At 32.5% G+C, this 72,089-nt stretch overlaps 2 protein-coding genes across 2 annotated transcripts; both read left to right on the top strand.

Moving 5' to 3' along the window:
- Positions 1 to 38,788: 38,788 nt before the first annotated feature.
- On the top strand, positions 38,789 to 55,319 carry LOC139845295 (ferredoxin-dependent glutamate synthase 1, chloroplastic/mitochondrial-like). Its single transcript, XM_071835554.1, has 33 exons — positions 38,789 to 39,145; positions 40,064 to 40,376; positions 40,797 to 41,239; positions 42,120 to 42,251; positions 42,337 to 42,435; positions 42,908 to 42,978; positions 43,112 to 43,208; positions 43,290 to 43,382; positions 43,494 to 43,639; positions 43,739 to 43,898; positions 44,240 to 44,350; positions 44,502 to 44,717; positions 45,091 to 45,248; positions 45,466 to 45,595; positions 45,736 to 45,794; positions 45,887 to 45,992; positions 46,343 to 46,439; positions 46,540 to 46,655; positions 46,759 to 46,956; positions 47,060 to 47,170; positions 47,685 to 47,924; positions 48,038 to 48,136; positions 48,618 to 48,713; positions 48,928 to 49,125; positions 49,663 to 49,737; positions 49,827 to 49,955; positions 50,052 to 50,150; positions 53,263 to 53,405; positions 53,517 to 53,610; positions 53,998 to 54,236; positions 54,335 to 54,413; positions 54,680 to 54,763; positions 54,845 to 55,319. The coding sequence occupies exons 1-33, from the start codon at positions 38,858 to 38,860 to the stop codon at positions 55,004 to 55,006; spliced, it is 4,881 nt and encodes a 1,626-aa protein (XP_071691655.1). The 5' UTR covers positions 38,789 to 38,857; the 3' UTR covers positions 55,007 to 55,319.
- Positions 51,428 to 52,984, top strand: LOC139845296 (uncharacterized). The gene is made up of 2 exons (XM_071835555.1): positions 51,428 to 52,636; positions 52,841 to 52,984. The coding sequence occupies exons 1-2, from the start codon at positions 51,430 to 51,432 to the stop codon at positions 52,951 to 52,953; spliced, it is 1,320 nt and encodes a 439-aa protein (XP_071691656.1). The 5' UTR covers positions 51,428 to 51,429; the 3' UTR covers positions 52,954 to 52,984.
- Positions 55,320 to 72,089: the final 16,770 nt, after the last annotated feature.

Here is a 72,089-nt window from a genome sequence, read left to right as displayed (position 1 = left end):
TGTAGTTCTCGAAAATGGAACACGTATGGTCTTTCCCTAGCAGACCCTAAAGAACTAGTCTTCTCCCCCCATTCTGAATTTTTATTTTTTTTAGGTTTTTACGAAATGAAGACTGCCTGTGAACTAAACCATGGTCTAATGCTACACGCTTTGATCACTAAACGTAATAATGACATACTACCGAGTGAATTAGTATCAGTAATCAGAGAAAGAATGGACGGAGTTAGAAAAGAATCCAGATGCGAAGATAATAAGTTACAATTTGGTAAAGGAAAATCAAAATCCGCAGCGAAAAGAAGAGCACGACACCTAGAAAGATGTCACAAATGCAGAAAATGGTCACATGGAGGTAAATGTTCAAATAATCAAACCTATTCAAATACCGAATTTGTTACTTTATGCAGAGACGGACCGTTCATATGTTTAGAAGAAAAGACACTGAATGCTCGAGGTTACGCCTATGTAGCCATGGAAAACCAATTAAACCGACTATCTTATGAATGGGATAGATCATATAACTAAGAAATCTATTTCACAGGTATGTCTGTACAGTTTTTATTTTTATTTTTATTTTTATTTTTAACCTTTTGATAATAAACGCTAATTTGTTCGCTAAAAAGTATTAAATTGGTATTGAATAAAATTAGGTTTGGCGACCGAAATTATTGATATCATACAAAAATTTATTACATCACTGCGAAATTTAACGTTTATTCTTAAGGTATAAATATCTTTAAACAATCAACCCAAAATATTTCAAAAATTCGTCATGAGTTAAATTAGGTTTTGGGACCGAAATTACTTTATCGAAAAGAGGGGCGTATATTTTTGATAATATTTGATTGATTAAAGTGGGATAAAAAGCCAAAAAGATTTTTAATTTTATTTTTACCATGTTTTTAAAATTAATATTTAAATCTTAAATTAATATTGTAAACTTTGTAAAAACAATATATTTAAAATTGTAAATATTTGAAAAATTAATATAAGTTTGGTGTGAATTTATAATATGAATTTTTAATTTTATGCATTTCAAATTTTAAGTTTGGTGTGAATTTTTAATATTAATTTTGAATTTTATATTTAAGTTGTGTGAAAAAAAACAAAAATTTACTTTATCTCATTAAGTTAAAAATATGATTTTTAAAATTCGTCGTAAGTTGAAGACTAGGTCATTGAACCGAAATTGCTTTACCCGAGGGAGGGACGAGAACTTTTATTATCATTATTTTTAATCTTATTGAATTAAAGTATGCCAAAAACATTAAAAAAAAAAAAATCCAATATGTTTGGAAACTTTGGTAAAATTTAATCATTTTTCTACGCTAATCACCCTCAATAATTTAAATTGTTACTGATTTCTTGCAAATGAGGGCATTGCAAGATCTTAAGTGTGGGAAGGGGTTAAATTCTTTCGGATTTTAAAATTTTTTTTACTTTATACACTTGGTTACCATTAAAAATACTAGTAAAGCAGTAGTTGTATTAGAATCTAGTGCTCTCTGATAATAAAGAACAGCCCTAGTCTTATATACTGACTACCCAATTCTAGTAAAATTTTTCAAAATTTTCAATTAAATGAACTCAAAATCATGTTTATACATATTTATGAACGATAAAACTAGGTTTTAACACCGAAATTATTGTTACCTCGGAAAGGACATAAATTGAGAAACAACCAAAATGTTGAAATTCATTTAAAATGGAATAGAGGACGATAAAAAGGAAAATAAAAGCCAAGTGTGGAAAAATTTACCAAGTTATCTTAAACATATGTCACATATTTTTGTAACAAATAACTGAAAATACTTTTGCTTTGGACTAAACTAAACTGTTTTACCCGATGAAAGAAAAGAAGAGATGGATCTACACGATGAATCAATTCCATCATTAAAAGGAAGTAAAGTCTTCAGAAAAAGAAACGCGCTTCTTGATTTAGGTCATGAAGTTGTCGTCCAGACCAGCTGTAGGTTGACGAAAAATCTAGAAAAGTCATCACTAAAATCAGCAGGAAATCCACGGACCTCAGCATCAAACAGGGTCGCCAGGTGGTCAGATTTATCCTAACCATGAGAAGGATTTATCTCGTACAATGGGGGGCACCGTGCAAATTAGCTTGATAAGACTAATGAATCAGATCCCCAGAAAGGATAATCTCCTTAAAGATTAAAAATCAGCTTTTAAGACTGATATTACTCAATCCTTGAGATTGACCTTAAAGATTGAGAATTCAAACTCATGGAATTCAATGATATCTAAACTCGAGCTTGAACGAGAAAATATTTTGATCAAAAATACAAACCGATTTGTTTTCTGAAAATCCATTTTCAATGCGTTCATTACCATTGAACGTAAAATTCTAGGAATTCACCTGGAATTCATTAGGTCACCTGAACAAAATCGGGTGTCAACCGTAAGAACGGTGGTTGCATAGCATGGTCGGAGACAGGACCTTGTGCCAGACCGAAAAATCATAGGATGATCTTTACTATTGCTCCTACCAAGGATAGTTCTAGCATCCGACACGTTAAAAGACCATAATCATCTGCATGTCACGGGACATTGCCTTAACAGTTTCTTGTTCATCGCTTTCCTTTACAACCGGACGGTAGTTTACCGAAAGGTAATATACGGAACAAGTAAACTGGATGTGTGCTTTCCGATACCGGGATAGCAGTGGATTACACAAACCTAAAAGTTTTAGCCAAAATATTGATCCACAAATATATTTTGCAACACCAATGATGGATCAAATCAGAAAACTTGTCTAGGGTAAAATCTAGCTTGAATTTTCAAAAGATCAAATGTTTTCATAAAGATCCAATTTCTTTAAGGATCTAAATTTTTATAGTCATGTGGGACTGTAAACCGCCTTTCAAATGTGCACTTTGCTTTGGAAACCGAAAGTAAATCGGCTATTTGATTGCAAGTGTCGTTGACCTAAACCCGAGGCAACTGTGGATGACACACCCACCTTTAACCACATTGTTACTACCATTGTTCATACCGCCGTATTAAAATCACTGATGTACAAAATGTGAAGAATAAAGAAGTGATTCAAGTGTTTTTCAAGACTATATTGCTTGAGGATAAGCAACGCTCAAGTGTGGGGATATTGATAAGGCTAAAAAGGAACATATATTTCATAGCATTATCCCCCAAGAAAGACAAGATTTTAGTTGCAATTGTTCCATTTTCAAGTAATATTCGTTTATATTAAATAAGTGCGAAGACAAAAGGCGAAAACGACGAATTGAAGACACAAAGGTCCAAAAAGCTCAAAAGTACAAGATACAATCAAAAAGGTTCAAATTATTGATGAAGAACGTCTAAAAATGACAAGAGTACAAGTTACAAAACGCAAAGTACACGATATAAAATTGTACGAAAAGGCGTTCGAAAATCCGGAACCAAGACATGAACCAACTTTCAACGCTCGACGCAACGGTGTAAAAATTATGAGTCAACTATGCACAAGAATAAAATATAACATTTAAATAATTCATAATAAGAATAATATTAAATAATAAAAAGTTGTTAATTGAGTATAGTTCAGGGGTCATAAGTGAAAATTCAATTTCAAAATTCGCCTATAAAAGGCAGTGTATTCGATCAATTTCACGGACACATTTTTCTATCCTAAATCTATCTTTCTATTTCTATATCTTTCCCCTTAATATCAAATATCAATATCTATATTCTATATCTCTATCATAATGTTAACTTAATAAGATATAACAATAATCTTAATTTTAATTTTAAATTATGATAATAATAAGATTTATGATAGAGATCGTTTGAGTGTGTAAGTCGAAATTCTGTCCGTGTAACGCTACGCTATTTTTAATCATTGTAAGTTATGTTCAACCTTTTTACATTAATGTCTCGTAGCTAAGTTATTATTATGCTTATTTAAAACGAAGTAATCATGATGTTGGGCTAATTACTAAAATTGGGTAATTGGGCTTTGTACCATAATTGGGGTTTGGACAAAAGAACGACACTTGTGGAAATTAGACTATGAGCTATTAATGGGCTTTATATTTGTTTAACTAAATGATAGTTTGTTAATGTTAATATAAAGATTTACAATTGGGCGTCCCTATAAATTACCATATACACTCAATCGGACACGATGGGCGGGGTATTTATATGTACGAATAATCGTTCATTTAACCGGATACGGGAATGGATTAATAGCCACTAGAATAATTAAAACAGGGGTGAAATTATGTACAAGGACACTTGGTATAATTGATAACAAAATATTAAAACCTTGGGTTACACTCAGTCGACATCCTGGTGTAATTATTAAACAAAATATTAAAATCTTGTTACAGTTTAAGTCCCCAATTAGTTGGAATATTTAACTTCGGGTATAAGGATAATTTGACGAGGACACTCGCACTTTATATTTATGACTGATGGACTGTTATGGACAAAAACCAGACGGACATATTAAATAATCCAGGACAAAGGACAATTAACCCATGGGCATAAAACTAAAATCAACACGTCAAACATCATGATTACGGAAGTTTAAATAAGCATAATTCTTTTATTTCATATTTAATTTCCTTTATTTTATATTTAATTGCACTTCTAATTATCGTACTTTTTAATTATCGCAAGTTTATTTTATCGCACTTTTATTATTCGCAATTTCATTATCGTTATTTACTTTACGCTTAAAATTAAGTCTTGTATTTAGTTATTATTTTACATTTGGTTTTAACTGCGACTAAAGTTTTAAAATCGACAAACCGGTCATTAAACGGTAAAAACCCCCCTTTTATATAATAATAATACTACTACTTTATAGATATATATTTTTCTATTTTTCTATTTTGTGTGCGTTAAACTTCTCGAGCTTTCCCTGTGGAACGAACCGGACTTACTAAAAACTATACTATAATACGATTAGGTACACTGCCTATAAGTGTTGTAGCAAGGTTTAAGTATATCCACTCGATAAATAAATAAATAACTTGTGTAAAATTGTAGCATATTTAATAGTATTTCGTACTAAAAATAATACTATTTCGTATACACCCCCTACGACATCAATAGGCCACAGTTAGCAATTCAATAATTAATATATAGTTTAATATGTAATATTCGAATTAATTAATGCATATCGTGACCCGTATTCGTCTCAGACTCGATCACAACTCAAACTATATATATTATTGTAGAATCAACCTCAACCCTGTATAGCTAACTCCCGCATTACTGCATATAGAGTGTCTATGGTTACTCCAAATAATATATATAGATGCGTCGATATGATATGTCAAAACCTTGTATACGTGTCCCGATATTTAAAGTGCGTAAAATAAATAACAGAAATTAAATGACGATAAATAAAGTGCGTAAAGTAAATAACAGAAATTAAATGACGATAAATAAAATGCGTAAAGTAAATAACAGAAATTAAATGACGATAAATAAAATTGCGAGAATGTAAATTGCTATAATTAAATTGCGATAAATAAAGTGCAATCAGTTAGCTGGGAACAATTAGTTAGGAACAGTTAGCGTGGATTCTTAACAAAATTTCTCATAGTTAATTTGTTTGTTTCTAACAAATTTTATTTTGTCAAATGTTTCCTTCATTATGCCACTTGATTTTTGATAAATCAAAATCCAAATATGAAATTGGATGAATATGGTTATTCTGTGGTGAACGGATTTGTATATCGGTGGACGTAAGTAGGATAGTAAACGACTGTTGAATTAGATTCGAAGAATGTACAGTGTAACTTATTAATGTGAAATCTAAATATTCCTCGGGTATTACCTACCCGTTAAAATATTTTCACCATTAACAGTTTGTACACAAGAATTTTTAATTACAATCTTTATGAAAATATATATACATATATATATTTTCTTCAGATGAAATCATAGATTTAATGAGTCAATATGATATTAAACTCATTTAATTTACCATTGGAACAAGAATATATAATCTCTAAAACATAAGAGATTACATAATCGCTATGTCAAACGAAGATAAATGATGTAGAACGATACGTAGAACGATAATTGTACTCAAGGTATAGAATGAGATATTGAGGCATAGATTGTTGATGGTACTGGTATTGATGTTGATGGTACTGTTGGTGTCGTTGATGTTGTTGAAGCTGGTACATTTTACACCATATTTTTTCAAGGCTACAACTCAGGCGCGTAGTTCGTTGACTTATTACTCCGGGATGATTGTCTGTAAGAACGGGCGAATGAATAAGGTTTAGAATTTTAGATAGAATATAATTGTGGCGAGATATTCGGGAATGAGGGTGAAAATGGTGTTTCGGACTGGTTCACCGATAAGTACTTCGAGTTCTTCGTCAAGAGGTAAATTCGGTTGGTGAAAAGGATCGCCTTTTTCGCGTCTCCATTGATTAAGTTGACTACGAACCCATCAGATGAATTGGGGATGGATGATTGGTTGATTCATTATGGTGACTCTGATTTCGGAGCTCGAGTGAAACTCTATGTTGGAATAGCTGTCGGAATCTAAAGGACTCGAACTGGTTGAGGGATTCATCTCGTACGATCAAATGAAGGATTTTCGATAAGAAATAGATTATAGGATGTAGATTAGTACCCTGCAATACATAATTTACATATGCATATAAAATACTAAAATCTCATAAATTACGGAGGAACCTATGGAATCTGTCAGGCAAAGGTAACAATAACAGATACGCTAAGATATGAATTAGCAGATACGCTAAGATATGAATTTTGTCTATACACTATTCATGTAATCATTGCAGTATGATGTGTCTAGACTAAGAATGATAAACAAGTGATTCCCTAAGATTGATAAGCAGGTAATTTTCGATACGAATGATAAGCAAAACTTTTGACATGCAGACACGGTCGAAGTCCAGACTCACCAATGCATCTAAACAACTATCAGTTAGACACACTAATGTAAGACCTGGTTCGCTAAGACCACCGCTCTGATACCAACTGAAGCGACCCATCCTAATCCATCCGAACGAAATCCATATCGATTATAAATGATCCACAACAGTTGATTACATCACGAGGTATTTGACCTCTATATGATACATTTTACAAACATTGCATTCGTTTTTGAAAAGACAATCTTTCATTACATCGAAAGTTGACAACATGCATACCATTTCGTAATATATCTTACTATAATAGACTTAATAATAATCTTGATGAACTCAACGACTCGAATGCAACGTCTTTTGAAATATGTCATGAATGACTCCAAGTAATATCTCTAAGATGAGCAAATGCACAGCGGAAGATTTCTTTCGTACCTGAGAATAAACATGCTTTAAAGTGTCAACCAAAATGTTGGTGAGTTCATTAGTTTAACATAAATAATCATTTCATAATTTTAATAGACCACAAGATTTCATACTTCCATTTCTCATAATCATACGTCCCATGCATAGAGACAAAAATATCATTCATATGGATTGAACACCTGGTAACCGACATTCACAATATGCATATAAGAATATCTCCATCATTCCGGGATTCTCCTTCGGACATGATATAAATTTCGAAGTACTAAAGCATCTGGTACTTTGGATGGGGCTTGTTGGGCCCGATAGATCTATCTTTAGAGTTCGTGTCAATTAGGGTGTCTGTTCCCTAATTCTTAGATTACCAGACTTAATAAAAAGGGGCATATTCGATTTCGATCATTCAACCATATAATGTAGTTTCAATTACTTGTGTCTATTTCGTAAAACAGTTATAAAAACTGCGCATGTATTCTCAGTCCCAAAAATATATATTGCAAAAGCATTTAAAAGGGGATTAATGAAACTCACAATAATGTATTTTGTAGTAAAAATACATATGACGACATTGAACAATGTAGGGTTGGCCTCGGATTCACGAACCTATATCATTCATATATCTATTAAGACATATACTTGTAATCGAATAAATATATTTATTTATATTATTATTAGTGATGTAATTTAAATATATAGTAGACTAATAGGTTCATTATATATATTTTCATTATATATATAGATATATTAGTATAGTTAAGTTATGTGTATTAAATATATATTTATATATAAAATCTTTATTTTTATGTTTATAATTTTAATAACGTCTTTAAAACTTTTATTTTTCATAATCGTAATTATTTTAATAATAATGACATAGATAATACTGATATCAATAATAATGATAGTTTTAGTAAAAAATAATACTAATAATAATAATGGTAATTTTTAATAGTTTTAATAGAAATTTTCAGTAATTATACAATATCACTAATATTAATGTTTAAATGATAAGTCTATTAATGATACTTTGTAATATTAATAATAATGATGATAATACTAATAATAATACCAATGTGGATGATAATAATAACACTAACAATTATAAAATGTTACAAGTACTAATATTAATGAAAATAATAATAATTTGTATCATTCTCATAATAATAATAATAATCATAATCATAATTATAATAATAAATTATAGTCTTTATAATAATACTTGTATTAGTAATAATAAGTGTTCTAAAAATAACCATAATAATAATAATCACAGTACTAATAATAATAATAATTTTGGTAATGAAATCTACCTTCCAAAGCCTTTCTAAAAAAATATGCCCTGAACCGAATTTGAACTAGAGACCTCCCGCTCACCCGCAAACACACTTAACCATTCCCTCTGTCTTGTTTATCTGATTTATAAGGCAACCCAAACTATATATATATAGTATTTTATTTAGCCATGTTCATCATCTTCTTCACCAAGTTTAAAATCAAACGGGGGCAAAAACTCAACAACAATCGAACGGGTTTTCATTTATGACTTGTAAACAACATGAAACAAAAAAAAATGTGTTCATGATATAAAAAAAATGAGAAAAAAAACAAAAAAAAATCCTACTGCTTGCTAGTAGCCAAGAAAAAAAAATTTGTTTCCAATTTTGAGTTCGTTTTGTACAATCTTTACAACATGAAACATGTTTCAAATCATTCCTAAAATCTATTTAAATCATCAATTTAACTGGAAACTTCAACACGATTACGAATTTCGCGATGAACACTTTCTTTGACTTTTGACAAAATAACTTTGACTCGCAAATTCGATTTCGTTATTAAGAATTGGAACTTGAGATTTTACAAGAAGTTTAAGTAAATGATTCCTAACAACTCTACATTTCTAGTTTTTGAAATTTGTTTCGAATTCTCGTTAGTGTATATCACTGTGAAGAACTCAAGAACTCAAAAATTGATTTTTAGATTAAGAGTGTTATAGGTTATGATTGCAACATGAATTGTGTTGCAAATCATTCCTATAAACTTTATGGATCATCAAATTAACTGGAGATATCAAAACAAACTCGAATTTAATTCAAGAACACTTAGTTGACTTTGAAAACCAAAACTTTGACTCTCAAATTAGAAATTGATAGAAAGAATTGAAGATTGAAAACTTACAGATAGTTTAGATAGACGATTCTTAACAAGACTGCATTATTAAATTTTGAAAATTCATTCGAAATCAAAATATGGTTAAAAAGATGAATGTACAGAGTGTCGAGCTTATTTAGTGATTTTTTCTCAGGTTCATTCATTCTCTGGATGCAAGAGACATTATATAGCACAAGATTTTTGTTTTGAATTGTGATTGAGAACGACTTGTAACAACATCCGACAATTACAAAAATCAAATACAGTTTTGAGGGATATGGGTAACTGAATGGTACTAGCTCATGACTTTTCTTTTTTTTTATTATTTAATATTAATAATTAATAATAATAATAATAATAATAATAATAATAATAATAATAATAATAATAATAATATCAATAATAATAATAAGTAATAATGATAAAAAATCATAAAAATGATAATAATTTTATAAATGAATAAAAAAAATAATAGTGTCTTTAATAATATCTAATTATAATACAATTAAGGTTTAACATATAACAAGTTTTATATTTCAATTTTTATATCTATGTATTATATAATATTAATAATACAAATATTAATATTAACATTAACATTAATAATAATAATAAAAGTGATAATTATATTACTACAACAACTATATTCTTATCTTGTATTTACTTTTAATGTATTAATATTATAATTTATTAATTATGTAAATTTTAACATATCTTTTATATTTAATACTTATACATTTTTATATATATTACAATATAACTATAGTCACCAATTATAGAAATCATGTTCATATATATATATATATATATATATATATATATATATATATATATATATATATATATATATATATATATATATATACACCTATATATATTTATAGTAATTTATTTATTCTATATATTATTTTATATTTTTAATTCTAATGATTAAATTGTATTATTTCAATTCATTATATATATATATATATATATATACTTTTGTTTATATTTATATATACATATATATATATATATATATATACATATTTATTTAAACACAATTGTTCATGAATTGACGGGCATAGTCAAAGGGTAATTGAATATGAACATAGTTCCAAAATATTCGAGACTTAACATTACAGAATTTGCTTATCGTGTCGGAATCATATAAAGATCAAGTTTAAATTTGGTCGGAAATTCCTGGGTCATCACATTAATAGCCCATAGTCCAATTTCCACAAGTGTCGGTCTTTTGTCCAAACCCCAGTTATGGTCCAAAGCCCAATAACCCCGTCACGATTACTTTGGCTCAAATAAGCATAATAATAACTTAAATATGAGACATTAATTTAAAAAGGAAGAACATAGCTTACAGTGGTTATTAATCACGTAGTGTTACACGGACAGAGTTCCGACTTTAAAACCCATAAAATAACCTTTACATTACCCAAACTAATCTAATATAAAACCAAACTATTATATATAATATATATATTGTTGTGATGCAGTTAATGTGAATGACAATAATGTCTATAAGTACTGTGTCAACTACTTCATTTATTGGAGTCAAAATATGTACAGTAAATTATGTATTATAAATACCCCATCAAATGTAATCATAAGGATACACTTGAATAAAAATATCACTCATATCTTTCTTATCTAATACTCCATATAGTAATCTAATATCAAGAATCAAGCCAATAAAGGTAGTTATATACTGCTATATTATAACACGTTATCAGCACGAAGTGTTCCGTATAATCAAGGTTTATCTAAGCAAGCACAAATCACTAATCAAGGTAATAATAAAAAAATTCTTTAACAATATCTTGTATTGTTTATTAGTAAGGTAAATATTATTATCATCATAACTAACATTTATATTTATGTTATATATGGTCGGTTATACCGCCTGAATTATATTTCTGTAATCTAACTCTTATTAACTTCACTAACATTTATATTTATGTTATCTAACATTTATAATTACTTATGCAATTAATCATTATTTATTTATGCATAATATGTTTATTCTCTTAATCTTCGTATTAATACTAAATGTATTTATACTAAATGTATTTTATAGTAATCATATTTATAGTAATAAAATTCTTTTAATACAACGGCAACATAACGATCGTTAACATTAATTAACGGCATTACAACGGTCATATATACATAACGGTTGTTAACGTCGATTGACGACGTTACAACGACTATATTTTTCAAATATAAATTAAACATCCCCGTTTTCACATTTTCACAAATCAATCTTCATTTTCTCAAATTACTACTCTAAATTTTTTATAAAAAGATGATTAACTCAAGGATGATTTTTTCTACTGTATTGGTCATAATAGCTATCATCCTTGTTGCTTGTACACCACTAGATGAACCTATATTTTATCCTTCCCTTATGGTTTTATTAATTGTAATCATACCATTATTCCTTTGTTTGCTACTTATGAATCTAAACTAATTCTAATTTCATGTTGTTATTTGTCTATGAAAAAAAAATTAATTATGATTATGATTTATGTTGTTCATCTTTCTGAAAATAGAAAATGTCAAACTTATCAAAGCTTGAGTTTGATGCCTTAGACGTATCGGGAACAAACTACACATCATGGGTTATGGACGTAGAAATAAATCTTGGATCATTGGGTATTCTAGAAACTTTAAAAGAAAACAATACTTGTTCCGATCAAGATAAATTAAAATCAATTGCTTTTATTCGCAAACATATTGATACCACCTTAAAACATATGTTTCTCACTATCAAAGATCCACATGTTTTATGGGAAAGTATCAAGAGTAGATTCGATAATCAAAAGGAAATATTACTCCCAGCTGCGAGGGAAGAATGGAGAAATCTAAGGTTCCAAGATTTCAAAAAGGTAAGTGAATACAGCTCGGCCATGTTCAAGATTCGTTCAAAGCTTCAATTCTGTGGTCAAGAAATAAGTGATGCTGATATGATGGAGAAAACTTTCTCCACAATGCATTCTGCAAACATAACTGTGCAAGAAAATTTAAGATTTCAGAATTATAAAACTTTTTCCAAACTTCAAACTTATCTCTTAGTTGCAGAAGTTAATAAAGAATTACTGATGAAAAATCAAGAATCTCGTCCTACCGGTGCGCTAGCATTTCCTGAAGCTAATGCTATTAACAATAATAATAATAAAAGAAGAAATGCACATGGACGAGGGTGTGGACAAGGTCGTAGCCATATTGGCCAAAACCATCATCATGGAAATTATCATAACAATAATAAAAATCATAACTATGTTCGAAATCACCCTTATGGTAATGGTCGTGGTGGTGGTCGTGGTGGTCGTGGTCGTGAACAAAGAAATAATAATCCACAAAATTATAAAATCCAAACACCATACAATCCCACAAATCACAATGTTGAAGAAGGCTCTTCAAAGAATGTTGAAGATTCTTGTTACCGATGTGGTAAAATTGGCCACTGGTCTAAAAACTGCCAAAAAAATCAGCATTCTGTTAATCGGTATCAAGAATCCCTAAAGGAAAAAGGAAAAGAAGCAAATATTGTGGATGACCTTGATACAAAAATCACTGAGCCAACTTGTGACTACTTTAATGAATAAATTTCTAATATCTATATATATAGATATCCTATTATATGTTCTCGTTAAATAAATGGTTGTAGATTTTCAATCTACACCATATCTAGTTTACTACATATTTCCTTATTATGTGCTATCATTTGTAACATGTTTTGAATGTAATATATTGATGAATTATGTACTCATTATTTTTTTCTCATATTTTTTTGAAGTTTATGATGTATACTGCTGGAGTAAAAAATCAGTCAAATGGTGGAGATATTTGTATTGCAGACAGTGGTGCCACTCACACCATACTCAAATCTAAAAAATATTTCACAGACTTGAAAGCAACGGAAGGAACTATACATACTATATCAGGTCCTGTGGACTTAATAAAAGGAATGGGAAAGGCAAAATTCATGTTACCAAATGGTACGAATTTTCTGATAAATAATGCCTTATTTTCTCCCATGTCGAAGAGAAATTTGTTAAGTTTCTCTGACATATACCAAAATGGATATAATTATCAATCAGTGACAACAGAAAATGAAAAATATTTAAGTATCACTGATAAGAATCGTGTAATTGAAAAACTAGCAAGACTTCATTCTGGTTTACATTATACACATATAAATGTACCTGAAGTAAATGTGGTAGTTAAAGAAAAATCATGTGATCCTGTAATGATCAGTTTATGGCATGAGAGATTAGGTCACCCAGGTTCAACAATGATGAAAAGAATAATACAAAATACACATGGAAATCCATTGGCGGATCAAAGGATCCCTCATAATGCACTTATCCCATGTACATCATGCTCACTTGGAAAGTTGATAATAAGACCATCACCTCTTAAGGTTGAAAAAGAATCACCAATGTTTCTTGAAAGAATTCAAGGTGATATATGTGGACCAATTCATCCACCATGTGGACCATTTAGATATTTCATGGTTCTAATAGACGCATCTAGTAGATGGTCTCATGTTTGTCTATTATCAAGTCGAAATGTGGCATTTGCAAAATTTCTTGCTCAAATTATTAAATTGAGAGCATATTTCCTTGATTATACTATTAAAAGGGTGAGACTAGATAATGCCGGTGAGTTTACATCTCAAGCATTTAATAATTTTTGCATGTCTATTGGGATTGTTGTTGAACATCCTGTTTCCCATGTGCATACACAAAATGGTTTAGCTGAATCATTAATTAAACGATTGCAGCTAATAGCTAGACCATTGATAATGAGAACAAAACTCCCAGTATCTGTATGGGGCCATGCAATATTGCATGTTGCATCATTGATTCGCATTAGACCAAGTGCAAGTCATACATATTCTCCCATGTAACTTGCTTTTGGCCATCAGCCAAATATTTCCCACCTTAGAACATTTGGTTGTGCGGTTTATGTCCCTATCGCACCGCCACAACGCACTAAAATGGGTCCTCAAAGAAGGATGAGAATATATGTTGGATATGAAACATCTTCAATAATAAGATATATTGAACCCATGACGGGTGATGTTTTTACAGCACGTTTTGCTGATTGTCATTTTAATGAAATATTGTTCCCTAGATTAGGGGGATAAATGAAAAATAAAGAAAATGATGTTTTATGGTGTGAACCACAATTAATGTATCTTGATCCTCGCACAAAAGAATGCGAGACTGAAGTTAACAAAATAATGCATATGCAAGAAATTGCGAATAAATTGCCCGATGCATTTACATATACAAAAAGGGTGACTAAATCATATATACAAGCAGCAAATGCCCCAGCTCGAATTGAAATTTCAAAAGCTGACAATAAAGTCACTCTGGAGTCTTTGCCACGCCAGAAACGTGGGAGACCAATTGGTTCCAAAGACAAAAATCCTCGAAAAAGAAAATCAGCTGATAATGAGGTAAAAGAAAGTGTTCAACAAGAACCACAAATCAATACTCCTTCTGCAGAGGAGATTGATGATGTAAATATGGAAATTGGAATCAATTATGCACACTCAAAAATAACATGGAACCGAAATGAAATGAAAAATCTTGATGAGAAATTTTCATATAATATTGCATATAACATCATGAATGATGATGATGATCCAGAACCAAAATCTGTCATTGAATGTCAAAATAGACATGACTGGGATCAATGGAAAGGAGCAGTACGAGCTGAATTTGAATCACTCAATAAAAGAAAAGTTTTCGGATCTATTGTTCTCACACCTAAAGATGTGAAACCTGTGGGGTATAAATGGATTTTTGTACGAAAAAGAAATGAGAAAAATGAAGTTACAAGATATAAAGCAAGACTTGTAGCTCAAGGTTTTTCTCAAAGACCAGGAATTAATTATGAGAAAACTTATTCTCCTGTTATGGATGCAATTACTTTTAGATATTTAATCAGCCTGGCCGTTTCTAAAAATTTAGAAATGCATCTCATGGATGTTGTTACTGCTTATCTATATGGATCACTTGATAGTGATATATATATGAAGATACCCGAAGGATTTAAGGTATCAGAAGCATCAAATGAAAAACCCAAGGAAATGTATTCGATTAAATTACAAAGATCTTTATATGGGTTGAAACAATCGGGACGTATGTGGTATAACCGATTGAGTGATTACTTGATAAGCAAAGGGTATACAAATAACCTTATTTGCCCTTGTGTTTTCATTAAGAAAACAACATCCGGATATGTGATCATAGTTGTTTATGTCGATGATCTTAACATCATAGGGACAAATAAAGAGATCAATGAAGCCATTCAACTTCTAAAGAAAGAATTTGAAATGAAAGATCTTGAAAAAACCAAGTATTGCCTTGGTTTGCAAATTGAGCATATGCCTAATGGTTTACTTGTACATCAAACCACTTATACCGAAAAGGTTTTAAAACGTTTCAATATGGACAAGGCAAAACCAAAACCATTAAGTACTCCTATAGTTGTTAGATCACTCAATGTTGACACTGATCCATTTCGTCCCCGTGAAGAACATGAAGATTTTCTTTGTTCAGAAGTTCCATATCTTAGTGCAATTGGAGCTCTTATGTATCTTACAAATTGTACAAGACGTGACATTTCTTTTGCAGTTAATTTGTTAGCAAGATTCAGCTCAGCTCCTACCAAAAGACACTGGAATGGGATCAAACACATATTTCGATGCCTTCGAGGAACTACTGATTTAGGATTATTTTATTCTAACAATTCAAAACAAAATTTAGTTGGTTATGCAGATGCAGGTTATTTATCTGATCCACATAATGCTAAATCTCAAACTGGATATGTATTCCTAAATGGAGGTACCGCAATTTCATGGCGTTCTCAAAAACAAACACTTGTTGCAACATCATCAAATCATGCTGAAGTGATTGCATTACATGAAGCTACTCGAGAATGTGTTTGGTTGAGATCAATGACACAACTCATCATTGATTCTTGTGGGCTATATCGCGATAAAAGTCCAACAACTATCTATGAAGACAATGCAGCTTGCATAGCACAGATGAAAGAAGGGTATATCAAAAGTGATCAAACAAAGCATATACCTCTCAGATTCTTTTCATATACTCAAAATCTTATTAAGGACAACCAGATTGAAATGAGATATGTTCAATCCAGCAACAACTATGCTGATCTTTTCACCAAAGCACTTCCAACTGCTATTTTCAGAAAATACGGTCACAATATTGGCATGAGGCATGTTCAAAAGATGTAACAACTGAGGCAATGTCTATTTGAGGGGGAGTCAACTATATGCTGCACTCTTTTTCCCTTAGCTAAAGTTTTTATCCCACTGGGTTTTTCTTTGGCCAAGGTTTTTAACGAGGCTGTAATTTATAGTCGATATCCGATCTAATAAAATTGTCATTCAAGGGGGAGTGTTGTGATGTAGTTAATGTGAATGACAATAATGTCTATAAGTACTGTGTCAACTACTTCATTTATTGGAGTCAAAATATGTACAGTAAATTATGTATTATAAATACCCCATCAAATGTAATCATAAGGATACACTTGAATAAAAATATCACTCATATCTTTCTTATCTAATACTCCATATAGTAATCTAATATCAAGAATCAAGCCAATAAAGGTAGTTATATACTGCTATATTATAACATATATATAAATATATATATATATATATATATATATATATATATATATATATATATATATGTATATATATATATATGTATACATATATATATATATGTATACATATATATATATATATATATATGTATACATATATATATATATGTATATATATATATATATATATGTATATATATATATATATTATTATATTATATTATATTATATTATATTACAGAGGGAGAGTAATATTGAAAGAGGTGTGTGTAATTCGGCCAGAATTCGTTGGAATTTATAGACGTGACCTGATCCTGAGGCCCATGCGATCGCATGGCTTCTCAGTGTTATTCCCATGTGATCGCATGGCCAGCCTGACCATGCCCAATTGCTTCCAAAACGTGGGCGGCTGTTGATATATTTTGATATATAATATAATATATATAATTTTATATAATTATATATATATTATATTATATTCTTGTGCATAGTTGACTTGTAATTTTAGTTCCGTTGAGTCGTACGTTGATAGTTGGTTCATGTCTCAGTTCCGGATTTTCGAACGTCTTTTTGTACGCTTAGATATCTTGTACTTTACGCTCCGCGACTTGTACTCTTATTAATATTTAGACGTTTCTCATCAATAAATTGAACCACTTAGATTGTAACTTGTACGTTTGAGCATTTTGAACGTTTGCGTCTTCAAATCTTCGTTTTCTTCTTTTTTCTTCGCACTTATTTATTTAAACGAATATTACTTGAAAATAGAACAATTGCAACTGAAAACTTTACATATTGGGATGATATTGTGACTAAATATATGTTCATTTGGAGCACTATCAGATCCCTTAACAATAATTATGAGATTTCAAAGCTAGAAAGCTTGAATCTTTTATGTTCTTGAAGATCTTTAAAGCAACAAGCTAGATCTTCAAGTTTCATGAAGATCATAAACACAAGTTTTGATCTTTTAGCAAAAACAAAGTGATCTTAAGCTATAAAGCTTAGATCCATCAAAGTAATGAAGATCCAAAGCTAGAAATCTTGAATCTTTTATGTTCTTGAAGATCTTTAAAGCAAAAGGTTAGATCTTCAAGTTTCATGAAGATCATAAACACAAGTTTTGATCTTTTAACAAAAATAAAGAGATCATAAGCTAGAAAACTTAGATCCAACAAAGTAATGAAGATTCAAAGCTAGAAAGCTTGAATTTTACATGTTCTTGAAGGATTCAAATCAAAGTTTGAATCTTCAAGATTTAACAAGATCAAAAAGCTAAAAAGCTTGATCTTAAGATGATGATGATGTCGTGATCATGAAGAGAAGAAGAAGAAAATTTAAAACTTACAATTTTAGTGTGAGAAAGACTAGAGAGAAAATTAGAGAGCAAGTGTGTGTAAAATGAGAATGAGATCAAGTGTGAAATGGGTGAAATAAGCTTGATATTTATAGTGGTGGTGGGTTGGTATGGCCGACGGCCTAAAGGGGGACAAGGGGGGGACAAACTTTGCTTTTTGCATGGTGGTGGTCTAAAGGTGGTGCTTGTTGTTGGGATCCATGCAACATGTGTAGTAATTGTTAACAAAAATGCTAGTATGTTGGCTCATAATAATGAGTTTTTGTCCTACTTCTTAATGGGTCATAAATCCATTAAAGTTGGGCTAAATCAATGGTCCATTAGCTAGAGTAGGGTGGGCTTAAGTCCATTAAGATAAAAAGTTCAATAAGACTAACTAGTGTGCATTAGTAAATTACTAAGCGTAATTAAGCAACCAATAAGCCAAGTAATTGTCATTAGAAAATAACAATTAGTTTTACGTAGCCATAATATTCCAATTATGACAAAAGTTAAACGTGTACCAAGTACGTAGCTTGCTTTAAACGACAAGTGACACTAACGGTCATAAAAGCATTCGGGGATCAAGTTAAGTAACTAAGTACTTACTAACACGTTTTAAAATATAAACGAAGGTAATCAACATGAATTAAGATCTCAGAATATAATATAGCTCAGTACGCACAAATACGCAGTTTCGTGAAAGTAATAGGCACAAATATAAGTCAAAAAAGTCGGGTCGTTACAATAATGGTGAGGTTCAAATAGGTAGGAAAGTTCATTTGAAAATGTTGTCCATGAAGATCGACATGTCGTCCGTGAAAGTAGCGCGCAAAATTTTGGAGCCAAAAATAAAAAAAAGGAAAAGTGACATATTTTTTTCGAACGATCTTTCGGGACGACATGTCGTCCGGTAAAATAATGCGTGAAATTTTTTCTCTTTTCAAGCCAAATTCTTTCCCAGAAAAAAAAATACTCTGTCCGTTCCATAATAAGTGTCATGTTTTCTTTTCAACTTTTACCTTAAATAGTTTTATTTGTGATATATAATAGTTGATGAAATTTATACCAATAAAAAGTATATTTAAAATCTAATCCACTCATATAATTTTCATTAAATATCATATAAACAAACAAATATATTTAAAGTCAAAGTTGTAAAAAGACTTTGAAAAGTCAAAACATGTGATTTATTAGGCCACTCCCTATCGTAACTAAACTATTCATCCTTTTAACCTTCCACATCAGCGCCACATCAACACCAATATCCTATAACTAACTCATAACTAAACACTCCCTATCATGGCTAAAACAATACTCCTCTTAATATACAACGTACAAGCAATAAAGCATCAAGTCTAACAATAAAAAGCACTGAGACCCGCAATTTCTATAACTCTTCCGTTAAATCTATGGTGAAAGCGGGTAACTAACGCGGGTAACTAAGTGGTGCCTATGGCTAGTTACGGGTAATGAGCGGGTAATGGGCGGATAACTAACCATAGGGGGTGGTCTTATGGGACCAATGGAGTATTATTTTTAGGGACAACATCAAGTTGTCCATAAAAAAAAGTCAGATCAGAAAAACTAAAAAAAAAAAAAAATAGTTTTTTGTTCGTTTGGTGAACTTTTCAGGACGACATTATGTCATCTCAAAAAATTTCGTCCTGATTTGAGCATTTTCTTGTAGTGTAGAATTCGAAATTGTCAAGTAGGATAAAGCTTATTTGTTCCCGTTCTAAAGAGTTCTTTAATATATAATAAATAAAGTTAGGTGTTGTTTTGATGTGCAGCGGGGTGTATACGAAATAGTTTATATTTTACTAGGAAAAACTATTAAATACGATACAATTTTACACAAGATATTTATTTATTTATAGAATGGATATACTTAAACCTTGCTACAACACTTATAGGCAGTGTACCTAATCGTACAGTAGTGTAGTTTTTAGTAAGTCCGGTTCGTTCCACAGGGAAATCTTTAAACAAAGCTCAACGCTATATTAGTTTACTTTTATAAAAATACAAACATATATATAAGTAATATTATTATTATAAAGGGGGGTTTTTACCGTTTAATGACCGGTTTGTCGATTTTAAAACTTTAGTCGCAGTTAAAACCTAATGTAAAATATAAAATAAATACAAGACTTAAATTAAAGCGTAAAGTAAATAATGATAATGAAATTGCGAATAATAAAAGTGCGATAAAATAAACTTGCGATAATTAAAAAGTACGATAATTAAAAGTGCGATAAAATAAAATAAATAAAAGTGCGATAATTAGAAGTGCAATTAAATATAAAATAAAGGAAATTAAATATGAAATAAAAGAATTATGCTTATTTAAACTTCCGTAATCATGATGTTTGACGTGTTGATTTTAGTTTTATGCCCATGGGTTAATTGTCCTTTGTCCTGGATTATTTAATATGTCCGTCTGGTTTTTGTCCATAACAGTCCATCAGTCATAAATATAAAGTGCGAGTGTCCTCATCAAATTATTATTATACCCGAAGTTAAATATTCCAACTAATTGGGGATTCGAATTGTAACAAGGTTTTAATACTTTGTTTAATGAATACACCAGGTTATCGACTGCGTGTAAACCAAGGTTTTACTACTTTGTTAACAATTACACCAATTACCCTTGAATGTAATTTCACCCCTGTTTTAATTATTCTAGTGGCTATTAATCCATTCCCGTGTCCGGTTAAATGAACGATTATTCGTACATATAAATACCCAGCCCATCGTGTCCGATCGAGTGTATATGGTAATTCATAGGGACGCCCAATTGTAAATCTTTATATTAACATTAACAAATTTTCATTTAGTTAAACAAATATAAAGCCCATTAATAGCCCATAGTCTAATTTCCACAAGTGTCGTTCTTTTGTCCAAACCCCAATTATGGTACAAAGCCCAATTACCCAATTTTAGTAATTAGCCCAACATCATGATTACTTCGTTTTAAATAAGCATAATAATAACTTAGCTACGAGACATTAATGTAAAAAGGTTGAACATAACTTACAATGATTAAAAATAGCGTAGCGTTACACGGACAGAATTTCGACTTACACCCTTACAACATTCGCTAACATACCCTTATTATTAGAATTATAATTAAAATTAAAATATAAATTATAAATATAAATATAAATTTTACGTATGAATGAGGAAGAAAAGATGATGGATTTTGTTCAGAATTCGGTTGGCTTTATAGCCAGAGTTGATTTTTGGGGCTCCGCGACTCGCGGCAAAAGCCTCTCCAAACTCCGCGAGTCGCGGAGATAAAAATTACAGCTCAGTCCTTGGAGTTTTCTCTGCCGACGGTTTTTATTATATATATATAATATATATATAATATATATATAATTAATATAATTAATTATATATTATATTATATTTATATGCATAGTTAACTTGTAATTTTTAGTCCGTTGCGTCGAGCGTTAAGAGTTGACTCTGGTCCCGGTTCCGGATTTTCGAACGTCCTTGCGTACAATTTTATATTTTGTATTTTGCGTTTTGAATCTTGTACTCTTGTAATTTCGAGACGTTTCTTATCAATAATTGGAACCTCTTTGATTGTCTTTTGTACTTTTGAGCTTTTTGGTCGTTTGCGTCTTCAATTCGTCGAATCTGTCTTTTGTCTTCACCTTTTATTATTTAAACGAATATCACTTGTAAATAGAACAATTGCAACTAAAAGCTTGTCTTTCTTGAGGAATAATGCTATGAAATATATGTTCGTTTTTAGCATTATCAAATATTCCCACACTTGAGCGTTGCTTGTCCTCAAGCAATATTGTCTTGAAATACTAGAATCACTTCTTTATTCTTCACACTTTGTACATCAGTGATTTCTATACGGCGGTATAAACAATGGTAGTAACGATATGGTTTACAGTCCCACATGACTATAAAAATTTAGATCCATTAAGGAAATTGGATCTTTATGAAAACATTTGATCTTTTGAAAATTAAATCTAGTTTTTACCCTAGATAAGTTTTCCGGAATAACCCTTTACCGGTGTTTGCAAAATATTTTTGTGGTTTTGGTGGGTTTTAGATTTGAAAATTTTAGCTCAAAACTTGCGGTTTTGTGTCACCCACTTGCTAACCTTGTATTTGGAAAGCAACACGTCCAGTTTACTTGTCCCGTATATTACCTTTCGGCAAACTACCGTCCGGTTATAAAGGAAAGCGTTGAACAAGCAACTGTTAAGGCAATGTCCCGTGACATGCTTTTGATTATGGTCTATAACGTGTCAGACGCAATTACTATCCTTGGTAGGAGCAATAGTAAAGCTCACCCTTATAATTTTTCGGTCTGGCACAAGGTCCTGTCTTTGACCATTATGCAACCACCGTTCTTACGGTTGACACCCGATTTTAGTTCAGGTGACCTAATGAATTCCAGGTGAATTCCTAGGATTTTACGTTCAATGGTAATGAACGCATTGAAAATAGGGTTTTCAGAAAACAAATCGGTTTGTAATTTTGATCAAAATATTTTCTCGTTTAAGCTCGAGTTTAGATATCATTGAATTCCATGAGTTTGTAATTCTCAATCTTTAAGGTCAATCTCTAGGATTGAGTAATATCAGTCTTAAAAGCTGATTTTTAATCTTTAAGGAGATTATCCTTTCTGGGGATCTGATTCATTAGTCTTATCCAGCTAATTTGCATGGTGCCCCCCCATTGTACGAGATAAATCCTTCTCATGGTTAGGATAAATCTGACCACTTGGCGACCCTGTTTAATGCTGAGGTCCGTGGATTTCCTGCTGATTTTAGTGATGACTTTTCTAGATTTTTCGTCAACCTACAGCTGGTCTGGACGACAACTTCATGACCTAAATCAAGAAGCGCGTGTCTTTTTCGGAAGACTTACTTCCTTTTAATGATGGAATTGATTCATCGTGTAGATCCATCTTTTCTTTTCTTTCATTGGGTAAAACAGTTTAGTTTAGTCCAAAGGAAAAGTATTTTCAGTTATTTGTTACAGATATATGTGACATATGTTTAAGATAACTTGGTAAATTTTCCCACACTTGGCTTTTATTTTCCTTTTTATCGTCCTCTATTCCATTTTAAATGAATTTTAACATTTTAGTTTGTTTCTCAATTTATGTCCTTTCCGAGGTAACAATAATTTCGGTGTTAAAACCTAGTTTTATCGTTCATAAATATGTATAAACATGATTTTGTATTCATTTAATTGAAAATTTTGAAAAATTTTACTAGAATTGGGTAGTCAGTATATAAGACTAGGGCTGTTCTTTTTTATCAGAGAGCACTAGATTCTAATACAACTACTGCTTTACTAGTATTTTTAATGCTAACCAAGTGTTTAATATAAAAATTTTAAAATCCGAAAGAATTTAATCCCTTCCCACACTTAAGATCTTGCAATGCCCTCATTTGCAAGAAATCAGTAACAATTTAAATTATTGAGGGTGATTTGTGTGAAAATGATTAAATTTTTACCAAAGTTTCCAAATATATTGGCGTTTGTTTGCTGAATGATAAATGGTGCACCTCATTTGTTCATTCCGTCTTGTTGTTATTTCACATATATTTTGCATCTTGTCGTCAAAATTAGTTGCTTTTGCTGAACTTAATGCCAGTCTTTGAAAATGCGTTGTTTTACCCTGTTGTGTACATAAGATAAACTGCAAACATATATACATATTTTTGAAGTTTGGTATATTACCCCACATTCAAAAATTATTAAAATCTAAGAATAAAAGTTAGATAATTATAAAAATGATTACAATATTAACAAAAATATTAAATGTATCAATAATTACAAATTACAAAATAAAATAAAAAATAAGTAAACTAAGGATGATATTGGTACCAATAGGGGTTCCAGGCATAACCATAAGTGCTATAGAATGCTTCGGCAGGGTCATACGTAGGATATGGTGGCTGCATCTCTATAGACCAAGGAGGGAAGACGGGTTTCGGTGTAGGAATATAGTTTCTACCTATATGTTGGCAATGAGCTATGATCTGGTTCTGATGAACTTGCCAATCTTCAAATGCTCTCTGTCTAGCATTTTCGTATTCCTGAGAAGCTATAAACCTATGCATTTCTTGCATCTCATTCCCCCCTCCTACATTACCTTGCTGCTGGTTTCTCTCCACCTGTGGATGTCTACCATGGTATCGTACTGCGGCGTTATTTCGCCTCTTCAAAACTTTCGCACCATGGTATACATTTAAACCTATAGTATCGCGGGGTTCCGGCTCTTCTAGTAATAATCCCCCCCGACTTATATCCACACCGAGATATTCACCAATCAAAGTAATAAAAATACCACCTCCTATTATGCTATGTGGTCGCATCCCCCGAACCATAGCTGATAAATAATAACCCACACAATATGGTATACTTACAGCGCTTTGTGGGTCTCGAATACACATATGGTAAAACAAATCCTGTTCATTTACTTTTTCTTTGTTCTTACCCCTTTGTGTAATCGAATTAGCTAAAAACCTATGTATCACTCTTAATTCGGCTCTATCTATATCCAAATAAGAGTAGTTTCCCCCTTTGAAACGGTGATGGCTTGTCATTTGACTCCACACACCGTGTGTATCAAAATTCTCATCTATCTTTCTACCGTTTAGTATCAATCCTCTACAATCGGCAGACGCTAATTCCTCAGGCGTATATATACGTAAAGCCTGAGCCATGTCCAGTAAAGACATGTGGCGCATCGAACCGCCTAACAAAAATCTAATAAAAGAACGATCGGTTAAACTAGCTACCCGATCATTCAACTCTATACTACATAACAACTCTTCACACCATACTTTATATACAGGTCTGCGTATGGTGAATAAACATATCCAGTCATTAAAAGAAGAATTACCATACCTCTGTACAAGTAATTCCCTAATTGGCCCGGCCAATTCTACAGCTTCTAAGGGTCCCCATTCTATGACCCTCGGTACCTCAACAACCTTGGAATGAAGAGTATGCAAACCCCGTTGATATTTTGGATAATCTATCCAAAGTCTGTCAAATCTCAGGTTCGGGTGCAACTCTTCCAAGTGCATATCTGAAAAGGTCATGACTGGATGAGGTACATCCTGCTTGTAGTAGTTATCTACCTCCTATTGTTCCAAATTCTCAGCAGGAGCATTGCGGGCTTGGGATGAAGATTCACCCCTTTCATTCTGCAAAACACATCAAACACAATTTTTGTGCATCCAAATATGCATTAGTTTCAGCAAAATCATCAATCAAAATAATTACAATGACATTATCAATTTATATCAAACTTAAGCTCATTTTCACATTTTTGTCAAATCTACACTTTTTCAAATAAGCATATACGAAAATTTTCGCCAAGTTCATAAGCATTCAACTCAAATAACATGTCAAAATAATCATTACTAGCAATTAAACAAGTCTCAAATGGCATTATCTTTCAAAAATCAAGTTCAAGAATTTTAGACTTGAAAAAGTCCACTTTAATTCTCAAAATCATGTTTAGGCTCAAAGTTTGGATCATTTAACTACCTAGACATGTTACACTACTCAATTTAGCAACAATTCATGACAAAAATCGGCCATAACCTGTTTATATCAAAAAGCCCCAAATTGCTCAAGAACACAAACCCTAGATTACTCAAAATTTGAAGTTTAAAGCTTCTAATCATGTTAAACAGCATCAATCTAGGTTATACAAGCATAATACATAAACAATTTAAGTCTAATTACACTAAAAAGCATCAAAATCAAATTGGGGAAAAAATAGCTCAAGAACACCTAATTTCGAATTAATGGTGTTTAGGTGTAGAAATTTCTTAGATAGCATCCTTCTCAACATGATTTTAGCAAAAAATTTGGTGATTAACGGTTAAAAATTGGGATTTTTGGGGGTGTTTTTCGGGTTTTTTCGGGTTCTTTTTTCGCAGTATTTTTCTGTTTTGTGTGTGGGGGAGTTTCATAAACTGATCGTTCAGCTCTTTTATTTTTTTTTCTGATTTTCGGTCCCTCCGCGAGTCGCGGAGGTTTTGCACTTCAAACTCCGCGAGTCGCGGAGTTTGCTCTTTTTTTTTTTTTTATAATCTTTAACTTATAAAACAATTAAGTACTTAATTTTAAAATTTTTTTTCCCTTGTTATTTAGGACGAGGTCGTTTCGGATCGATGTCCTAGTCCGTCCTTCGACAAAATTTTAAAATTTGTCTTTTTGTAGCGATTGTTTTAAAAGCTAAGATTTTTGGGTTTTTTCAATGTTTTTGGCATACTCTAATTCAATAAGATTAAAAATAATGATAATAAAAGTTCTCGTCCCTCCCTCGGGTAAAGCAATTTCGGTTCAAAGACCTAGTCTTCAACTTACGACGAATTTTAAAAATCATATTCTTAACTTAATGAGATAAAGTAAATTTTTGTTTTTAAATTCACACAACTTAAATATAAAATTCAAAATTAATATTAAAAATTCACACCAAACTTAAAATTTGAAATGCATAAAATTAAAAATTCATATTTTAAAAATTAAAAATTCACACCAAACTTAATTTAAAAATTTATAAATTCATATCAAACTTATATTAATTTTTCAAATATTTACAATTTTAAATATATTATTTTTACAGAGTTTACAATATTAATTTAAGATTTAAATATTAATTTTAAAAACATGGTAAAAATAAAAAAAAATCTTTTTGGTTTTTTATCCCACTTTAATCAATCAAATATTATCAAAAATATGCGCCCCTCTTTTCGGTAAAGTAATTTCGGTTCCAAGACCTAATTTAACTCATGACGAATTTTTGAAATATTTTGGGTTGATTGTTTAAAGATATTTATACCTTAAGAATAAACGTTAAATTTCGCAGTGATGTAATAAATTTTTGAATGATATCAATAATTTCGGTCGCCAAACCTAATTTTATTTAATACCAATTTAATACTTTTTAGCGAACAAATTAGCGTTTATTATCAAAAGGTTAAAAATAAAAATAAATAAAAACTGTACAGACATACCTGTGAAATAGATTTCTTAGTTATATGATCTATTCCATTCATAAGATAGTCGGTTTAATTGGTTTTCCATGGCTACATAGGCGTAACCTCGAGCATTCAGTGTCTTTTCTTCTAAACATATGAACGGTCCGTCTCTGCATAAAGTAACAAATTCGGTATTTGAATAGGTTTGATTATTTGAACATTTACCTCCATGTGACCATTTTCCGCATTTGTGACATCGTTCTAGGTGTCGTGCTCTTCTTTTCGCTGCGGATTTTGATTTTTCTTTACCAAATTGTAACTTATTATCTTCGCATCTGGATTCTTTTCTAACTCCGTCCATTCTTTCTCTGATTACTGATACTAATTCACTCGGTAGTATGTCATTATTACGTTTAGTGATCAAAGCGTGTAGCATTAGACCATGGTTTAGTTCACAGGCAGTCTTCATTTCGTAAAAACCTAAAAAAAATAAAAATTCAGAATGGGGGGAGAAGACTAGTTCTTTAGGGTCTGCTAGGGAAAGACCATACGTGTTCCATTTTCGAGAACTACACGAAAACAGACAATCTAACTCTAACAGAAATACATATTATCCTTTAAAGACTTGATTCTCCCCACACTTAGTTAGCTGTGGTGTCGAAATTGTGATTAACTTCGTTGTCGACTTCCATCGGACCATGTATGTAATGTTTAACTCTGTGACCATTAACTTTAAATTCAATCCCATTTGAATTTATTAATTCTATCGTTCCGTATGGGAAAACTCTTTTGACTATGAATGGTCCAGACCATCTTGATTTCAATTTTCCAGGAAATAGCTTGAATCGTGAATTGAAAAGAAGAACTCTGTCTCCTTCTTTAAATTCTTTTGAACTTCTGATTCTTTTATCATGCCATTTCTTCGTTCTTTCTTTATAGATTAACGAATTTTCGTATGCTTCATGTCTTAATTCTTCTAATTCGTTTAGTTGACTTAATCGTAGACGTCCGGCTTCATGTAAATCAAGATTACATGTCTTCAAAGCCCAAAATGCTTTGTGTTCAATTTCTACTGGAAGATGACATGCTTTTCCATAAACAAGTCTAAAAGGTGTGGTTCCAATTGGAGTTTTGTAGGCTGTTCTAAAAGCCCAGAGTGCATCCTCCAATTTAATGGACCATTCCTTCGGATTTGATCCTACGGTTTTCTCTAGAATACGTTTTAAAGCTCGGTTGGTATTTTCAACTTGTCCACTTGTTTGTGGATGATATGCGGTGGAGATTTTATGAGTTACTCCATATCTTTTAAGAACTTTCTCAAGTTGATTATTACAGAAATGAGTACCCCGATCACTTATTAAAGCTTTCGGTGTTCCAAACCTTGCAAAAAGACGTTTTAAAAAGTTGACTACAACTCGTGCATCGTTAGTTGGGAGAGCTTGTGCTTCCGCCCATTTAGATACATAATCAATGGCTACGAGTATATATAGATTATTATGAGATTTTGGAAATGGACCCATAAAGTCAATACCCCAAATGTCAAATACTTCACATACTTGGATGACATTTTGTGGCATTTCATCACGTTGACTTATTTTTCCGGCCCTTTGACATGCATCACAAGATTTGCAAAGAAGGTGTGCGTCTTTGTAAATTGTTGGCCAATAGAATCCAGCTTCATAAACTTTTCTTGCTGTTAGTTGAGGCCCATAATGCCCTCCTGTTGGTCCTGTGTGACAATGGTTTAAAATTTTACTAGCTTCATCTCCAAATACACATCGGCGTATTATTCCATCGGGACAACTTTTAAACAGATGTGGATCTTCCCAGAAATAGTATTTTATATCACTGAAGAATTTCTTTCGTCTTTGGTACGATAATCCTTTTTCAAGGAATCCACAAACTAAGTAGTTTGCATAGTCTGCAAACCATGGGATTTCTTTATAATCTATCTTCAATAGATATTCATCATGAAAGTTGTCTTGTATGGCCGATTCATTTAGAACTTCTAATTCGGGATTTTCAAGACGAGAAAGATGATCAGCGGCGAGATTTTCTGCTCCTTTTTTATCTCGGATTTCAATATCAAACTCTTGTAAGAGTAAGATCCAACGGATTAATCTTGGTTTAGCATCTTGTTTTGAAAATAGGTATCTAAGAGCAGAATGGTCGGTATAGACCACCGTTTTTGCTAGAACGAGATATGATCGAAATTTGTCAAAAGCAAAGACAATAGCAAGGAGTTCTTTTTCAGTAGTTGTATAGTTCGTTTGTGCTCCTTGTAATGTCTTACTAGCATAATATATAGGTTGAAATCGTTTTTCAATCCTTTGTCCTAAAACGGCTCCCATTGCAAAATCACTTGCATCGCACATTAGTTCAAATGGTAGATTCCAATTTGGTGTTATCATGATCGGTGCATTAGTGAGTTTTTCTTTAAGAATATTAAAAGATTTGATACATTCATCTGAAAAGATGAATGGCGCATCCTTTTCTAGGAGTTTATTCATAGGAGTGGCAATTTTAGAAAAATCTTTTATAAAACGTCGGTAAAAACCGGCATGCCCTAGAAAACTCCTAACTCCTCTAACATTGGTGGGATGTGGAAGTTTAGCAATTACATCTACTTTAGCTCTATCCACTTCAATCCCTTCTTTTGAAATTTTATGTCCAAGAACGATGCCTTCTTTAACCATGAAATGGCATTTCTCCCAATTAAGTACTAGATTTGATTTTTCGCATCTAATTAGCATTCGTTCCAGATTAACTAGACATGATTTAAATGTATCACCGAAGACTGAAAAGTCATCCATGAATACTTCCATGCATTCTTCTATCATGTCATGAAAAATTGCCATCATACACCTTTGAAAGGTTGCAGGGGCGTTACAAAGTCCAAATGGCATTCTTTTGTAAGCAAAAGTACCATAAGGGCACGTGAATGTGGTTTTCTCTTGGTCCTCGGGTGCTATTGGAATTTGAAAATATCCGGAAAATCCATCTAGAAAACAATAGTAACTATTTCCGGCTAATCTTTCCAACATTTGATCTATGAAAGGTAAGGGAAAGTGATCTTTTCTGGTGGCGTCATTTAATTTTCTATAATCAATACATACACGCCATCCTGTTACAGTCCTAGTAGGAATAAGCTCATTTTTCTCATTTGTAATGACAGTCATGCCACCCTTCTTAGGTACGCATTGAACTGGGCTTACCCATGGACTATCAGAGATTGGATATATCAAACCTGCATCTAGCAGTTTAATAATCTCTTTCTTAACTACATCTTGCATATTAGGATTTAGTCTTCGTTGGCGTTGCACATACGTTTTATGACCTTCTTCCATAAGGATTTTATGTGTGCAATACGAAGGACTTATTCCTTTAATATCATGAATCTTCCATGCAATGGCTGGTTTATGAGCTTTCAACACAGAAATGAGTTGTGATTTCTCATTTTCAGTAAGAGAAGACGATATTATTACAAGTAATTCAGATTCGCCATGTAAATAAGCGTATTCCAAATGGTTTGGAAGTGGCTTTAACTCTAATTTCGGAGGTTCTTCTATCGATGATTTATATCGATATCTGTCTTCTTCTTTTAGCATTTGAATTTCTTCTGTTGTTGGTTCATATCCATTAGCTATAAGTGTAGCTAACATTTCAGCTTCATCAATTGGTTCATTACCTTCTCCTAAAGAACATTCTCCTGTTCCTTGTAATTCTGGAAATTCTTCTAATAATTCGGCATGTGCATCTATAGTTTGAATATAATAACATGTATCATCTGCAGATTGTGGTTGTTGCATTGCTCTATCAACTGAAAAGGTAACACTCTCATCCTCTATACTTAGGGTCAGTTTCTTACCGAACACGTCTATCATTGCTTTAGCCGTGTTTAAGAATGGTCTTCCTAATATGAGAGGAACTTGAGAATCTTCTTCCATGTCCAAAACAACAAAATCTACTGGAAATACTAAAGTACCAACTTTAACTAGCATGTTTTCCATTATCCCTCTAGGATATTTTATTGATCTATCGGCTAGTTGTATGCTTATTCTGGTTGGTTTTAATTCTCCAAGGTCTAGTTTAGCGTATAGTGGATACGGCATTAGATTTATACTAGCACCTAAGTCTGCCAATGCTTCTATTGAACTAAGACTACCCAGAAAACATGGAATTGTGAAACTTCCTGGATCAGATAATTTTTCTGGTATCTTATTCAACAGCACTGCTGAACAATTAGCATTCATAGTGACAGCCGAGAGTTCTTCCATTTTCTTTCTATTTGTGATTAGATCTTTCAAGAATTTAGCATATCTAGGCATTCCTGAAATCACATCAATGAAAGGAAGATTTACATTTATCTGTTTAAACATATCCAAGAATTTGGATTGCTCGGCTTCAAGTTTTTCTTTCTTCATTTTACTCGGGTAAGGAAGTGGTGGTTGGTATGGTTTAACATAAGGTTTATCCTTAACTGTGTTATCTTCATTAACCTTTTCAACTACCGGTTCTTTTTCCTTATCTTGATCAGGTTGTGGTTCTTGTGGAGTAGGAATAGTTTCATCAGAAGTTACAGGTATTTCAGGTGGTTTAAGTGTTGTACCACTTCTTGTGGTAATAGCTTTAGCTGTTTCATTCCGGGGGTTAGCGTTTGTATCACTAGGTAGACTTCCCGGTTTTCTTTCACCTATTAACCTTGCTAGGTTACTTACTTCTTGTTCCAGATTTTGAATAGAAGCTTGTTGATTTCTAAATGCTTGAGCATTTTGTTCATTAGTTTGTTTTTGAGATGTGAAAAACTGCGTTTGAGTTTCAACTAGCTTCGTCATCATATCTTCTAAATTTGGTTTTTTATCATCGGTTTGTTGTGGTGGTTTGTTTTGAAAATTAGGTCTTTGCTGATTGTAAGTATTATTGGATACTTGTTGATTGCTAGGACTTTGTTGGTTGTTGTATGGAATATTTCGGTTATAATTCTGGTTTTGATTGTAAATCGGTCTTGGCGGTTGATAATTATTCTGATAATTATTTCCAGGCCTTTGGTTTATGTATGAAATATTCTCTCTTTGTTCCATTGTTAATTCAATACTGAGACAATCTTTTGTCAAATGTGGTCCTCCACACTGCTCACAACTAATTCGTATTGAGTGAATATCCTTAGTCATCTTTTCCATTCGTCTCTCCACAGCATCTATCTTTGCGGAAATGGAATCTAAGTCATGGCTAGAATCGGCTCTAGCTGCTTTAGATGATCTAATGATATCTTTTTCTTGGTGCCACTCATGTGAGTGGGAAGCAGTGTTATCAATAATTTTGTAAGCATCAGTTTCGGTTTTCTTCATAATAGAACCACCAGCTGCTATATCTATATCTTTCCTTGTAGTGATGTCGCATCCTTGGTAGAATATTTGTACTATTTGACAGGTGTCTAAACCATGTTGCGGACATCCTCTTAATAACTTTCCATATCTTGTCCACGCCTCATATAGAGTTTCATTTGGCTTTTGTGTGAACGTAACAATTTCTGCTTGAAGTCTTACGGCTTTAGATGCAGGAAAGAATTGTTTAAGAAATTTGTCAATTAAAACATCCCATGTATCGATCGCCCCTTCAGGTAACGATTCCAACCAATCTTTGGCTTCTCCCTTTAAAGTCCAGGGAAATAACATGAGATATATCTGTTCATCCTCCACTTCTCGGATTTTAAATAGTGTGCAGATCCTATTAAAGGTACGTAGATGTTCATTTGGATCTTCCTTCGGCGCACCACTAAATTGGCATTGATTAGTCACCATGTGTAGAATTTGTCCTTTGATTTCATAATCTGGCGCATTAATGTCTGGATGAGTAATTGCGTGACCTTGGCCAGTGCGTTTAGCTCTCATTCGGTCTTCCATACTTAAAGGTTCCAGATTCTCCATAATTGAATTTGTTGAATCGGTATCACTAGATGATTCTGATTTAATGGTTCGTTCCTCAACAATCTCTGTTTGAATGATTGGTGGTTCCGGAGGAAAGTTTAATGGTTCAGGATCTACGAACCGTTCCTGAATATTCTCTGGATTCTCAATTGTGAGGTTGGGTTCAAAAAATGGATTATCGGAAATTTGAACTGAAGTACTTGGTTGACTGGATGACGATTCTAAAGAAAAATCAACGGCGGTTATATTTGTTAAACGATATCTTGATCGAGTTACAGGTGGTGAACGTACAAAAGGTGATGAACGTCTTGCTCGGTGCATTCACTGAATATCCTATTAGTTTTTTAAAAAGGAAAGAAAAATTATAATAAGTTATCCAATCAATAGACTTTTCTGATTTTGCCCACGTTTCGAATAGCCAAAAGATGCAGCAGAGGGGCAGGATTCGTTTGGTCTCAATATAATTGAGGACTGTTTGGCTCCAATAACCCGGTCCACGTACAAATCCAACTATTACTACGAACCAGAAAATTTTGATGTCTATTAATTTAACCACTTAAAATAAATTTTCGTAATTTTAAGAAATTTAGATAAGAAGTAGAAAAAATTCTAAGTCCTAAAAACTAGAATGGCGAGAAATAAGAGAGAAAAAGAGTTCGTCGCAAAAGGTCGAAAAAGAAAAATGGTTGAAAAATAAAAGGTGACGGAAAAATAAAAGAAACTTATAAAAACTTAAAAATACTTAACTAATTTAACCTTATTACTACAACTAACTTAAAATTATAATCGCAAATTGATATTACTAATTGGAATGATAATTGATACATAGTAAAAGGTCTAAAAATATTAAAGCTTACAGGAAAAACTAAATCCCAAATGGAAATAACTTAAAAAGAAACTAAAACTTAAAAAGGCGTCGCAAAATTCTAAAGCACCTAAATCTTAGTCTAAAGAAAAAGCACTTAAGGAATTCTACGGCAAAGCCTAAAAATCTAGGAGTAAAAATAACTATAGCAAAAACTAAGTTTAAAATTAAATATGAGCTAAAAAATACAAATATTACGCTACAACGATTAAAAAGGGACAAAATATAAAAATATACAAAAAGTTGTAAAAAGTACAATTTTTATAAAAATATTATTTTTATATTATTTATTTAATAAAACTACTAATTTTACAATTTAATAAAACTAATTAATACTAAATACATTAAAAAGTAAAAATAAAAATAAAACTAATAATAATACTACTTAATTAGGGTTTAATAATAATTAATTAATAATTACCGTCATTAATGCAGGATTAGGGTTTTCTGTCGTGTGTCAGATGGTCTCCGCGAGTTGCGGCAATTAAAGAAGAAAACCCCGCGAGTCGCGGGGTTCAGAAATTCAGTTGACAGCTTTGAAATTTTACGCGTTTTCTTTATTTATTTTTTTTTTATTTTCTGTTTTCTGTTTTTTTTTTCTAAAAGATATTTAATAAAAGTTATATTTTTATAAATTAAAATAAAGATAAAGAAACTTATAAAACTTAAATATTTAACAAAATCTTAAAAATACTTATATTTTTGTTTTTCTTTTTATATTTTCGAATTTTTAAAACGTATTTTTACAAAAACGACTTTTAATAAAAGTAACTAAAAATCTTTTTTTTTTCTTTTTTTTATATATTAGCGTTGCGCTTCCGGCGTTTAAGAGTTTCCCCGGCAGCGGCGCCAAAAATACTTGATGTGCAGCGGGGTGTATACGAAATAGTTTATATTTTACTAGGAAAAACTATTAAATACGATACAATTTTACACAAGATATTTATTTATTTATAGAATGGATATACTTAAACCTTGCTACAACACTTATAGGCAGTGTACCTAATCGTACAGTAGTGTAGTTTTTAGTAAGTCCGGTTCGTTCCACAGGGAAATCTTTAAACAAAGCTCAACGCTATATTAGTTTACTTTTATAAAAATACAAACATATATATAAGTAATATTATTATTATAAAGGGGGGTTTTTACCGTTTAATGACCGGTTTGTCGATTTTAAAACTTTAGTCGCAGTTAAAACCTAATGTAAAATATAAAATAAATACAAGACTTAAATTAAAGCGTAAAGTAAATAATGATAATGAAATTGCGAATAATAAAAGTGCGATAAAATAAACTTGCGATAATTAAAAAGTACGATAATTAAAAGTGCGATAAAATAAAATAAATAAAAGTGTGATAATTAGAAGTGCAATTAAATATAAAATAAAGGAAATTAAATATGAAATAAAAGAATTATGCTTATTTAAACTTCCGTAATCATGATGTTTGACGTGTTGATTTTAGTTTTATGCCCATGGGTTAATTGTCCTTTGTCCTGGATTATTTAATATGTCCGTCTGGTTTTTGTCCATAACAGTCCATCAGTCATAAATATAAAGTGCGAGTGTCCTCATCAAATTATTATTATACCCGAAGTTAAATATTCCAACTAATTGGGGATTCGAATTGTAACAAGGTTTTAATACTTTGTTTAATGAATACACCAGGTTATCGACTGCGTGTAAACCAAGGTTTTACTACTTTGTTAACAATTACACCAATTACCCTTGAATGTAATTTCACCCCTGTTTTAATTATTCTAGTGGCTATTAATCCATTCCCGTGTCCGGTTAAATGAACGATTATTCGTACATATAAATACCCCGCCCATCGTGTCCGATCGAGTGTATATGGTAATTCATAGGGACGCCCAATTGTAAATCTTTATATTAACATTAACAAATTTTCATTTAGTTAAACAAATATAAAGCCCATTAATAGCCCATAGTCTAATTTCCACAAGTGTCGTTCTTTTGTCCAAACCCCAATTATGGTACAAAGCCCAATTACCCAATTTTAGTAATTAGTCCAACATCATGATTACTTCGTTTTAAATAAACATAATAATAACTTAGCTACGAGACATTAATGTAAAAAGGTTGAACATAACTTACAATGATTAAAAATAGCGTAGCGTTACACGGACAGAATTTCGACTTACACCCTTACAACATTCGCTAACATACCCTTATTATTAGAATTATAATTAAAATTAAAATATAAATTATAAATATAAATATAAATTTTACGTATGAATGAGGAAGAAAAGATGATGGATTTTGTTCAGAATTCGGTTGGCTTTATAGCCAGAGTTGATTTTTGGGGCTCCGCGACTCGCGGCAAAAGCCTCTCCAAACTCCGCGAGTCGCGGAGATAGAAATTACAGCTCAGTCCTTGGAGTTTTCTCTGCCGACGGTTTTTATTATATATATATAATATATAGATAATTAATATAATTAATTATATATTATATTATATTTATATGCATAGTTAACTTGTAATTTTTAGTCCGTTGCGTCGAGCGTTAAGAGTTGACTCTGGTCCCGGTTCCGGATTTTCGAACGTCCTTGCGTACAATTTTATATTTTGTATTTTGCGTTTTGAATCTTGTACTCTTGTAATTTCGAGACGTTTCTTATCAATAATTGGAACCTCTTTGATTGTCTTTTGTACTTTTGAGCTTTTTGGTCGTTTGCGTCTTCAATTCGTCGAATCTGTCTTTTGTCTTCACCTTTTATTATTTAAACGAATATCACTTGTAAATAGAACAATTGCAACTAAAAGCTTGTCTTTCTTGAGGAATAATGCTATGAAATATATGTTCGTTTTTAGCATTATCATGTTTATTTTTTAAGATGTTTTGGTCTGAAGATTCGCAGACCATGTCTATAAAGAAGATGTGGTCTAAAGGTGTCTATACTGAATAATGAAACTGTTTGTTTTTATGTCTGCAAAGTGACTTAATTATGTCTGCATCACTTAAAAACATATTTTTAAGTCTGCGAGGCTGCAGACATAATAAGATATTATTTTATCTTATGTTTTCAGAAAAACAAATTGTCTGCGATAAAAATGTTTGCGCACGCGAAAATATAAGACATGATAAAATCTGCCTGACAAAAAAACAAATAATACATCTGCTCGTAGTAGAAGTTATTAATTTCTAAGATGTTAGTATCACTACTTTAGGAAGTTATTCTCCCTTTAACCCACAACGGACTATTATTATGACACATATTAATAGCACTTTAAATATTCCACTATCTAATATTATACCCTACTTAAAGGTTTGAATGACTTCAGAATCAATTGTATTTAATTCACACTATTAACAACTCCAATTCTGTTAAATTGGCCATTTGGAATTGGGTGATGATATGTACACAACCTGAAATTATTATGTACACAATCATGATATTTTACAGTGTTGTACAGTACGACACTGTAAAACATGAAGGTTGTGTACATAACAATTTTGAGTTGTGTACATATCACTTCCCTTTCGAAATTATGCTGTGATGATTAACTCAAATGGTATCATTGAGTTAAGTTTATAAATTCTTGTCACTGGATGGCATCGGGCCGGGTTTGAGCCGGGTTTGAGTAATCCCGGACCCGATAAGGAAAACTAGTCTCAAATTCGGACCAAATACCCGACGGGTAAACGAGTTTACTAACTAGCGGGTAAACGGGTTTACCCGCGGGTAAACGGGTACCCGTTTACTTTTTTTTATAGCAAATAAATACATTACCAAAAATATATACAATCTATAACTCTGTAAATTATATGCTTTATTTATATGTGTATATTTTCCTATTTTCAATTATTATCACTATCAATTTTTTAAATATTTTCATAAATCAGATTCTTGATTTGAATGCAGATGAAAATGTGAAGTTGATAGATGATAAATAAATATATAAATTCATATTGACCTTGTAAACAATATATTTTTTAATTTAATTTTTGTTATTACCCATTTTTAATTATTATTGTTATTATTATTATTATTATTATTATTATACTCGTATACGGGCCGGATAAACAGGCCGGGTAGACGGGTCTTTATTTAAACCCAGACCCGAACCCGAATATTTTTTGAAAATCAATCACATACCCGGACCAGACCCGGCCCGAGACCCGTAGACCCGGACCAGACCCGGCCCAATTATGTCGGGTTTGGGCTTTTTTGCCATCCTCACTTGTTAATTTTTGAAAGTCTAATTTTTATCTTTTTAATTCTCATTTGAACCTAATCGGTGGCTATCAGTCACGATAAATTGATACCCTTTGGTGTAAACATATGGTCATGATACACGTGTCCATTCCACTTTGCATCCAATTCACATCCATGAAAACATTTACATCATCATCACCACTCAAGAACAACATCATCAATTAACAAGTTTTTTCTTTCTTCTTTTTTTGGTATTTTGTAAATTGTAAAACGAGAGTCAGTCATTCGGGTGGCTCCCAATTTCCCAAACATTTTATCTTCAAATCCTCTCATTCTCCACACGATCTTTAATAAATATTCTTTTTTCTTTTTCATTTTTCTCTCTTTTTTCACATACCCATTTTCACTCACAAAATAAAGTTTCATTCTTTATGTGTTTAGTGCTCAATTGTTGCTGATAATATTATGTCTCTTCAATCTGTAGCTCATGTTAATGGCTACTATTTAAAACCCACTTCTGTTTTTGCAACAAAAAGAGACCTTTTGTTTCTTGATTTTGTGGGTTTAAGGGGTTCTACTGCTGTAAATAAAAGAATCAATCGTAGATTATTGGGTGGACCTAATAATAATAGTGTTCTTAAAAGTGTTCACAAGAAACAGAACTGGGCTTGTTCATCAATCAAATCTGTTCTTGATTTTGATCATTCTGTTTCTCAACAGCAACAACAGCAATCTTCTGATTCTAAACCAAAGGTTTTATTTTTAATATTTTAATTTTATTTTTGAGTTATATTAAATTTGATGGACAACTGTATAGTGGGTTCTTACAACTATATGTAATATGTGCCTACATACTATGTACAGTATCTATTACTTATGCTTTTTGACAACTGAGAGTTGACTAATTAATATTCCATAAAAATGGTGTTTGTTCTTTGTAGGCTTGTACTATGATAACAAACATGGTTTAATGATTGTTACTAACTATAATACTTGTATGATACTATTATATCTGTACTTTAATTGTGCTTATTTGTGTTATGCTTGTGGTGTTGAAGGCATAATTAGGTGACTGATTTAGGGTTATTTGTAGTTAATTAGAGCTTATAAACATTCTTATAAGACACAGTACAAATGTTAACTTTTGGCTGAAACCATTATACGATAGGTTGTTTGTTAAATGATTGTTACTAACTATAATACTTGTATGATACTATTATATCTGTACTTTAATTGTGCTTATTTGTGTTATGCTTGTGGTGTTGAAGGCATAATTAGGTGACTGATTTAGGGTTATTTGTAGTTAATTAGAGCTTATAAACATTCTTATAAGACACAGTACAAATGTTAACTTTTGGCTGAAACCATTATACGATAGGTTGTGAAAGGCGTTACGAGAGAATGCTAGATTATCATAATCATTTGTGGTTTATAGAAAAATTTTTTCTTATTAGTAAAAATTTTTGATGGGTTATTATAAAGTTTTTTACTTTATGTTGGAAATTAGAAGTTGTAGATTCATGTGTGGGAATAAGCACCAAAATGTAAGGCCTAACCTATCAATGATAATGTTCTAGTAGTCTTTTAAGACATCAGTTTTTACAGTTTAAAAGTACTTAACAGCGCTTTAAGTGATGTTTTTTTAATGATAAGAGTTGATATTATATGTAGGTTGCAAATTTGGAAGACATATTAGCAGAAAAAGGTGAATGTGGGGTCGGGTTTATTGCGAATTTGGACAACAAGGGTTCACACCAAATCGTTGAAGATGCACTTACGGCTCTTGGGTGTATGGAACATCGAGGAGGGTGCGGTGCCGATAACGATTCGGGTGACGGGTCCGGGTTAATGACTTCGATTCCATGGGAGTTTTTTAACGCTTGGGCCGAAAAACAAGGACTTGCAAAATTTGATCAGTTGCATACTGGTGTTGGAATGGTCTTTTTCCCACAAGATGAAACCCTTGTGGAACAAGCCAAATCAGGTTAGTTGTTAAATCATCATATAATTGTGTAGTAAGTAGTCTTAACTGATTTTTAATAATTATATATAAATATACTATAAATATACTTTACTGTACTACTTTATTCAACTTGGTGATTATATTATTATCTGAAATTTAGGTCAGATGATTCTAATTAACTGTAGCAATCAATACAAACATATTAATAAAAGAAAAGAATTAGAATATATACTTCATTCATATTAAAAAAGGGTAAACCGACTCTCTGGTGGCCCCACACCGACTGGTCCCACGGTCAACATATACGTCACTCATATTACTAAGGGATGTTTGGATGTGCGTTTTGGAAGTGATTATGTGTTTGGATATACTTCTCACATAATACTTAACCGTTTTCTTACATATATTTTTTCTGACATATTCTTAATAAATTTGTTGTAGCTATTATTAATATTTTCAATCAAGAAGGTCTCGAGGTGCTTGCATGGAGGTCGGTTCCCGTGAATACGCCTATAGTCGGTTTCTATGCAAAAGAAACGATGCCCAACATACAACAAGTTTTCGTTAGAATCATGAAGGAAGACGATACTGATGATATTGAAAGAGAATTATACATATGCCGAAAACTTATTGAAAAAGCCAGTAATTCAGAAGCATGGGGAAATGAACTTTATTTTTGTTCGTTATCAAACCGAACAATCGTTTATAAAGGCATGCTTCGATCAGAGGTTCTCGGGAAATTTTACTATGATCTTCAAGATGCTGCGTATAAATCCCCGTTTGCAATTTACCATCGAAGGTACAGTACAAATACGAGTCCTAGGTGGCCACTTGCTCAACCAATGAGGCTTTTGGGTCACAATGGAGAGATTAATACCATACAGGTTAGGTTACAATGTGTTGAAATTTTGTTACTTTTTGATATGGCAATGCAGGGGGTGGCAATTTTGACCCATTTACTTATAAAATGGGTGATTTTTATCGTTTTTGCGAATAAATTATTTATAAAATTTGGACGGAAAGTGTTGTGGGGTAATCTGACCAGATCAACACGTTTTGACATGTACAAATATACTCGTTTTAACGCGGGGGTGACACTTTCGACCCATTTACTTATGAAATGGGTGATTTTTATTGTGTTTGTTAATGAATTATTTATAAAATTTGGACGGAAAGTGTTGTGGGGTAATCTGACCAATCAACACGTTTCGACATGTACAAGTATACTCATTTTAACGCGGGGGTGGCACTTTCGACCCATTTACTTATGAATGGGTGATTTAAATTGTGTCTGAAAATAAATTATTTATAAAAATTGGACGGAAAGTGTTCTTGGACAATCTGACCCAATCAACACGTTTCTACGTATACAAATATAGCCCTTTTAACGCAGGGGGTGGCAATTTGACCCATTCACTTATAAATGGGTGATTTGAATTGTGTCTGAAAATAAATTATTTATAAAAATTGGACGGAAAGTGTTCTTGGACAATCTGACCCGATCAACACGTTTCTACGTATACAAATATAGCCCTTTTAACGCAGGGGGTGGCAATTTGACCCATTCACTTATAAATGGGTGATTTTAATTGTGTTTGAAAATAAATTATTTATAGAAATTGGACGGAAAGTGTTCTTGGGCAATCGACTCGATCAACATGTTTCGCCATATACAAATATACTCATTTTAATGTGGGGGTGGCAATTTCGACCCATTTACAATTGGTCTGCATTTTTTTGAAGGGATTTTGAAACTTAATGCAGGGAAACTTAAACTGGATGCAATCTCGAGAGACATCGTTAAAGTCGCCCGTTTGGCGTGGACGGGAAAATGAAATTCGGCCTTTTGGAAACTCAAGGGGTTCTGACTCTGCGAATCTCGATAGTGCAGCAGAAGTAAGACATAGCATACGTATGTTTATCGTTGTTTTCTATATACATATACATATGCTTATTATAAGCCTTTTTTTGTTATTAATAGTTGTTCATACGGAGTGGGCGATCGCCTGAGGAAGCTATGATGATTCTTGTTCCTGAGGCATACAAGAATCATCCGACCTTGTCAGTCAAATATCCTGAGGTACGTAATTGAACATGTTCTTTATACTTTACATTATAAGAACATTTCAATACAGCACATTCTTTTAGAAGTTTTATAGATATATATTATATTTCAAGATAGTTTATGAATATTCAAACGGAGGTTATTGTATAGAATGCTGTTAAGTATGACAGGTTCGTATATAATTTTGAAATTCAATGTTATGTCTAAACTCTAAAGTACTGAAACTCCCTGTAATATAGCACAAAGTTGATTGATGAAATACAGTTTACATATAAATTTGAACTAAAGTAACAGTGTAAAAATCTTATGATATGGAGTCCCAATGGTTCAATATGTTCATATGAGGTTGTTCCTGTTATTGGATATAACTGCAATGGGTTATATGCAATAATATCTGTTAACAGTTCCTGATTCACGTTAACCTGACGGTTACGCCTTTTCTGGTAGATGATACTAACTTTTTTTTTTTATTATTTTTTTTTATTAGGTAATTGATTTCTACAACTATTACAAGGGTCAAATGGAAGCTTGGGATGGACCAGCTTTACTCCTATTCAGGTATAATTTCGGTTAAAATGATAGATTACTTCTTTGTTCTAGTTTATCTCGCTTTCGTAGTGATACATTGTATATAAACTTGATGTATAATTGTTGATTTGAAACTTAAAATGAAACTTGTGTTGGAAAACAGTGATGGGAAGACAGTTGGAGCTTGTCTTGATCGTAATGGACTTCGGCCAGCTAGATATTGGCGTACTGTAGACAACGTTGTTTACGTTGCATCAGAGGTAGCGTTTCGTTTGTATCTTAAACATTAAATATTTTTTTCCCGACTATGTGTTTGGCATTTATACGTTTTCTCAATGTAGGTGGGAGTTGTACCTATTGACGATTCAAAAGTTACAATGAAAGGTCGGTTAGGTCCAGGCATGATGATAACCGTTGATCTAATCGGTGGTCAGGTTTGTAATTTGTATTTGTATATTCATTATTTTTCACATGTTGTAGCTCTTACATATGTAACTTCAAATAATATATCAAGTGAGTTTTTTTTTTTAATGATACTGAAACAGGTTTATGAGAATACAGAGGTTAAAAAAAGAGTTGCTTTATCGAGTCCGTACGGGAAATGGTTAGCTGACAACATGCGGAAATTGGAGTCTGCAAATTTCCTCTCGGCGCCAACAATGGAGAACGAAACGATATTACGTCACCAACAGTAATACTTACTTTTATTTTATACATAATTATAAATATAAATATAAAAGTGCCTTAAATATAGATGCCTTAATTATTGCCTTGATTTTGATATGTATAGGGCGTTTGGTTACTCGAGTGAGGATGTTCAAATGGTTATTGAGACCATGGCTTCAGAAGGAAAAGAACCTACGTTTTGCATGGGAGATGATATTCCGTTGGCCGTATTATCTCAAAGATCACATATGCTTTATGATTATTTCAAGCAACGATTTGCTCAGGTTTTTACCACTTATCTTTTTGGTTCGGTAATTTATCAAAATTAACAGGCATTTCATCGAACAGTTTATGTGCACCCACTAGTCAAATACTTGAATATCATAATAATGTCAAAACATTTTCATTGCACATAGAATATTCACTGCTAACAGGCATTTCATCGAACAGTTTCTATGCACCCACGACTCAAATACTCGAATATCATAAGTTTAGAGCACATACATTGTGTCTTAAATGCTATAAAATTGTTAATAGATTCAATATACCTGACCTAATTAGTATGCATGTTTATTAAGAAAATATGAGCATTTTAATAAAGTTCTGATATTATAATCGTTTGCAGGTCACGAATCCTGCAATTGATCCACTCAGAGAAGGATTAGTGATGTCACTTGAAGTCAATCTTGGTAAGCGTGGGAACATATTGGAAGTTGGACCTGATAATGCTTCTCAGGTAAATTATCGATTCAGGACATGACTAATATCTTTTATTATTATAATTATAATTATAATTATAATTATAATTATAATTATTATAATTATTATTTATAATTTGATATTACTTTTCTGAAAGTTGTATGTATATGGTGTGTATCTATGGTTAGGTGACTTTGTCGAGCCCCGTGCTTAATGAAAGGGAGCTGGAATCGTTATTTAAAGATCCATTGTTAAAAGCCCAAACTATACCAACGTTTTTCGACATACGAAAGGGGCTTGATGGTTCTTTAAAGAAGACATTGGATAAAATCTGCGAAGCGGCTGACGAAGCTGTTAGAAACGGTTGTCAGTTACTTGTTCTTTCTGACAGAGCAGATGAACTAGTAAGTACTGTGTGTGTGTGTGCGCGTTTTTGTGTGTGTGTGTGTGTGTGTGTCTGTTATTAGAGTTGGCAAGACTGTTGGTTTAGGTAGGTAACGTATGAAACCGACTTAAAGCCCAGAAGGGTAATTTTTAGTATGGGTTGATTGAATTGACCTGTAGACACTTTTTATCCATATTGTTAGTTTGTTACTTATTTATACATAAATTGATGTGACTGATGTGTTAACATGATTGCTGATAGTAATCCACGTTTTTAAAATGTTTTAAGATGATGTAGACCATATGAGATGAAATGTAGCCCAAATCGACCCGTTCTTTTTTAAATGGGTCCAAATATCCACCTCTAGTACGTGATTCATATAATTTTGACAGGAAGCCACTCGGCCTGCAGTCCCGATACTTCTTGCTGTAGGTGCGGTCCACCAGCATTTGATACAAAATGGGTTGCGAATGTCGGCTTCTATTGTGGCCGATACGGCTCAATGTTTCAGTACGCATCACTTTGCTTGTTTGATTGGATATGGTGCAAGGTATTCATTCTTCTTCAACCATTTATGTGAAAAGGTCAATTTGGGTTATATTCTGTTTGATAACGGGTCATAGTAAATATGTAAAAACAAATGTTCTAACAATTCATTTGTCACACAGAGTATACTCAAATTTTTACAACCTCGTAAACTTTTTTTACTAAAGTACTTGGATCTATAATAATAGTTTTGATATTTATTATTAAATTACTATTTGTAGTGCTGTATGTCCTTACTTGGCATTGGAGACATGTCGACGATGGAGGTTAAGCAAAAAAACCGAGACCCTTATGCGAAACGGGAAAATGCAAATGGTTACAATCGAAAAGGGTCAAAACAACTTCAAAAAGGTCTGCATCTAATAAAAACACTAGTCAAATGCTCATTGACGTATAATAAATTGTTTTCCTTTAAATTCCACTTTTAACTTTCCATGGCACTCATTCATATTTTATCATCATATGGTAACTTCTTATTCTATGATATTCAGGCGGTTAATGCAGGTCTGATGAAAATTTTGTCAAAAATGGGAATATCTTTGTTGTCTAGGTATTATTTCTTTTTCCTGCTATCTTATTGCTACACTAATATAATCATTTTTGTGTAATTAATTTTGCATTGTGTTGCGCCATTGGATATAGCTATTGTGGTGCACAAATATTTGAGATTTACGGACTGGGAACTGAGGTGGTTGATTTCGCATTTACTGGGAGTGTATCAAAGATCGGTGGTTTGACTTTGGATGAGGTATATTATAACACTTAAATAAGGAACTTTATACTCTAATAATGTCGGGATAAAACGTTTCAGTATAAGTAATTAGAATAATAATACTAATTACAAAAAGTGTATAATTTTATTCCTAATGTAACTGTTTGAATGAAATGATTTAGAAAGTTTTATGTAATAAAAGTAAGATTCTGACTGTTTTATACCCATTTTGACCCGTTAGAGATAGAGCCTAATTGAGTTGAGACTGCCACCTCTAATTTCAATTCATTATAAAATTTGTATCATTATTTAATTATTTGATTGACCATTTATATTTGTACGATGATATTTGATAACTATAATACTTAAGTTCTTCCTTTTTGCAGCTTGCAAGGGAGACATTGTCATTTTGGGTAAAGGCGTTTTCTGAGGATACAGCTAAAAGACTTGAAAATTTTGGATTCATACAAATGAGAGCGGGAGGTACTTTCTTACACAAGTTGATACATTATTTTATTTATTTATATTTTTTGAAAAATGTGTACTTAAATCTTGGACTGTATTTCTTGTGTTTGATTAAAAGGCGAATATCATGGTAACAACCCTGAGATGTCAAAACTGCTCCATAAAGCTGTTCGTGAAAAGCGTGAGTCTGCATACTTAATTTATCAACAGCATTTGGCTAACCGACCAGTCAATGTAAGTAACATGCTGATATCTTCATTTCTTCAAAATATTAATTTTGAATTTAAATATATGAAAAGTTTTAGATCATTCTGATTTTGTTTTTAATTGACCACAGGTTCTTCGAGATCTTTTTGAATTTAAGAGTGATCGGGCCCCAATACCAGTAGGAAAGGTGGAATCTGCTACGTCTATCGTTGAGCGTTTCTGTACAGGAGGTATGTCACTAGGTGCAATTTCAAGAGAAACGCACGAAGCAATTGCAATTGCGATGAATAGGATAGGTGGAAAATCTAATTCTGGTGAAGGTGGCGAGGTAATTAATCTCTATACCTTTGTACATACTCAAATAAAATAGTTATAAGTAATGGATTTTTTTATAATGTTTTGATTTTATAATAATTGGTAACTTAATCAAGGACCCAATTCGGTGGACCCCACTCTCTGACGTCGTTGATGGATACTCTCCCACATTGCCACATCTTAAAGGTCTTCAAAATGGTGATACCGCGACAAGTGCAATCAAGCAGGTAAGATGTTAATTGAGTCTCATTTCAACTTGATTATACGATTCTTATTGTTTTACACATTGTTGTAAAAAAAACCCGATTACTTCTTTTCAAGAACAGACCGATACGACCTTCTAAAATGCGTTTAATTAATCTGTCAACGTCGGTTAATACGTCAAAACTGGATTTGTTGGCCAAAGTCAAATTTGGTCAACATTTTAATATGAACTTAACTAGAATTCTAGAGTTTTTGAACAAATGAACGATTATCTTTATGTTTTTAGACATTTATGTTAAAGTTTATGTTTATGGTTTTTCTATATTTACACATATATTTTTGAAATTTGTTATTTAAATGTATAAAACGTCCAATCTGATTAATCCTCGATTAATCCCCGAGTTGCATTTACTCCCTCCAAATTTTATATCACCAGTGTCATTTGAAAACGGGCGTTGAAACTAAACACGACCTAAAGTTTACACATTCCTAGATTCTGATTTGTTAACATTTTCATCCAATATCCGTATTTTGCAGGTTGCATCTGGGCGTTTTGGTGTGACTCCAACGTTTTTGGTCAATGCTGACCAAATAGAAATTAAGATTGCGCAAGGTGCAAAACCGGGTGAAGGTGGTCAATTGCCAGGGAAGAAAGTGAGTGCATATATTGCAAGATTGAGAAATTCGAAACCGGGCGTCCCGCTTATATCTCCACCGCCACATCATGACATTTATTCTATTGAAGATCTTGCTCAATTGATTTTTGATCTTCATCAGGTAAAACATATGAATACATTACGAAACTTTATTTACACTGATATATAAACCCTTCAGAAAAGATAAAAACAAGTTTTTGTGTGTGTGTGTGTGTGTGTGTGTGTGATGAGCAGATCAATCCCAAGGCCAAGGTTTCTGTTAAACTTGTGGCGGAAGCGGGAATCGGTACAGTGGCTTCGGGAGTTGCAAAGGGTAATGCTGACATCATTCAGGTACTTCACTTGTATCCATTCACGAAACTGATGTTTGCGGGACGTAAGTGTTTTTTCCCCTCTTTTGTAACAGTTATAAGTGTATTAAAAATGGCCGGTATTTTTTTATTAAAAGTATGCTTTTTTGAATAAAATGATGATTTAGGATGCTTTATGCATTTATAAAAACACTTCAGGCGCCTTATGACTAAATGAATAACATAATAAATGTAAATTAGACACACTGGAGTAATTGTAGTTGACAATCAACTCGGGGAGTACTCGCTCAAACTTGGTCAAACTCCGGCCAAAACTTGGGATTACTTTGAAAATCGGTCATAACTAGGTCAAAACTCGGGATTACTCGGAAAATCGGTCAAAGTCAAACTTGGTCAACATCCGGGTACTCCCCAAGTTGGCAAGTACTCCCTAAAAAGTCCCGAACGAATATTCTATGAGTCGTATTTTTTCAACCTTGTTGACATTCATTTCTGTTTTGTAGATATCTGGGCATGATGGTGGGACCGGAGCCAGTCCGATTAGTTCAATTAAGCATGCTGGTGGCCCTTGGGAACTCGGACTTACTGAATCGCACCAGGTTTTGATTATATAATATTATATACTTTCCAGAAATTATTAATTATATCTTTTTTGTTTGGCTTAAAAAAACAATAACTAGTATAACAATAGAGAGATTTATCAAATAGATGAAATCCTCTAAAACGTTGATTATTCTTTTTGCAGACTCATTTAGTATTTGATTATTCTTTGTTTTATCGCTTAGCTTTGGTTCTATCAATTATTCTTTGCAGACTCTCATTTCAAATGGTCTTAGAGAACGAGTTGTACTTAGAGTTGATGGTGGTTTCAAGAGTGGATTCGACGTTCTTATGGCTGCTGCGATGGGCGCCGATGAATATGGATTCGGTTCGATTGCAATGATTGCTACTGGATGTGTCATGGCTCGTATTTGCCACACTAATAACTGTCCAGTTGGTGTTGCTAGTCAGGTAGTGATTACAAATTGAAGTCTGCAAAATGGCCGGGTTGGGCAGTTTGGGTAAAGGGTCAAAATGGGTATGCTCGATCTGGCCTGCAAAACTTTATTATCTTTTCGTGAGTTTTTCTAAAAATTATTATTTTTTTAAAGACAACATTGATTTGACTAATAATTGAGTTTCACTTATAAAGGGATTTAGAAAATTCAATAGAAGTTTTTAACACTTCGGTTGACTTTCAACCCATTTGACCCGTTTACACAGCTTACATTCTAGCTAATTTCCTGAAATTTTCTCTCCAAAATTAAATCACTCTTCTACCAAAAATCACTCGAAACTTTGACTTTGACCAGAAGGTCAACCCCCGGTCAAAAAGTCAACTTTTAATCGGATACACGTTGACCCGTTACAAACATAGTATTACCTGAATCAAGTTGTTTCTTCTGAACGGGTCAAGATTGAAACCTCTACTACAAATGTTCAATGCTTCAAGTAGCATTAAAGATCATACTTATAAAATACCTTCTTTAATCATACTTATTTTTTCAGAGAGAAGAATTACGTGCTCGATTTCCCGGTGTACCCGCTGATCTAGTGAATTACTTTTTATATGTTGCTGAAGAGGTAATCTCTTCATTATATTGGCTCGTTATCTTATTAAAAAGTTATTTAAATTGTATTTTTATGCTAAGTAAGAATAATTGTATGTACAGGTTAGGAGCACATTAGCACAACTCGGGTATGAAAAACTTGATGACATCATTGGACACACGGAGCTTTTAAGACCTCGAGATATCTCATTAGTGAAAACGCAACATCTTGATCTTAGCTACGTTCTTTCTGTATGTGTTCTAAGGATTTTTCTTTTTTATGTTCTTAAGATTATATATTTTCCTCGTTCAAATTGCTAATAATATTAATTAATTAATTATTTTTAGAATGTTGGGCTTCCAAAATGGAGTAGCAGTACGATCAGGAAGCAGGAGGTCCATAGTAACGGGCCCGTTCTCGATGACATTATTCTTGCTGACCCACAGGTAATCAGTTACAACTTTTGGTCTAAAAAAGGAGTCGATTTGGATTATTTTTAAAAAGAGTAAATAAGCTTAATGGGTTCCAAGCAAAATGTGTGTTCGAATCCTTATAACCTTCTTAATCGGTTTATTAAGAAACTCTTTGATACTAATACTAAAGATTTCTAATCATGTTTATCTTTTAAGTTCTATTTCACGCTTTCAATTTCACAATTTTGCTTCAATTTTACGTAATTTATCTGATACCACCTATCAATTCCGATCCTTACTTTCATACCAAGTTGAATCTAACGGTGTAATCAACCTAGTTACTACTTGCTAGTGCTACTAGAAGCCTTGATTCTCCATATTTTACATCTTTTTAGAGATTTGGGGGTTTTTGGTAACCCTAAATTGAGTAACAATTCAACAATTCAAGATGGGGAAAACGTCAGGAGGGAAGAAGAAAAAGAAGGTGCAAACTTTTCCTTGGGTTTTGAGGAATAGGCAAATAGGGTTAGATGATGAACATGAAGGAAGATCCTTCGATCAATCTACTGGATCTAATCAATCGCCTAGATTGGATACGGTTGCACATGAAGACGGTAATTCTTCGTGTCATATGGATGATCAGATGAGCATACACGCGTCATCAGAATCTTCTGGCAAGGAGGATGAAGGTGTGACTGGTAAATTGGCTGCTGTTGGGACTAAAGTAACAAGTGATGGATCTATGCAGGACCCAACCAAGCAGAGATCATACTTAATTACTACTGGTGGCTCAAATGATAATCATGATTCGGAGGGGATGGTTCTGAAAACCTATAGTACTAGAAAGAGGAAGGGTAAAGTGAACCAGCTGATTGATGTTGGGGATGGTCCTTCTAAAGAAAAGAAGAGTGCTCAATTTGTTCCTTATGCTGTTGATTCTTCTATTCCTGTTAATGAAAAAATACTCCCTGAAGTAATTAAAAAACGCAAGGGTAACAGGAAGAAAGGTGGGTATGGTAAGAATTCTGCTATAACTGATCATTCTATTGATGATATTGTAGTTAATAATGATGATATTATTGCTAAATCTATTGGTGAAACAATTGCTGTTGCTAAGGCGACTGTTTCTGCTAGTCCTGTTGTATTCTTTAAGAGTTCAACAGATGGTAGTTATAATGAGGTTGATGTAAACCTAGTGGCTGCTGCTGAGAATGCTGTTAAGTTATTTAAGAATGATGGTTTTAGAGAGTCAATTATTGTTCCTGATGATTTCTCCCAATTTACATTGGGTGGCAATGTAACATTAATGAATATGCAGGATAATAATAGTGGTGATAATGATAATGTTGTTCCTGGGATTAAATCTGTAACAAAGGAGGGAGTTGAGACTAGTGATGGGCAAGGCAATACAGATAATAAAACCCCAAGAGCATGGGTAAATCCAAACGTCACTTTTGCTGACTTCTTAAAACAAAACAAAGATGAAGAGGAAATAAAAATGGAATTCATTCCACCTGTTTTAATGTCTAATGGTCAAAAGAGAGTTGTTTTCTCCGCTGAGGAGGTTAAGAAGGGCGGTAGTGCATTTTCTCTTCAATTATATGGGTATTTTATTGGAACTTCTATGGATTATAGGGTTGTTAATGCCCATCTAAGGAGAATGTGGTGGAGGTATGACCTTAAAGAAATCGTCAAAACAGCTGCAGGATTTTATTTATGCAAATTTAAAAGTGAAAAGGGTATGAAGGAGGTGCTTGAGAGTGGTCCATGGTTAGTTAATAATGTTCCTTTTTTTGTGAATCAGTGGGAACCTGGGGTTTGGCTTGAAAAAATTGAACCTGAAAAAGTCCCAATTTGGATTTGTATTCACAATATTCCAATTGAACTATGGAGTGGCAGAAGTATAGGTAAACTTGTTAGTGGTATTGGTAGGCCTATGTTGATGGACAAAGTTACTTCAGAGAGATGTTTGAGTAAAAGTGGAAGACTAGGGTTTGCTAGAGTTTTGACTGAAGTCAATGCAAATGATGACCTTCCTAGCTTTGTCGAATTTTCCTATCCTGTGATTGGTTCTTTTCCAGCCAAAGTGGGTAAACTTGAGGTGACCTATCAATGGAAACCGCCTTCATGCACTCATTGCAAAGTGTTTGGCCACTCTTTTAATACTTGTAAAATTAGGCCTAAAACAGAAGATGAAGTATCGGCACAAGTGTTAAAAGACGCTTTGAAAATCAACAATGATGGTGAAACAGTTGATTTAAATAACCAGTGTGTTGAGGACGGCTTTAAAGTTGTTGGTAAGAAAGGAAGGGTTTTTCAGAAGTTGAATTTTGATAATAATAAAAGTCAAAGGCAGTCAACCGAAGCAAAAGGTATCAAGCAAAATGCAGTTAAGAATAATTATGGTATTAAAGACAATATTGATGTGGAGGAAACAGATTGGAATGTGGAGTCCCAGAAAAGTCAAAATCATAATGTTTTGAGGAAAGGAGATAAAGGGAAGGGCATTGATGGTGAAGGTAATAATAAGACATATTCTAAAGATAGAATTGAAACAAACAATCCTTTTTATGTATTAGTAGATGATGAGGGTAATACTGATGGTAATACTGATGAGATTATAATTGAAGAATCTATAAATGATAAATTTGATGATAGATGGAACTTACGGAATTCAGAAAAAAAGAAACTAAAAAGTTATTTGGATAAACATAATCCTCCAGGAAAAGAAGTAATCGATCAATGGCAACCACACGAGTTCAAGTATTTTAGGACTCAATGGATTGCTGCTGGATTTGGTAACTTTGATAAAGATGGCATGGTTATTGGCGATTGATGTTAAGTTTGATAATAATGCTCCGAAATTAGGGTATTCATCTTGTTAGTTTCTTACTTTATGTTTAGTATAGGTCCTCGAGTTTCACTCAAATTAGTGTTACTCGTATTGTAATCCTCTCTGTATCATTTCCTTATCAATAAAATTAGCTTGCTTTTCAAAAAAATGTTTATCTTTTAAGTTCAACCTAACCCGAGCGTCGTGAGCTGTTTCACAACTCACCCTTTTTACACGTGCTACACAACATACCAAGTTTGTTTAGTGTTTTTTAGTTGTTTCTTTATTAAGGATGTTTTCTTTTGTTTACAGATATCAGATGCTATTGAAAATGAAAAGGTAGTGAATAAAACATTTAAGATATACAATGTCGATCGTGCTGTCTGTGGACGTATAGCAGGTGCTGTTGCAAAGAAGTATGGAGATACTGGTTTTGCTGGGCAGTTAAACATAACGTAAGATGCTGTTTCTAGTTGAAAGTATTCTTATTTAACACTAATTAATAACTTCTATACTATGATATGCAATGTAAGCTAAAAATATTTTTGTTTTTATGTTGTCTCTAGATTTGAAGGGAGTGCTGGACAATCATTCGGATGTTTCCTTACTCCGGGAATGAACGTAACACTAATCGGAGAAGCGAATGATTATGTTGGAAAGGTCTGGTTACCCATATTGACCTTTTAGTTATAAAATGGGTTAAAATAGTCATCTCTAGTATTCCTTAATGTTCTATGGATTCTTATGTTGTTGGTTGTCTTTTAGAGTATAGTCAAGTTAATTCATAAGCTTTCAATCCAAAAGTATTTTAGTATGATTATAAAAGTGATGTTTTTTGATATGATATTTAAGTAGAAGGATTAGAAGGTTTTATTCATCAAAAGTATACTTTCGGTGACTTTGAAACTTTTCCTTTTAGCCAAATTTTCTAATTCTACATGTTGATCAATTTAGGGTACCCAAATTGACCTTTTAGTTATAGAATGGGTTGAAATTGCCACATCTAGTATTCTTTAATGGATTCTTATGTTGTTGGTTGTGTTTTAGGGTATGGCTGGCGGTGAATTAGTTGTAAAACCCGTTGAAAAAGTCGGGTTTATCCCCGAGGAAGCAGCAATTGTTGGGAACACGTGTTTATATGGTGCAACGGGCGGTCAACTATTCGTTAGAGGCAAAACCGGAGAACGTTTCGCCGTTCGAAACTCTCTTGCTCAAGCAGTAGTGGAAGGTACCGGAGATCATTGTTGCGAGTACATGACAGGTGGCTGCGTTATCGTTCTTGGAAAGTAAGTTTCTCACTAATACATAATTATTCTTCTTTAAGTACGTTTGCTAGGGCCCGTTTTTGATTTTTTTTATTTTTTTATTTATCTTTTTTCATTAGGGTTGGTCGGAACGTGGCAGCTGGTATGACCGGTGGTTTGGCATATATTCTTGATGACGATGATACTTTAATTCCCAAGGTTTGTATTATACGTACTGTTCTAAACAAATCGACATTTTACCTTCGGTATTTAGTTTATAAACAATAAAGGATTTTACAAACGACACCCGCCAGCCCTTAAGATTGTCGTTGATGTGCATTAAAAAGGTTGTAAAATTCAATAACCGTCACTTTAAAGTCAAATGTAACCACTATGTACAAGTTTTTTATGCACCTTAACGACAACTTAAGAGTTGTCGTTAAAAAATCCCACAATTAACTTATTCGTTTTCGTAAACATGATAGATAAATAAAGAGATTGTGAAGATACAGAGAGTGGTTGCACCCGTTGGGCAGATGCAGCTAAAGAACCTTATCGAAGCACACGTTGTAAGTACAAAAATGCATCGATCGACTACTTAATTACAAAATCAGTTTCGAAATGTGTTTTTATAAACTATTTGTATGTAGGAAAAAACCGGAAGCACTAAAGGAGCGACTATTTTGAACGAATGGGACAAGTATTTGCCACTCTTTTGGCAACTGGTCCCACCTAGTGAAGAAGACACACCCGAAGCTTGTGCTGAGTACGAGCAATCAACAACCGATCAGGTGACGGTGCAATCTGCATAAAAAGCCAAATTCGACACTTCATTGAAGCCATGGTTAAGATACCAACATTAGACAAAAAGGAATTTTTTTTTTCTACTCATCGGCGTTTTGATTCTTCGAGTGATGATCAATGGCTTAGATGATACGAGCTTCGCGTTATGAAAAAAGATTATAGTGGGAAAAAATATTCTTGGAGGTCTGATTTCGTTGGGTTGGGTTCTTTTGGTTTGAAATTTACCCTTTTTGAAAGTGTGAAGATGTATAGATTACAGAGATGGTGCATGAAGTGTAAATTTTCAGGGTACAATATCTTAATAAATGAACTTTAGTGCAAGTATAGAAACTACTACTACGTATTATCCTTTTATTACTTGTATGTTGGGCCGTTCCGTTAATTTTATGGGTCATGTTCGAAAAATAAAAGTGGGCCTTTTGTATACAAATTTTTTTCTTATATAACCTAATACTAAGCTTCGACATCTAAGTATTGAAGCATGAACGTGGAGTATTGGAGCATAATATTGGATTACGAAGTATTCGACATTGATTATGTATCTTATTTTTCAATTTTTCTATTTTTTAATCAACAAATAGATCAAAATATGTAAAAATGAGCCTATATATGTAATGTTAGGATATTTTTTAGGGGCCTTTATAGATGTTGGGCCCTGTGCGGCCGCACGGGTTGTACTCCTCAATATCCGGCCCTGCTTGTATGTGCGTATGTGGTTAAGCCACAACACATAGTCACACACTTCTTTTATATTTCCACACAAACCCCTTAAAATTTCATGTTTTTTGCCCTTAATATTCTTTTATGATGGGTTGGTTTTGGTTTAAATTGAGTTTGTATTCTACTCTATTTTATTTATTTATTTTATTATATAATATAACAATCTAGAAGTTAACAAGATATAGAAGTCACAAAGTCTCTAAAAGAGGAAGATGATAGTATTCCAATAAGTTCTACTTGAAGTCTAGTATGATTATTTTGGCATTGTTCCTTTTTAGTTCTTAACTAGTCCGGACCGACCCGCGAGATGCGGCGGGGGTTTTCGGTCGGCGTATTCATATTTAACGCAATTTTATTTACAGAAGGGAAAACGGGCCATCTGTTATGCGTCGTTGGTGTCGTCGTCTTTAGTGTTTTTTAAAATCTGTTGGTTCGAACGTAGTTAGTTTCGTTTTGTTGATAAAATTATTTCGAGCCTAATGGTGCTGGCGAAAAAATTTAACTCGCGGCGAGCAAGAAGATACGGGTTGTCGATGTGTTTAGTTTTTTTTTTAAAAAGTGTCTGTTTCGAACGTAGTTAGTATCGTTTTGTTCATAAAATTATTTCGAGTCTGACGCTGCCGTCGAAAAAATTTAACTCGTGCCGAGCGGGAAGACGGGTTGTCGTTGTTTGTCATTGTGTTTAGCGTTTTTTTTTTTTTTTGAGAAGTGTCAGTTTCGTGTATGGTTAGTCCCGTTTGGTTCGTAAGATTTTTCCGAGTTGAACGGTGGTCTCTGAAAAATTTAACTCGCACCCAGCGAGAAAATAGGGCCCGTTATAAATTCGGGTGGAATTAGTTTCTTATATTTTAATTGAATTATATATTTATACTTTTTACCCCTTAAAAAGTGTAAACTTGAGAGACCTGGAAATATAGGCGAAGTTGAGGGACCCTTTGTAATGTGACCGCGAATTTAAAACTACAAATAGATATAACTTAAACTACGCGATGTTGTATAGAATACGTGTTGCATATGTTAACCTACTATGAAACATAATTAAAAACAAATAGAATATAGACAAAAAATTATGTTTTCGGATGATTAGGTGAAGACAAATTGGCATCTTGGAATAATTAGAATAATTTTGGCAAATAATAATAATAATAATAATAATAATAATAATAATAATAATAATAATAATAATAACTTGACATTGAGTTTTTTATTTTCAACACATCGAGTTTCCACATACTTCTGAACCCTTTTCACCTACAAATATCCACTGTCTCAACATGATTGTTGGTTTGTTCTGCTTACACGATGTGGTCAGTATCTGAAGTGATAAAAATTTGTTTTGTGTGGATGAGAGCTGTGCAGAGCAGAGATAATAATAATATTTTTGGGATGCCCACAAGGTGTTTGTTAAAAGTCCTCAATGAGTTTTATCTTGGCTTCATGGTTTTAATTATATTACGGTGTATGAGGTTTTTGCATCTGTCTTTTTAGCTATGCACTACAACTAAAGTTTGTGTGTAGCTATGTCACATGCCGCTGTGAAGTTTCATTGTCCCTTTGTGGGTCTTAGTGGCTGTCAAAATGGGAGTGGAAATGGACTTGTTAGAAGTTCTCTTATCAAGCATCTTAGTGATCGTCATTGTGGTATCGATGCGCGGGATATCACTCGACATTCTCTTACTTCTAATTTGGGTGTTTATACTGAGGCTGATGTTACCTTTAGGCGTATGGGGATTTGGTTATGTGGTGTTTGCTACAAAACACACACGGTACGTGCTAAGTGCCGTCATGGTAGGGGCCCAGATGTGCCTCCCCCCGATGAGGGAAATGGTGTTGTTCGTTTTGTACTTCATAATTTTACCAAGCCACTAGCCCCCTCTTCTCCTGCTCGAATTTGTATTGAGGATGGTTCGGTGCGTGATCATAACGATGGTTTTGATGTGGCTCTCCTTGATCGTTTGTTCTCTAAGGGGTTTCGCACGGTTAAGTCTATCCCTCCCAAGTGTCGTTTGGGGTTTTTCTCGGGTTTTGAAAGGCGCTCTTGATAAGGTGGTCTCTAAGCCTGATGACATTTCTAGTTGGGTCTCTTTGTTGGTGTTACCCCTTTGTACCCTTAAAACCTTTCGGCCACGGAGTTGTCGTGAGTCTAGGTCTTCGATAAAGCGTCGGCATCAGGAAGAGAATATTTCCCGTGCTATTCGCTCTTGGGGGACAGCGGGTGGAAGTTTACAGCTTGTGAGGGAGTATTTGGCAGAGGATTCTCCTATATTGTCAGTGGTTGATGATGAGGTCCTTGATTTGGAAGAGCGTAATATTAAGCAGTGTCGTAGGAAGATTTGTGATGGCCATTACACCGCTGCAGCTCGTGTTCTTTCTTCATCAGGCGTTGCTCCTTATAATGACGCCACGCTGGCGGACTTGCTGTCTAAGCATCCTTCTTCTATAGCTCCATCCTTGCCTGATATGCCGGTTGATCACCTACACCTCGTTACGACTTCTGCTGTTGTTTTGAGCCAGATTAAAAGTTTTCCTCGGGGCACATCATGTGGTAGGGATGGTTTACGTGCACAACACCTTATGGATTGCTTGAGTGGTGCTGCTGTGGCAGTCTCGGATGAGTTGGTTGGCTCTATTACCGGGGTCGTTAATCTCTTTCTTGCTGGAAGGTGCCCTATGGAATTAGGAGAGTATATAGCTAGTGCTCCCCTCACACCGCTTGTCAAGCCCGGCGGTGGTATTCGTCCTATAGCTGTGGGTACTGTTTGGCGACGTCTTGTTTCGAAGGTTGGCGCTGCTATGGTTGGCCAGTCTTTGGGAAGTTACTTCGATGGTCTTCAATTTGGTGTTGGTGTTTCTTCAGGTGGTGAGGCTATTCTTCATGCTGTGAATCGGTTGATTGAGGATCGTGGCTCTGATGTTGGCCTCTCTATGTTATTAGTTGATTTTCAAAATGCATTCAATCTTGTTGATCGTACGTTCATGTTACGTGAAGTTCGCCGCCTTTGTCCGAGCATTTCTCAGTGGGTTGAATTTTGCTACTCTAATCCAGCAAGATTGTATTATGGGAACCACACCTTATGGTCTTCTCAGGGGGTGCAACAGGGTGATCCCCTTGGTCCGCTGTTTTTTGCTTTGGTCTTACAACCCTTGGTTTCTAAAATCAGAGATAATTTTGAGATTTGTCTTCAGGCGTGGTATTTGGATGATGGCACTATTATTGGGGACACTTTGGTGGTGGGGAAGGTTTTGCATTTGATTATGGGGGATGGGCCTCATTTTGGGCTACATCTCAACGCTGAAAAAACAGAAATTTTCTGGCCTACGGAGGACCCTCGCAGCAGGCAAGTAGGTGTCTTTCCTCCTAATATTGCTAGACCTTTAAATGGTGTTAAGTTGCTTGGGGCCCCCGCAAGTTCCGATCTTGGTTTTAGTAGTGAACTGGTGATGCAAAGGGTGACCAAGTCCATTGCACTTATGGATAAGGTTGCTAAGCTTGATGATCCTCAGTGTGAGTTGTTGTTGCTTAGGGCATGTACGGGAGTTTCTAAACTCTAATTTACCTTGCGTACTTGTCCTCCTTGTATATTTGAGGCGGCTCAACGCGCTTTCCATGGAGCCCTTCGATCTTCCTTGGAGCGTATTGTTACTGCTTCAGGGCCTGGGTTTGGTGATTGGCAGTGGCGGCTTGCCACCTTTCCATTTGCATTTGAAGGGCTTGGTGTTTATTCTGCGGGAGATGTTCGTCATTATGCTTTTCTGGCTTCTCGATTACAGTCTGCTGGGTTGCAGACCAAGCTCCTACGTCATGCGGGTATTATTGGTCTTGGTCGTGCTTTTGAAGATGCATTGGGTCTGTTTAATAAAACGGTTGGGTTTGATATTTTAGGTAATCAGAGTGAGGTCGCTGCCCCCATACTCATGAAGAAATTGGCATATGTTTATTTCACAAAGGTTACCGCTTCTGCAGAATCCACTTTTTCATTATCTCCCCGACAATCGGCCTTATGGAAATCGCAGCAGGGTGATCACACCTCTGCTTGGCTAAGGGCAGTCCCTATTTTGGGGTTGGGTCAGACGATGAACGCAAAGACTTACCGATGTGTGTTGTGCTACCGGTTGGGTGTTCCATTGTTCTCTATCTCGACGGCATGCTCTGCCTGTTCAAGGGTTTTTACTGGGGATATTTTCGAGGATCACGCGGTGTCTTGTGCTGGTATGGTGGGTATTAAGCATCGACATAATGTTGTTCGGGATTCCCTTGTTGATGTTTGTTATCGATCTGGGATTTCAGCGAGAAAGGAGGTTGACATTGGGTTGTCTGGAGGGAACGACAGGGCCCTCAGACCTGCAGATGTGTTACTTTATTCCTGGGATTGTGGTCGCGATGTTTGTGTTGACTTGACAGGGTCTTCTCCTTTGACACAGTCTGGGCTTTCTGACTTTGTCCCTGGACGTGCTGTGGTTGATGCGGCTCGTCGAAAGCGGGTCAAGTACGAATCTAGCTGTCAGGCGATTGGTTATGGTTTCATTCCTTTCTCATTTTCTTCCCCTGGGGAATTGGAAAAGGATGCTGTTTCTTTGCTAAAGCGGGTTCAGAAGAGTTCGATGGAGCAAGATATTGGTGCCGGTACTGCTGCTCATATTTTTACTATGATAGGTTTTGCTATTGCTAGAGGTGTGGGGGCCCAGATTGTCTCTAGGCTTCCCACTAATTTTTTGTAAGTTTTAATACTTTTAAGTTTATAATAATAATAATAATAATAATAATAATAATAATAATAATAATAATAATAATAATAATAATAATAATAATAATAATAATAATAATGAGTAGACTTCCTCCATGAAAGGACCCGTCCTAATCCATCCGGACGAAGTCCATATTGATTATAAACGATTCACAATAGTTGATTACATCGCAAGGTACTTGACCTCTATATGATACATTTTACAAACATTGCATTCGTTTTTGAAAAGACAATATTTCATTACATCGAAAGTTGACAACATACATACCATTTCATAATATATCTTACTATAATTGACTTGATAATAATCTTGATGAACTCAACGACTCGAATGCAACGTCTTTTGAAATATATCATGAATGACTCCAAGTAATATTTCTAAGATGAGCAAATGCACAGCGGAAGATTTCTTTCGTACCTGAGAATAAACATGCTTTCAAGTGTCAACCAAAAGGTTGGTGAGTTCATTAGTTTAACATAAATAAACATTTCCATCATTTTAATAGACCACAAGATTTCCAGTCCTCATAAATATACGTCCCATACATAGAGACAAAAATATCATTCATATGGATTGAACACCTGGTAACCGACATTCACAATATGCATATAAGAATATCCCCATCATCCCAGGATCCTCCTTCGGACATGATATAAATTTCGAAGTACTAAAGCATCCGGTACTTTGGATGGGGCTTGTTGGGCCCGATAGATCTATCTTTAGAGTTCGCGTCAATTAGGGTGTCTGTTCCCTAATTCTTAGATTACCAGACTTAATAAAAAGGGGCATATTCGATTCCGATCATTCAACCATATAATGTAGTTTCAATTACTTGTGTCTATTTCGTAAAACAGTTATATAAACAGCGCATGTATTCTCAGTCCCAAAAATATATATTGCAAAAGCATTCAAAAAGGGATTAATGAAACTCACGCATGTAAATATTGTAAAATAGTTAATAAAGCATTTGCATGTATTCTCAGCCCAAAAACGTAAAGAGTAAAAGGGGCAAATGAAACTCACCGTATTGTATTTTGTAGTAAAAATACATATAACGACATTGAACAACTAAACAATGCAAGGTTGGCCTCGAATTCACGAACCTATATCATTTGTATATGTATTAACACACATAATTGTGATGGAACATATATATATATATATATATATATATATATATATATATATATATATATATATATATATATTATTATTAGTGATGTAATTTATATATATAATAAATTAATAAGTTTCATTATATATATTTTCATTTTATATATAGAAATATTAATATAGTTAAGTTATGTGTATTAAATACATTTATATATATATATATATATATATATATATATATATATATATATATATATATATATATATATATATATATAATCTTCACTTATACCCTTACTAATGTCAATAAAGCCTTTATTTTCATAATAAATATTATTTTAATAAACGACCTAGATATTACTTGTTAATACAAATAATGTTAGTTTTAATGATAATAACTTAATAATTTTTGTAAAAATGACAATAATAATAATAATAATAATAATAATAATAATAATAATAGAATATTAGTAATGATCATAATAATAACATTAATAATAATAATACTTATTACCATCTTAAGAACTTAACGGTGTTATATCTATACTTACATATGTATAGCTATTTTGTTTACAATATGTACGATCATAGTTATATTCTAATCAATATAAATCTTATATTTATCTAAATACTTATCTTATTCAAGATCATGAGAGTTTCCATAATTTCCAATTTTTAGTTTATAAAAGTATAACACTTATTAATAATCATAATCATAATTGTACGATAATAATAGTAATATTAACAATCTTAATACTAATGATAATATTAATAATAATACTACTTAATAATAATGCTATTACTAATAATAATAGATTAGTAATAATAATAATGATAATAATAATAATAATAATAATAATAATAATAATAATAATAATAATAATAATAATAATAATAATAATAACAATAATAATAATAATAAATTGATAGATGAACTACCTTCATATCTCCAAAAAGAATAATAACAGTCCAAGCCGGGACTCGAACCCGCGACCTCTCGTTAACTCGCAAACCCCTCGCACCAGTTGGGCTGTTGCCTAGTTTCTGAATAATTACTGAACCGATTAATATATATCCCGTATTTTATTTAATTCCTTTTCTTCTTCTTCGTTTATAAAATTGCCCGAAATCAAAAATCAATATGTTTAATTATTTGATCGGTTTTTGGACTTCAATAAACAACAGATACGACCTGAATAACATGATCTGGGATCAACAGAACACAAAAAAAAAATAACTTTCGCTGTAACAGAAGAATAAGAGGAAAAAAAATACGTTTGAACTCCAATTCACTTTCAAAATTTCATAACGTTTTAGACCTTGATCCCTGAATGAAAAAGGTTCTAAATAGATCCTAGAAACTTTCTGAAATCTCAATTGATCCTATGACACGAAAACGAATCCGAATTTTGATGAAAAACAGTCGTTTGACTTTTTAATAACTAACCTTTGACTCCAAAATTTGAACTCAATATAAGAAATTGGGATTTGAAACTTTGCAGTGAGTTTGCATAGACAATTACTAACTAAACTGCATTTACACATTTTGGAAATTGTTTCGAATTTGAAGGATTGATTAAAAGATACGAGAACAGGAGACAGAACTGGGTTTCTTAGTTTTTTTCTGTTTAATTCGACAATTTAAGAGTTGTTAAAGTAATTGTGATTGATAGTGGTTGTGTAAAGTCGATTGGTTTTTGTCCATAATCAAATTAATCGTTTGTCTTATGGTTAAATGGAATCGACAGATAGTACCAATTACAACAGAAGAAGAATTAAAATATGAAAAAAAAACTGATAGTTAGTCTCAACTGACTTTGGCATTTTGTTTCTGTTTTATCCCATACCTGATACGATTTGATGAATAAAAAAAATCAATTCCCATCATCCTGACAATGATATGGAACTGAATACGAGTTCTTGTCTATTATACGAAGTATATATTGTTTTATCAGTAATTATACAGGTTCGTATATATCTGTATCAGTTATATATATATCTGTTATGTAAATAGATATTAAATTCGGTAATATCAATTAATAATATAATTCTATTTACTAAAACTGTTTCTAACAAAATAATAATAGAATTAACAATAATAGTAATAATAATATAAATAATAATTTTATCATAATTATACTAATATTAATAAGAATAAAAGTTATTATAAAAATGATAATAATATTATTAATGATAATCATTTTAAATTGTATTATAAAGTTGCTAACTAAAATAATAATGATAATGACAATAATATTATAAATGATAATAATAATCTTATTAGTTACATTAATATTAATATTATAAATGATGATAATAATATGATTAATATAATAACTTATGTATGTCAAATTTTATGTATATATTTATATCTCATATTTGAATTAATAATATTTATAATACAAATACTAATATTAATATTAATATTAACATTAGTAACAATAATGAAAGTAATGATAATAACATAACATTTATGTTTTAACTTATAATTACGTGTAATATATTACCTTTAAACTATATTAACATTTATTGAATATTTAATACCACAATATGTTAATAATTATAAATAGAAATTATATATAAGTTCATAATAATATATATGTAATTATATATATATATATATATATATATATATATATATATATATATATATATATATATATATATATATATATATATATATATATATATATATATATTCATTTTAATATTAACTTATTTATTCTAATTATTATTTTACATTATGAATCCAATTAACTATATTATATTTATACATATTTATATTTATATATATACATGTTATCTACACAAAAATGTTCGTGAATCGTCGAAATTGGTCGAAGGGTAATAATATTTATGAACACGGTTCTAAAATTTTTGAGACTCAATATTACAGATTTTGCTTATCGTGCTGGAAACATATAAAGATTAAGTTTAAATTTGGTCAGAAATTCCCGGATCATCACAGTACCTACCCGTTAAAGAAATTTCGTCCCGAAATTTGAGTGAGGTAGTCATAGCTAACTATAAAAATGTTTTCATGACGAATATGAGTTGATAAATAGAGTTTTATCATCATTGAGTAATATGGATAAAACAATTTGATTATTCGAAGAGCACGAGTGAAGCTATTCACAAAAGAATGAAATGAGAACAAAGATTTGTTTTTTTTTTTTTAACTTTTGTAGTAGTCAGGTTTGAATTTAAAAAATAAGGCGCGTCTTAACTTTTGACATTTCCTTGGTTGAATTTCAGAATTCAAGGGATTTAAAGAAAATCTTGAAGATCTATAAGATCTGATTCTTCGGCGAATAAGGAAATTAATATCTCTCTAATTAAATACGGTGATCTGCTTCGATTACTCTGTCTGATATTTCTATTATAAATTAAACTCTTCCGTTCCACTATTCTCACCATTCCTATACTTTCCTTCTTGTTTCATACATCCAAAAGATTCTGAAAATGCTTAATCCAGTTCTGATCTTTGTCCTCACCCTTACTATCGCAACAATCATTCTCCTTTTCAACTTCCACCAGAGGAATCTGCTTTCTTCTACTTCACCCTTGGGATTATAATGTTTTTAATTCTCCCGTGTCTTTATGTTGCGATAAACATTGATATACATGGTTTGTAATTTATACGTTGTAATCGGGCTTTGTATCTCCCCTTATTTTTCAATGTCCTTATTTCTGTTTTCTATAAACATTGTCATCCACAGTTAATACTCCCTCCTATTTGCTGCGATTAATACTCTGATTTCCATTTCAGAGCATTGTCCCTTCGTTTCTTCTTCTTGCGGTTAGGCATCTCTTGTAATGGTCCAGAATTCGTAGATATAAGTTTCAGAATGAACATTATTAATGTTCTTAATAAGAAGGAACGTAATAGCACGATTTGATTTGTCAAATTACCAGATTCACTGAGAATAGAACTATCAAGAATATACTTTCCTGATATGTTTAGAAGTTAAGCAGAATGACAGAGTTATGTAACATGGCACATGATGACGTTATGATCTGTGAATCATCACGTCCCATTAGAAACTCAGCATGACTTACTGTAATATAATCACGTTGATCAAGTGTCATTATATTATACTAACTCATGCATCAATTCCCAACATTACTTCAATAACATTCATATTTTAAGCTCGAAAGTTTACAGAATATAGAAATTAACAGTTTCTATATGATGTAATAATGATAGCACGAAGAGATTAATGATTTCAGATAAGAATAGTTATAAAAATATCTCCAGAAATATGGAGGATATTTATAATGAAAGATACGATAATATCTCGGAATATCTAAGATCAGAGGATGATAGAAACTATTGTCTGCAAGGGTTTAGAGTAAGGAGCAAGATATTCACTAAAGACTTTAGCAGACATTGAATCATTTGAATTCTTTAAAGTCAAACTTATTCTTTGTGATTTGTCCACGGTTTTCTTTTTAGTTTCACATAATCTGCTTTTCGGTACTAAATTTTCTATTGAATGTTTCCAATATAATGATACACAGGAAGCACGAGGAGGTATATAATTTCGGACGAGAGTATTTATGAAAATATCCTCAGAAATATCGAAGATATTGATGATGATATTTTTGGAATTTCTAAGTTCGATGGTTGATGGAGAAAGATTTTTCCGCAAGATTTTAACATGACTTCGGATCAAGATATTGTCTAAAGATTTCAACGGATCTAGATTTATCTGGGTTCTATGAATTTAGGGTATGTTACTTGTATTTCTCCTTGGTTTCCTTTATGGTTAGCTCAATCCGCTTTCCAGTTCCAACTTTTCTGAGCTTTTCCAACATACTAATCTTTATCATCAAACTTTCGATGATTATGGTCGTTTATGGTTATCTACAGTTTCTGCTGCTTCATTCAGCTTTTTCAACATTCAGAGTATTGATTTGTGACTGAGTGCTTTTTAGAATTTCAGAATGAGAGATCATAATTCTAAGAGATAAATGTCATATATATAACTGTTGATGTAGATATGCTGTGAGTTTTCAAAGTACTGATTGCTGATTCCCGGTAATTGTTATGGCAGTTCTCGTTATAAGATGCGGATGAGTATATGATAGGGTTTCAATGAATAAATATAATGATTTATCAGAGAGATTTAAGCCAAAAAGCAGCGAGGTTGCTGGTACGTCTGCTGGTAATATGGTGGAATATAAAAGAATTCTCCGGTATTAAAAGGGTAATCGTATATATCAGGATTTATAGTAAGGTTACTTCGAATGAAAAGTCGAAGTTGAATTGCTGAAGCTGTGACAAAATTGGCTAATTTCGAAAGGAATTGCAAAGTTATTTTCGGTGATAACAACGCCAAAGGAGCTAGCACAGGTACGTGTTAAACATTTATACGGGTTTGGAGAATTTTTCAGGTGCATAACTATATGCGTAGATCTTTTCTTCCATAGATAGAGTGCGGTTGATTCATCCTCTCGATTGAGGTGTTTTCAAGAATCATGAAAGGTTTGAAAGCTGATTGTAATCGTCAAGATACAAATGAAATTTAAGATGAAATCAAGTGGCAAACTTGAAGAATTGTTTAGTTTCATATGTTATAGTCAATATTTTAATTCATTTTAATTGTCCAATGTAGTCCGCAGTTGGTAGTCCACAGTTAGCAATTCAATAATTCATACATAGTTTAATATATAATATTCGAATTAATTAATACGTATCGTGACCCGTATTCGTCTCAGACTCGATCACAACTCAAAGTATATATATTATTATAGAATCAACCTCAACCCTGTATAGAGAACTCGATCATTACTGCATATAGAGTGTCTATGGTGATTCCAAATAATATATATAGATGCGTCGATATGATATGTCAAAACCTTGTATACGTGTCCTGATATTTAAAGTGCGTAAAATAAATACATAAATTAAATAACGATAAATAAAATGCGTAAAGTAAATAACAGAAATTAAATGACGATAAATAAAATTGCGAGAATATAAATTGCGATAAATAAACTACGATAAATAAATTGCGATAATTTAATTGCGATAAGTAAATTGCGATAAAATAAAATGTAATGCAGAATTAACAGTTAGCTAGGAACAGTTAGCTAGGATCTTGTTAGCGTGGTTTCTTAACAAAATTTCATATTGTTAATTAGTCTGTTTCTAATCAATTTTTATTGTGTTCATTATTTCTTCATTATGCCACTTGTTGGATTCTGGTAAGTCAAAATCCAAATATGAAATTGAATTTGAATGAAAATGGTTATTCTGTGGTTAACGGATTCGTATATCGGTAGATATAAATAGGATAGTAAATGATTGTTGAATCAGATTCGAAGAATGTACATTGTATCTTATTAATGTGAAATCTAAATATTCCTCGGGTATTACCTACCCGTTAAAATATTTTCACCATTAACAGTTTGTACAATAAAAATTTTAATTACAATCTTTATGAAAACATATATACATATATATTTTCTTCAGACGTAATTATGGATTTAATGAGTCAATGTGATATTAAACTCATTTGGTTTACCATTAGAACTAGAATACATAATCTCTAAAACATTTAGAGATTACTTAATCGTCATGAAGAACGAAGATAATCGATGTAGAACGATACGTAGAACGTTGATTATACTCGAGGTACATAATGAGATGTTAAGGCATGGATTGTTGATGGTACTGGTGTTGTTACTGATGGTACTGTTGATGCCGATGATGTTGATGAAGCTGGTACATTTTGTACCATATTCTCCAGATTGATTACTCGAGCGCGAAGTTCGTTGACTTCTCCTATTATTCCAAGATGATTGTCGGTCGGAACAAACAAATGAATAAGGTTTAGAATTTTAGATAGAATATAATAGTGACGAGTTATCCTAGAAATGAGGCTGAAATGGTGTTTCGGATAGGTTCGTCGGTAAACGCTTCAGGTTCATTGTTAAGAGGTGAATTCGGTTGGTGGAAGGGATCGCCTTCTTCGCGTCTCCATTTATTAAGTTGACTACGTATGCATCATATGAATTTGGGGATGGCTGATTGATTGATTCATTCTGGTGACATCGCTTTCGGAGCTTAGGTGAATATCCATGTCGAAATAGCTGTCGGAATAACTATCGGAATAGTGATCGAAATCTGAGGGACTCGAACTGGTTGAGGAATTCATCTTGTACAATCAGATGAAGGATTTTCGATAAGAAATAGATTACAGGATGTAGATTAGTACCATGCAATACCTAATTTACACATGCATATATAATACTAAAATCCCATAAGTTACGGAGGAACTTACGGAATATGTCAGACAAAGTTAGAGTAAAAGGTACGCTAAGATATGAAGTAGCAGATACGCTAAGATATGAATTTTGTCTTTACACTATTCATGCAATCAATACAGCAAGGTGTGTCTAGACTAGGAATGATAAGCAGGTAATTTTTGACACGAAATGATAAGCAAAACTTTTGACATGCAGACACGGTCGAAGTCCAGACTCACTAAAGCATCCTAACGACTTATCAGTTAGACACACTAATGTAGACCTGGTTCGCTAAGACCACCGCTCTGATACCAACTGAAAGGACCCGTCCTAATCCATCCGGACGAAGTCCATATTGATTATAATCGATTCACAATAGTTGATTACATCGCAAGGTACTTGACCTCTATATGATACATTTTACAAACATTGCATTCGTTTTTGAAAAGACAATCTTTCATTACATCGAAAGTTGACAACATACATACCATTTCATAATATATCTTACTATAATTGACTTGATAATAATCTTGATGAACTCAACGACTCGAATGCAACGTCTTTTGAAATATATCATGAATGACTCTAAGTAATATTTCTAAGATGAGCAAATGCACAGCGGAAGATTTCTTTCGTACCTGAGAATAAACATGCTTTCAAGTGTCAACCAAAAGGTTGGTGAGTTCATTAGTTTAACATAAATAAACATTTCCATCATTTTAATAGACCACAAGATTTCTAGTCCTCATAAATATACGTCCCATACATAGAGACAAAAATATCATTCATATGGATTGAACACCTGGTAACCGACATTCACAATATGCATATAAGAATATCCCCATCATTCCGGGATCCTCCTTCGGACATGATATAAATTTCGAAGTACTAAAGCATCCGGTACTTTGGATGGGGCTTGTTGGGCCCGATAGATCTATCTTTAGAGTTCGCGTCAATTAGGGTGTCTGTTCCCTAATTCTTAGATTACCAGACTTAATAAAAAGGGGCATATTCGATTCCGATCATTCAACCATATAATGTAGTTTCAATTACTTGTGTCTATTTCGTAAAACAGTTATATAAACAGCGCATGTATTCTCAGTCCCAAAAATATATATTGCAAAAGCATTCAAAAAGGGATTAATGAAACTCACGCATGTAAATATTGTAAAATAGTTAATAAAGCATTTGCATGTATTCTCAGCCCAAAAACGTAAAGAGTAAAAGGGGCAAATGAAACTCACCGTATTGTATTTTGTAGTAAAAATACATATAACGACATTGAACAACTAAACAATGCAAGGTTGGCCTCGGATTCACGAACCTATATCATTTGTATATGTATTAACACACATAATTGTGATGGAACATATATATATATATATTATTATTAGTGATGTAATTTATATATATAATAAATTAATAAGTTTCATTATATATATTTTCATTTTATATATAGAAATATTAATATAGTTAAGTTATGTGTATTAAATACACACACACATATATATATATATATATATATATATATATATATATATATATATATATATATATATATATATATATATATATATATATATATATATATATATATATATATAATCTTCACTTATACCCTTACTAATGTCAATAAAGCCTTTATTTTCATTATAAATATTATTTTAATAAACGCCCTAGATATTACTTGTTAATACAAATAATGTTAGTTTTAATGATAATAACTTAATAACTTTTGTAAAAATGATAATAATAATAATAATAATAATAATAATAGAATATTAGTAATGATCATAATAATAACATTAATAATAATAATACTTATTACCATCTTAAGAACTTAACGGTGTTATATCTATACTTACATATGTATAGCTATTTTGTTTACAATATGTACGATCATAGTTATATTCTAATCAATATAAATCTTATATTTATCTAAATACTTATCTTATTCAAGATCATGAGAGTTTCCATAATTTCCAATTTTTAGTTTATAAAAGTATAACACTTATTAATAATCATAATCATAATTGTACGATAATAATAGTAATATTAGCAATCTTAATACTAATGATAATATTAATAATAATACTACTTAATAATAATGCTATTGCTAATAATAATAGATTAGTAATAATAATAATGATAATAATAATAATAATAATAATAATAATAATAATAATAATAATAATAATAATAACAATAATAATAATAATAAATTGATAGATGAACTACCTTCATATCTCCAAAAAGAATAATAACAGTCCAAGCCGGGACTCGAACCCGCGACCTCTCGTTAACTCGCAAACCCCTCGCACCAGTTGGGCTGTTGCCCAGTTTCTGAATAATTACTGAACCGATTAATATATATCCCGTATTTTATTTAATTCCTTTTCTTCTTCTTCGTTTATAAAATTGCCCGAAATCAAAAATCAATATGTTTAATTATTTGATCGGTTTTTGGACTTCAATAAACAACAGATACGACCTGAATAACATGATCTGGGATCAACAGAACACAAAAAAAAAATAACTTTCGCTGTAACAGAAGAATAAGAGAAAAAAAAATACGTTTGAACTCCAATTCACTTTCGAAATTTCATAACGTTTTAGACCTTGATCCCTGAATGAAAAAGGTTCCAAATAGATCCTAGAAACTTTCTGAAATCTTAATTGATCCTATGACACGAAAATGAATCCGAATTTTGATGAAAAATAGTCGTTTGACTTTTTAATAACTAACCTTTGACTCCAAAATTTGAACTCAATATAAGAAATTGGGATTTGAAACTTTGCAGTGAGTTTGCATAGACAATTACTAACTAAACTGCATTTACACATTTTGGAAATTGTTTCGAATTTGAAGGATTGATTAAAAGATTTGAGAACAGGAGACAGAACTGGGTTTCTTAGTTTTTTTCTGTTTAATTCGACAATTTAAGAGTTGTTAAAGTAATTGTGATTGATAGTGGTTGTGTAAAGTCGATTGGTTTTTGTCCATAATCAAATTAATCGTTTGTCTTATGGTTAAATGGAATCGACAGATAGTACCAATTACAACAGAAGAAGAATTAAAATATGAAAAAAAAACTGATAGTTAGTCTCAACTGACTTTGGCATTTTGTTTCTGTTTTATCCCATACCTGATACGATTTGATGAATAAAAAAAAAATCAATTCCCATCATCCTGACAATGATATGGAACTGAATACGAGTTCCTGTCTATTATACGAAGTATATATTGTTTTATCAGTA

The sequence above is a fragment of the Rutidosis leptorrhynchoides genome, chromosome 4 (genome assembly GCF_046630445.1).
Source record: "Rutidosis leptorrhynchoides isolate AG116_Rl617_1_P2 chromosome 4, CSIRO_AGI_Rlap_v1, whole genome shotgun sequence".
NCBI lineage: Eukaryota > Viridiplantae > Streptophyta > Magnoliopsida > Asterales > Asteraceae > Rutidosis > Rutidosis leptorrhynchoides.
The sequence above is the reverse complement of the archived record's forward strand: the minus strand, read 5'-3'. Positions and strand labels throughout refer to the sequence as shown.

Coding starts and splice junctions, on each gene's coding strand:
- LOC139845295 (XM_071835554.1), top strand. CDS start 38,858: ATGTCTCTTCAATCTGTAGCTCATGTTAATGGCTACTATTTAAAACCC. Junction 42,436..42,907: donor TGTCAGTCAAATATCCTGAG/GTACGTAATTGA, acceptor TTTTTTTATTAG/GTAATTGATTTCTACAACTA. Junction 45,795..45,886: donor GGAATATCTTTGTTGTCTAG/GTATTATTTCTT, acceptor CATTGGATATAG/CTATTGTGGTGCACAAATAT.
- LOC139845296 (XM_071835555.1), top strand. CDS start 51,430: ATGCAGGATAATAATAGTGGTGATAATGATAATGTTGTTCCTGGGATT. Junction 52,637..52,840: donor GAAGGGCATTGATGGTGAAG/GTAATAATAAGA, acceptor ATAATCCTCCAG/GAAAAGAAGTAATCGATCAA.